This window comes from Tachyglossus aculeatus, chromosome 11 (genome assembly GCF_015852505.1).
Source record: "Tachyglossus aculeatus isolate mTacAcu1 chromosome 11, mTacAcu1.pri, whole genome shotgun sequence".
Taxonomy (NCBI): domain Eukaryota; kingdom Metazoa; phylum Chordata; class Mammalia; order Monotremata; family Tachyglossidae; genus Tachyglossus; species Tachyglossus aculeatus.
The window spans coordinates 56,231,863-56,303,475 of record NC_052076.1 but is presented as its reverse complement, the minus strand read 5'-3'; the positions used below and the strand labels follow the sequence as shown (position 1 = coordinate 56,303,475).

The window sequence follows — 71,613 nt, the reverse complement described above, 5'->3', positions numbered from 1 at the left end:
GTAACCTCCCCAGCGCTTAGAACAGTGCTTTGCACATAGTAAGCGCTTAATAAATGCTATCAGTAATAATTAATTACTCTCCCAGGTACTTAGTACAGTGCTCTGCACGCATATGTGCTCAGTAAATACTGTCGATTGATTGACCCCTGCCTGCCACATGCCTACTTTCTTTCATTAAAAAGGTCCAAGCCAGAGGTTTAGGGAGAAAACGAGCCCGTGTTCAATAAACAGAGGGCACTTTGGCTGGCACGATGGGACTTTCCAGTGGGTTCTGGGAATACAGTTCAGCGCTAATCCTTGGCACAGGCTTGACGTGAACACCCTGAGAACAAGTTCAGTCTCGATCTCTTCATAGGTCCCTGATTGGTTCTTGCTGAGCTCACCCAGACCGGAGTGCCAGCAGGCCCCTCTCTGAGCCCAACCTACGCCATCAGTGGTCAACTTTGGGGGCCAGAGTCCTTTTCGGCTGGCATTCTCCTCACGAGGAACCATCGAGGATGGGCAGAACTGACCCTTGGAATGAGGGAACCTTGGGCAGTTGTGGTGGTGATGAGGAGGGAGGGGCTTCCCTTTTGTGGCATAGCTTGGAGGAACTGTTCCCCGTGAGGTCACTAGTGCTTTCCATGCCTACCGCCCCGTGGTAGGGAATCGCTCCGGCACGGTCATTCAGGGGATCTCTGCCTTTCCCTAGCTAACGCTGAAGCCATCCGTAAGAGGACTCTAACGCCCTGAAGCAGACAAATGGGGGAGCCAGAATTAGAACCCAGGCCCGTGCTCTTTCCACTAGGCCACTCTGCTTCCCTAACCGACCAACACCAAACGAGCCAGGGGCTTCTTCCCCATTTAGCTAGCCCCTTCCTCCTATCTCCTGTGTGACCTCGGGCAAGTCACTTAACTTCTCTGTGCCACTGTTACCTCATCTGTAAAATGGGGATGAAGACTGTGAGCCCCACATGGGACAACCTTGATCACCTCGTATCCCCCCCAGTGCTTAGAACAGTGCTTGGCAAACAGTAAGCACTTAACAAATACCACTCTTATTATTATTATTATTATTATTATTATTAATATTATTATCTCCTAGACCTCTCCCGGGATTAGCTGTGTTTCTGATGGATTAATCAGATAAATGATTGGTATTCCTCCTAGTTAGCCCTCCCTTTGGGAGGGAGTCCCCAGGAGTCAGTAATCAGTCGGTCATTCAGTCGTATTTATTGAGCGCTTACTGTGTGCAGAGCACTGTACTAAGCGCTTGGGAAAGTACAATTTAACAATGGGCGGACACATTCCCTGCCCCAAGAAAGCTAAAGGTCTAGAGCAATGACATGGTCCGGAACCAGTTGAGTTCCCAGTACCCCGCACTTCTTGCATCCAGATCAGCATTTGCCCTCCAGCGATGTGTCCTGCTCAAGACCCTCACAACATAGAGATATATGTATATATGTTTGTACATATTTATTACTCTATTTTACTTGTACATGTTTATTCTATTTATTTTATTTTGTTAATATGTTTTGTTTTGTTGTCTGTCTCCCCCTTCTAGACTGTGAGCCCGCTGTTGGGTAGGGACCGTCTCTATCTGTTGCCAACTTGTACTTTCCAAGCGCTTAGTACAGTGCTCTGCACACAGTAAGCGCTCAATAAATACGACTGAATGAATGATTCTATTATCTATAAGCCTGAGCCCCGTCCTTCCTCTCCCCCCCCACCCCCCCCCCACCTTACCTCCTTCCCCTCCCCACAGCACCTGGATATGTGTTTGTGCATATTTATTACTCTGTTTATTTTACTTGCACATATTTATTCTATTTATTTTATTTTGTTAATATGTTTTGTTTTGTTGTCTGTCTCCCCCTTCTAGACTGTGAGCCCGCTGTTGGGTAGGGACCGTCTCTAGATGTTGCCAACTTGTACTTCCCAAGCGCTTAGTACAGTGCTGTGCACACAGTGAGCGCTCAATAAATACGACTGAATGAATGAATGGAGGTTGCAACATACCCTGCAGGTGGGTTGGGTAGAGAAGAGGCCTGGCTTAGTGAATAGAGCACAGGCTTGGGAGTCAGAAGATCATGGATTCTAATCCTGGTTCTGACACTTGTCTGCTGTGTGACCTTGGGTAAGTCACTTCACTTTTCTGGACCTCCCTTTTCCCCCTCGTCCTCCTCTCCATCCCCCCATCTTACCTCCTTCCCTTCCCCACAGCACCTGTATATATGTATATATGTTTGTACATATTTATTACTCTATTTATTTATTTATTTATTTATTTTACTTGTACATATCTATCCTATTTATTTTATTTTGTTAGTATGTTTGGTTTTGTTCTCTGTCTCCCCCTTTCAGACTATGAGCCCACTGTTGGGTAGGGACTGTCTCTATATGTTGCCAATTTGTACTTCCCAAGCGCTTAGTACAGTGCTCTGGACATAGTAAGCGCTCAATAAATACGATTGATGATGATGATGATGATGATGGACCTCAGTGACCTCATCTGGAAAATGGGGATTGAGACTGTGAGCCCCAAGTGGGACAGGGACTGTGTCCAACCTGACTGGCTTGCATCCACCCCAGGGCTTAGTACAGTGCCTGGCACTTAGTAAGCACCCAACAAATACCATAATTACTATAATTATTATTAGAGAAGCCCGATCTTAGGAATTGGAACTCTTAGATTCCATCCTGTTGGCTTGCTGGATCAGGCTGGGTGGCTCAAAAAATCATTTGGGAGCTGCAGAGAGGGTCTGAGTCCCCGCTGGCCAGGGAGATGGTGCAATCCTTGTAGCCACTTCCTCTCTGCTTCACCCTCTGGAGGGCTGGTGACTCCACAGAAAACTACCAATTTCTTGCTCTGCTGGGGGTCCTTTCGTGAATTTGAGTTGCAAGAGGTGAGCATGAACGCTTGCTTTAACGGGTCAATCATTTTAAATCCAATCTCCTCCACACAAGAATCCAATCTTCTCCACACTGACAGACACCCTAATTCCTCCGTCCCGAAGCTTTGATGTTTCTGGGGTTGGACCTGACCCCCCCACTTCATGCCAGCTGAGGAGGCTCCTGAGAAACAATAATAGTAATAATTGTGGTATCTGTTAAGTGCTCACACTATATGCCGAGCTCTGTATTAAACGCTGAAGGGTCTGCCCCTCTGCACCCCAACAGTGGGAGTTCCTGCACCGAGCTAGGATTTCACAAGGGAAATCTTAAATCCACGTGCTTCTCAATCCCCTCCTTTCTCAGGAACTGAAGCGCATGTTCACAGAAATGTTATTGTGTCTAACAATGTTTTGGAAAAGCCAAACTGCTTGAAACCAAAACCTCAAAAACCACTCTTTAAATTTCCGAATGGCTGCTTCAAATTTTGCATGGGGTGCAAAATAACCAGGGTACGTTAGGCTCCCAGTTGAGGATCAGCCCGGACCAAGAGCGACTGAGCTGTTTGAACAAAGGACTACTACTACTACTAATAATAGTACTTGTTAGGCACTTACTATGTGCCGAGCACTGTACTCAGCACTGGGTTAGATACAAGTTAATTAGGTTGGACCCAGTCCCTGTCCCACATATGGCTCACACTCTTAATCCCCATTTGGCAGATGAAGTTACTGAGGCCCAGAGAATCAATCAATCAATCAATCGTATTTATTGAGCGCTTACTATGTGCAGAGCACTGTACTAAGCGCTTGGGAAGTACAAATTGGCATCACATAGAGACAGTCCCTACCCAACAGTGGGCTCACAGTCTAAAAGGGGGAGACAGAGAACAGAACCAAACATACCAACAAAATAAAATAAGTAGGATAGAAATGTACAAGTAAAATAAATAAATAAATAGATAAATAGAGTAATAAATATGTACAACCATATATACATATATACAGGTGCTGTGGGGAAGGGAAGGAGGTAAGACGGGAGGATGGAGAGGGGGACGAGGGGGAGAGGAAAGAAGGGGCTCAGTCTGGGAAGGCCTCCTGGAGGTGAGAAGTGAAGTGACTTGCCCAAGATCACATAGCAGACATGTGGCAGAGTCTGGATTAGAACCCATGTCCTTCTAACTCCCAGGCTCATGCTCTAGCCACTAAACCAGCTGCTTCCCATTAGCAAGGTCCTGCCTGAGGCCAGAATTCAGTCTCCAACAGAGGCCACCCGATGCTGCGATGGTTATCTCGGTTCCCATGGTTCATTCATTCAATCATATTTATTGAGTGCGTACTGTGTGCACAACACTGTACTAAGCGCTTGGGAAGTACAAGTTGGTGACATATAGAGATGGTCCCTACCCAACAACGGGCTCACAGTCTAGAAGCTCCCCCTCTTGCCTTCAGAACATATATGTTGCCACCTTGTACTTCCCAAGTGCTTAGTACAGTGCTGTGCACACAGTAAGCGCTCAATAAATACGACTGAATGAATGCCTTTAGCTTTCCCCACTTCACCCCAGCCTTTCTGCTGGTATCCACTAGGAATTAATCAATCGTATTCCTCTTGACTGTGAGGTCTTTGTGGGCAGGGAATGCATCTACTAACTCTGTTGTACTGTACTCTCCCAGGCGCTTAGTACTGTGCTCTGCACACAGTTCTCAATAAGTACCATCGATTAATTATTGAGTGCTTACTGTGTGCAGGACACTGTACTAAGTGCTTGGGAGAGGACAACAGAACAGCACTGGTGGACACATTCCCACCCCACAGTGAGCTTGCAGGCTAGAGGGAATTTAAAGTCTGGGCGGTCCTGAAACATTAAAGGTTAAAATAAATGGGTTCCTGGCCAGACAGGTGTGAAGAATCAGTTATGAGCTTGTGAAAAGTGGATTTAGGGAATGAGAGGCCCCTTGTGTGTACCTAGATAGGTGGGTACTGGTTTTGGACTGATAAGGAAGGAGCTATTGTGGGAACTGGTTCTCTTTGATGAGGTCCATTTAGATAAGGACTGTTACCTGTATAAGAGGGTGCTTTAATAAAGAAAATCACCACACCTGGCACCTCTTCTATACCTATCTGTGGACTAACCCCTAGTAGACCTGGCACAGCAAAGGAAAGGAGATCTCTCCAGTGTATACTTTCAAGGGCACGGGATATTATTCTTGTCCTGTGAAAAGCCTGCATTGGGCCTAAATGTCTGGCTATCTCAGTAGTTGATCTGTGAAATTCTCTATTCAACAGGGACAGCTTTGTCAGCGAATTTACCTTAAAATGTATCCAGCTACTCTCTTCAGAAAGAGAAGCAGCATGGCCTAGTCGACAGAGCACGGGCTGGGAATCAGAAGGACCTGGCTTCTAATCCTGCCTCTGCTACTTGTCTGCTGTGTGACTCTGGGCAAATGACTGCACTTCTAAGTCTCAGTTTACCTCGTCTGTAAAATGGGGATTGAGACTGTGAGCCCCATCTGGGACATGGACTTGTCCAACCTGATTAGTTTGTAACTACCCCAGGGCTTATACAATACCTGGTACATGGAAAGCACTTAACAAACACATTTTTTTTTTTAAAAAAAGGAGGGTACTCCTCACTTCATTGTTATGTTTAGTTTCTTTTACCTTCCAGGCCTCTACTAAGCAATTCATGGTAACAGAGAGTAAGCATGGGCCCAGATCATGTCCATAGACCACATTACTCTCTCCATTTCCAAAACCTTTTTTTAAAATGGTATTTGTTAGGTGCTTACTATGTGTCAAACACTGTTCTAAGACCTGGGGTAAGTACAAGTTAATTAGTTCGGACACGGTCCCTGTCCTATCCGGGACTCACAGTCTTAGTATTTTGAGCCTTATTAAAATTACACCTCCTCTAAGAGGCCTTCCCTGACTGATCCCTTATCCCTGCTTGTGTAGTGGGGTGGGTGGGGGGGTGTGACCCTCCCTGCTTGTGAAGTGGGGCGGGGTGTGTGTGTGTGAGTAGTTCAATGTGGAAAACACAGTCACAGCCATATTGTGCATACACAAAGATTGTTCTATGTTGTGCTGTTTGCAATGCCTGGTACCATTTTCACTTTTGCTTTCCTGCCTCTCAGTCTCCTAACACAAACAGGGCCACTCCTTTCCTGATTAAAGAGCATCCAGTTGGTCTATTTAAGGAAATTGCCTCTCTTGTTTTCAGTTAGGATGCACACCCGTCAGTCGGAGGCTTCCTTTCATCTTAGCCTTGAATGTTTACCTTGCCCTTCCTGGTTTTTGGTTGTCAACTGAGCTTCAGCACTAGCTCTTCGGGCTACAAATTTTCTCCCCCACCCCATGGGTGTTTAATCAATCCTGATGACAGTAAGCTTTGATATTTCTTGGCCCTAATTACCAAGTGGGACAGATATGAGGAGCATGAGACCTTCCCCACAGGTTTTCTAGACTGTAAACTCACTGTGGGCAGGGAACATGGCTACCAACTCTGTTGTATTAGCCTCTCCCAAGTGCTTAGTAAAGAGCTAAGCACACAGTAAGTGCTCAATAAATACCATTGAGCGATTGTTTAAGAGGTTATGGAAGCTAGGAGAGAGCACTGGGTAAAAGCAACAGTGAGTCACTTAACTTCTCTGTGCCTCAGTTACCTCATCTGCAAAATGGGGATTAAGACTTTGAGCCCCATGTGGGACATGGGCTACGTCCAATCTGATTAGCTTGTATTTACCCCTGTCCTTAGTACAGTGTCTGGCACATGGTAAGCACTTAACAAATACCATAAAAAATGAACAAAGAAACAAAAATCAGCGATGACTGAAGCATCAGAAAGAAAACTCAGGGGAGGTTTCAAGGTTGGGATCATTTTCCTTGGAGGAGAGAAGGCCGAGGGTGTTTTTGACTCTTCAGTCATTTGAAAGGATATCATAACGAGGGGCCAGACAGAACCAGAAGGGATGGACAGAATGCAGCCAGAGGGATTTGGATGACAGAACAACTCTCATTTAGAGTTGTCGAATGTCAGAAGGGGTCAAGAAAAAGGTCAGCAGCAAGAGCATCTTTCCCTGGAGGGCTTTTGGGGACAGGTCTGCATGTAGGCAGGGGACTGGACTTCATGAACTCTGGTGATCCTTCCAGCTTCGGGATTCTGTGGGGGGAGATGTAATTTGAGTGACGCAAACAAAAGGTTCTCTGTACAATCCAAGTGTCTTTGTTCTAATGAGCGCTGGAGTTGAGCAGAACCATTTCCTCAGGAAGGAGTTCAACCCAGTTTGCTAAATCTTGCAATAGCAAAAACCTAAATATTCCAACTTCCCTGGACTTCCTCACTGCTGTGAACAAGACGGCTGCAGGAGACGGCCGTGAGGACTTTTGTCTGGTGGGGGCAGGCGCCAGGCCAGTGGAGCAGGACCACGAGACGGGGCACCGGTTTGGTGGCGTCAGTTCAGATGTGGTGCTTCTGGGTAAGAACCAAAAATAACTGTGATCAGAGGGGAACAACAAAAATCCCTTTCGCTCATTTCTGCCGGTGAGGTTTTTCCCCTCCTGGAGCCAGCTTGGTTAGAAATGCCCACCCCAAGAAGAGGTACTTTCCCCATTTCCTTTGAAAGACTAAGGGAAGCTGTGAATGTTTGTTTGGAAGCACCAGCTGCAGGACTGGCCCAAAATGGGATGTGGGAGGGGAGGGCTGGGAAAATCCAAGGAAAACTGGGCTGGGCTGCCTCCCCTTCCCTCATCCTAAATTCCTTAGGGGGCAGGTGCTGTGCTAGGGGGGACGGACCAGGCTCCTTATTTGGAGACCGAAGAAGGCTAGAGGAGTCTAGGTCCCAGGTCCCCATCCTTTCCTCCCTCCCTTCTGCCTCCCCTATATGCACTTGGGTCTGTTGTATTCCCTTTAAAACACATAGATATTCACCTTACACCCAGCCCCCAGCACTTATGTATTTATCCTTATTGTCTTCTGTGTGACCCTGGGCAAGTCACTTGACTTCTCTGTGCCTCAGTTACCTCATCTGTAAAATGGGAATTAAGATTGTGAGCCTCATGTGGGACAGGGACTGTGTTCAACCTGATTAGCTTGGTATCTACCCCTGTTCTTAGAGCAGTGCTTGACACATAGTAAGCACTTGACAAATACCATCATTATTATTACTATTGTTATAGTCGGCTGCTTTGACTCCGTGCAATTTATGTTAATGTCTCCCTGCTTTTTTAATGGTATTTGTTAAGCCCTTACTATGTGCCAAGCACTGTTCTAAGTACTGGGGAAAGTACAAGGGAATCAGGTTGTACACAGTCCCTGTCCCATATGGGGCTCACATTCTTAATCTCCATTTTGCAGATGAGGGAACTGAGGCACAGAGAAGAGAGGCAGTGACCTGCCGAAGGTTACACAGCAGACAGGTGGCAGAGCCCGAAGTAGAACTCCCAGGCTCAGGTTCTATCCACGAGGCCATGCTGCTTCCTGACTTGACTGCGAATCCCATGTAGAACAGGAACAGGGTCCCACCTGATTAACTTGTATCTACCCCAGGGCTTAGAACAGTGCTCAACATAGAGTAAGTGCTTAAAAAATACACAAAAAGTCCCTCTCTCCCACTAGATTCCAAGCTCTTCAAGGGCAGGGATGGTTTCTACCAGCTATATGGTACTCTCCCAAGCACTTAATACAGTGCTCTGCACACAGTAAGTGCTCAGTGAATATTATTGACTGATTGATAGGTGTGTGGGATAGGGGTCCAGCCCAGGTCACTTTCATAGGGGCGGGACCGCACACCTGTCAATCATTGTGTTGTGCATCTGCTCCATTGGTGCCAGGCCTCACGCTCACCCTGGTCCTTGTTGGGGCCTGGTCTGGTCCAAGCTCCTTTTGCCCATGTTGGGGGCACAGGTCTGCCCCATCCAGAGGCTGGACAAGCCACCCAAGCCCATGCAAGCCTCACATCATGGTGCATCCTACAGGCTTGGGCCACAGTAGCACTGGGCTAACTGGCCCTAACTGACTGCTATCTCTCCTGAGGGCAGATGCCCCCCCTTTTTTTTTTTTGTAAAATGGTATTTGTTAAGTGCTTATTATGTGCCAGACATTATACTAAGATACAGGATACAGGATAATCAGGTTGGACATAGTCCCAGTCCCACATGAGGCTTATAATCAATCAATCAATCAATCAATCAATTGTATTTATGTATGCCAAGTACAAGTTGGCAACATATAGAGACAGTCCCTACCCAACAGTGGGCTCACAGTCTAAAAGAGTGGGCTCACAGTCTTATAATCTTAATCCTATTTTACAACTGTGGCACAGAGATATTAAGAGACTTGACTAGAGTCACAAAGAAGCCAAGTGGCAGAGCTGTGATTAGAACTCAGGTCTTCTGACTCCCAGGTGTATGTTCTTTCCATTAGGCTATACTGCTTCCCATCTCTACCCTTCCAACTCCTGGCCCCCTGTTCAACTCAGCCTACCAGGGACCCCTTTGATCTCCCCAGATTCAGCACTAAGACCCCTCCCCAGCACCAGAAAGTACCCGAACCTCAAATTCACTGAAAGGTCCTGTTTGATATTTTCCTGAATTTTGACATTTCAGAGCCAAACCACAGTCGTCTGATCTCTTCCTCCTTCTCCTCTCTGAGAAAAGCCGCTCGGGCCACAGACTGTGCAGAGTCCAAGCTCTTCAGCAAATTCTGAGCCTTCCTTCCCATCATTCATTTCAGTCATTCATTCAATCGTATTTATTGATAATAATAATGATGGCATTTATTAAGCGCTTACTATGTGCAAAGTACTGTTCTAAGCACTGGGCACTGTTCTAATTGCTTACTGTGTGCAGAGCACTGTACTAAGTGCTTGGGAAATACAAGTTGGCAACAGATAGAGACGGTCCCTACCCAACAACAGGCTCACAGTCTAGGAGTCCATCACTCCCTCCGGGAGGGGCTGAGCCTCCAGTGACCCCTGAGCCAGCTGTGAGAGAGAAGAACCAGACTGTTGACATTTAGGCGCCGGTCCCCGTCACCAAGCTGGGAGATTCTTCCCATCACACCGCCTCCCCACCCCGGACAGCCTCCCGGGCCCACTTCCCCCTTGCTGAGGGAACACTGGAGTAATCCAGAACAGGATTAAAGATGGGGGAGGGCCAGGGGGCATATAGCCCAGCCCTTATCTTGGAGGGGGGGTTCCTAGTTCCCTAAAGAGGAGGGAGTCTTGCCTCCATGCAGGTGAGGAGGGGCTCCCATACCTTTCCATATGGTGCAGTCTTAGCTAGCCCACGTTACTTCTGGGAGCTGGAAAAGAGCCTGGAAATGGAGCCGAGATGGTGGCTTCATCTTTGCCCCTTTGGACAGAACAGATTCTCTGGCTTGGCTCCAGAGCTGGTGCGGTCTCTCCCTCATTCCTGTTGGCCTCCAGGATGAGGCCAGAGGCTTCTCTTCTCAGTGGGGGCCAGCTGGGAATTCATCTGGCCTCCGGCCCGAAGCCTAGTCCAAGTGGCTTCTGCAGCAGCTCGGTGGGGTCAGTCTACTGTATTACTGCATGTGTGATTTCTGGGACCCTGACCTCTCCCTCCCCGAGTCAAACAGCAGCGGCCCTGGATGAACAGTCTGCTCCAGCCCTGCAACGGAGTCACTGCTGCTTGGCTAGTGGCGATGGCCAAATGCCCAAAACAGACGGTGACAACCCTCTGTTCCGCTCTCCTGTTTCCATTCTTTCCCCACCCCTGCTTCACTCCAATTTTCTTTTCTGCTCTTCTCCCCCTCTTCCCCTTTTCCTACTTTCCTTTTCCCCTGCCCCCATATTTCCCTCACCTTCTTCTCCTCCTCTTCCCTTCTTCTCCTCTTCTCTCGAGGGCCACCCTTTGAAACCTCAGTTGAACCCTGGTCTTGTAATATTGGAGATCCAATCTCCAGGGGAAAAGGTGCTGAGGAATCTGCCCTCAGCCAGCAGGAAGGCAGAGAGGAGGAGCAGGACCCATTCTCCTGCCCCTGACTGAGGTTCTGAGCACAGCCTAACTCCAAGTCTGGGCAGCCTTTGAGGCTGGGGAGCCCTGTATCCCCCCACAACCCAGTCTCTACTCCAGCAGCTGCTGCCCTCCCCTTCAGCCTGCTCCCACCATTAAGCTCTATTCAATCAATAATAATAATAATTATGATATTTGTTAAGCACTTACTACGTGTCGAGCGTTGTTCTAAGTGCTGAGGTAGGTACGAGGTAATCAGGTTGTCCCACAGAGGGCTCGCGGTTTTAATCCCCATTTTACAGATGAGGTAACTGAGGAAAAGAGAAGTTAAGCAGCTTGCCCAAGGTCACACAGCAGACACGTGGTGGAGCTGGGATTAGAACCCATGTCCTCTGACTCCCAAGCCCGTGATCTTTACACTAAACCAAGCTGCAATGGTAATTATTGAGCACCGCTTAGTGCAGTGCTCTGCACACAGTAAGCGCTCGATAAATACGGTAGATTGATTGATTCCTGTGTGCGGAGCACTGTATGAAGCGTTTGGGTGAGTACAGTACAACAGAGTTGGTAGTCACGTTTCCTGCCCACGGTGAATTTACAGCCTACCTTTAACTGCCCTTTGGAACCTCGGCTTTCACCCAACTTCCTGCTACCATCCCTCAGGAGGAGAGAAGAGGGAGACCAAAACAACAGGGAACAAGGGCAACTTTCCGCATGTCTGAACGCATCATCTATCAGGAAGCAGGGCTGACACTCAAAAGGAGCCGAGCGGGCCAAGTCTTCCCCCTGGCCCGCAGGATCCCAGGCCGGGAAACACAGGCTGACCAGTCTTTTATTCAGTCAGATTTACTGAGAGCTTTACTATGTCCAGAGCACTATACTGAGCACTTGGGAGAGTACAATACAACAATAAACACATTCCCTGCCCACAGTGAGCTTACAGTCTAGAGTGGGGGAGACAGACATTAACAAAAATAAATTACAGATATGTACATAAATGCTGTGGTGCTGGGGGAGGAGAGGAGTACAAAGGGAGCAAGTCATGGTGATGCAGAAGAGAGTGGGAGAAGAAGAAAGGGGGGACTTAGTCAGGGAAGGCCTCCTGGAGGAGATGTGCCTTCAATAAGGCTCAGTCCCAGAACAGGGGGGCAGAGGAGGGTCTTTGTCACTCAGAGGGCCTGGGAAAGGAGCAGGGAACGGAGGGCAGGTGATGGGATGGAGCAGGCTCAGGGCCCTTGGGATCAATCAATCGATCAATGGCATTTATGTATTTTATTTATGATATTTATTAAGTGTTTACTATGTGCCAGGCACTGAATGAAGCACTAGGGTGGATACAAGCTAATTGGGTTGGACACAGCCCCTGTCCCTCATGGGGCTCAGAGTCTTAATCCCCATTTTACGGATGAGGGAATTGAGGCGCAGAGAATTGAAGTGACTGGCAGACCAGTGACGGAGCTGGGATTAGATTCCCAGACCCAGGCTCCAGCCACTAGGCTACACTGGTTGTTGTGCAGAGAACTGTGGGCATTTCTTTCCCTAGACCCGCCCTTTGGAGCACGAGGGAATATTAAGCATTTTTATGACCTTATTTAGAGTTTACTTTAGAAATTTACAATCAGATACACCCTTCCACAAGTGATTTGCAGAAGCATGTACGTGTACACACCTACCCACACCCTCTCTCTCTCTCTTCTTCCAGGGAATTTTATCATCATCAGAGAAGCAGCGTGGTTTAGTGAAAAGAACTTGGGCCCGTGAGTCAAGGGACTTGAGCTCTAATCCTGGCTTTGTCACTGGCCAGCACAGTTACCTTGGGCAAGTCACTTAACTTCTCTATGCCTCAGTTTCCTCATCTGTAAAACAGGGACTCAATACCTGTTCTCCTTCTCCCCTTAGACTGTGAACCCCAGGTGGGACAGGGACAGTGCTTACCCTATTACTTCGTATTTTCCCCCAGTGCTTAGAACAGTGTTTGGCATATAAAAAGTGTTTAACAAATACCACAATTATTATTATCATTGTTATCATTATCTTCTTTGAATATGAAATACAACTGTATTTTAGACAGGTTTGGAGAGAGAAGGAAGCCTGAAAAATCTAGGTTGGATCCCTTAAGCAATTAGTGTTATTTTACTGAAGAAAAATCAAAGGCAACTTCAACGCTTAGAACAGTGCTCTGCACATAGTAAGTGCTTAATAAATGCCATTATTATTATAAAAACTATGCATTTGGCACCCTGAAATCCAATATCAGTCACTTAATCGATCAGTGATATTTACTGAGCACTTACAATGTGGAGAGCACGGCTTTAAGCGATTGGGGGAGTACAATTTAAGAGAGTTGGTAGATTCGTTCTCTGCCCAGAAGGAGTTTACTGTCTAGCTTATACAAGTCTGGGGGCTCCCTGCGGAGCGAGGGGCCTGGGACAGTTCTGTCTCCTTGGTGACATTGCACGCTTGAACCCCCATTTTCAGCTGTCACTTGGACCACTCACTGCTAAACACCTTTCGGCCCACTGCAGTTCCACTGGCACTGAGCTGAAGGCGTGGCTCTGAAAACTCCCCGTTGGCTCTGAAATATTGGAGGGTCTGACCCCAGGGGGAGGCTGTTTCCTGTGTTTGCTTTTCCTTTCCTTTTTTTAGCTGCATCTGACTCCTTGCCAACCTCCCTGCCTCTTGTCTCACTCCATTCGAGTCCATACTTCACTCCGCTGCCCGCATCATTTTTCCACAAAATTGTTCAGTCCATGTTTCCCCACTTCCCAAGAAACTCCAGTGGTTGCTCATCTATCTCTGCATCAAACAAAAACTCCTTACCATAGGCTTTAAAGCACTCAATCACCTTGCCCCCTCTTACCTCTCCTCGCAGTTCGCCTACTAGAACCCAGCCCGCCCACTTTGCTCCTTTAATACTCAACCTCATCTGCCCTGCCGCCGGCCCCTTGTCCACATCTGGCCTCTGGTCTAGAATGCTGACCCCTTCCTACCCGCAATCACTCTCCCCACCTTCAAAGCCTTATTAAAAGCACATCTCCTCCATTCATTCAATCATATTTATTGAGCGCTCACTGTGGGCAGAGCGCTGTCCTCAGTGCTCAGTGCTCAATTGTCAGCTGTGTGACTTTGGGCAAGTCACTTCACTGGGCCTCAGCGACCTCATCTGTAAAATGGGGATTAAGACTGTGAGCCCCCGTGGGATAACCTGATCACCTTGTAACCTCCCCAGCGCTTAGAACAGTGCTTTGCACATAGTGAGTGCTTAATAAATGCCATTATTATTATTATTATTACTAAGTGCTTGGGAAGTACAAGCTGACAACATATAGAGGCCTCCAATAGGCCTCCTCTGACTAAGGCCTCGTTTCCTCTTCTCCCACTCCCTTCTATGTCACCTTTGCACTTGGATTTACACTCTTTATTCACCCCTCCCTGGGTTCCACAGCCCTTATGTACATATCTGTCATTTTTTTTTTTAATGGTATTTGTTAAATTCTTACTATTTACCAAGCACTGTACTTAGTACTGGGATAGATGCAAGCTAATCAGGCTGGACACAGTCCCTGTCCCACATGGGGTTCTCAGTCCTAATTCCTATTTTGCAATTTATTTACTTATTTACTTATTTTAATGTCTGTATCCACCCCCCTAGGCTGTAAACACATTGTGGGCAGGGAACATGACTACCAACGCTGTTATACTGTATTGTCCCCAAGCTGTTAGTGCTGTATACACAGTGAGCACTAAATGAATATGATTGATTGATTGATTGATTGATTTTCTGGAAGTCATTAAATATGACCAAGCACACCCAGCACCTCCTGCCCTCAAAGAGATTCTCAGCTCTCCCAGGGAGAAATGGCAGTGCCCACCTCTTCTAAGGGACAGAACTAAGATCAGCAGAGCCCAGAGAAGTGATCTGAAAGAGCAGAGGTGACAAAGCCTAGAACCTCTCAGTTGTGGAGCTGTCAGGGTAATAAAACCCCTGAGAAAGAAGAAAGGAACTTGGAGTCAGTATTCTCCTCTGCTCTTTTTTTTTTTTATGGTATTCATTAAGCCCTTACTATGTGCCAGGCTCTGTTTTAAGCTCTGGGGTAGATACAACCCAATCAGGTTGGACACAGTCTATGTCCCACATGGGGCTCACAGTCTAAGTAGGAGGGAGAACAGATACTGAATCCCCATTTTACCTATGAAGTAACTGAGGCAGAGAGAAGTGACGTGACTTGCCCAAGGTCACAACACAGACAAATGGTGGGGTCAGAACTAGAACCCGTGTCCTTCTGACTCCCAAGCCTGTGTTCTATCCACAAGGCTACTCTGCTTCTCCTCTTAGTCCAGTTTCATTCATTCATTCATTCAATCGTATTTCTTCATTCATTCAATCGTATTTATCGAGCACTTACTGTGTGCAGAGCACTGTACTAAGTGCTTGGGAAGTACAAGTTGACAACATATAGAGACGGTCCCTACCCAACAGTGGGCTCACAGTCTAGAAGGGGGAGACAGAGAACAAAATGAAGCATATTAACAAAATAAAATAATTAGAATAAATACGTACAACTAAAATAAATAGAGTAATAAATACGTACAAACATATATACATATATACAGGTGCTGTGGGGAGGGGAAGGAGGTAAGGCGGGGGGGATGGGGAGGGGGAGGAAGGGGAGAGGAAGAAGGGGGCTTAGTCTGGGAAGGCCGCCTGGAGGAGGTGAGCTCTCAGTAGGGCCTTGAAGGGAGGAAGAGAGCTAGCTTGGAGGATAGAGAGCTAGCTTGGCGGCTAGTTTCCATATCATCCTTCCTTTAGGGCAGTCACTAGGTGTGTATGGGGAAGATAAAGGTATCTTTGCTCAAGGAGGAGAGGGCTGAGTGCAGGACTGGATATCTGAGGCACACTCAGCCATTCCACTCTCAATTCCCTTTCCCCGCTAATGTGGTAGGAATCTTACGGAAAAAGCCAGAACCTGGGAGTCAGAAGACCCGGGTTTAAATCCTGGCTTTGCCACTTGCCTGCTGTGTGACCCTTGGGCAAATAACTTCGCTTCTCAGTGTCTCAGTTTCCTCATCTGTAAAATGGGGACTCCATACGTAAGTCCTTCCCCTGGCCTGGAATGCCCTCCCTCCACACATCCACCAAGCTAGCTCTCTTCCTCCCTTCAAATCCCCACTGAGAGCTCACCTCCTCCAAGAGGCCTTCCCAGACTGAGCCCCCGTTTTCCTCTCCTCCTCCCCATCTCCCCTGCCTACCTCCTTCCCCTCCCCACAGCACCTGTATATATGTTTGTATAGATTTATTACTCCATTTATTTTACTTGTACATATTTACTATTCCATTTATTTTGTTAATGATGTGCATTTAGCTTTAATTCTATTTGTTCTGACGACTGGACACCTGTTCACATGTTTTGTTTTGTTATCTGTCTCCCCCTTCTAGACTGTGAGCCCGTTGTTGGGTAGGGACCGTCTCTATATGTTGCCAACTTGTACTTCCCAAGTGCTTAGTACAGTGCTCTGCACACAGTAAGTGCTCAATAAATATGATTGAATGAATGAGCACCTGTTCTCCCTCCTCCATAGACAGTGAGCTCCTTAAATGGAGGAGGATTCTTTGTTCCTGCAAGCAAGAGAACTCCCTGTTTGCAGAAACTTGGGTCCAATCAATCGATTGCATTTATTGAGCATTTGCTGTTTGAGGGGTAAAAAGTTTGTTTCCTTCAAAAGGAAAGGACAGGCCGGGGTTTAATCGATGTGGTCTCTGAATGGTATTTATTGGTATTTATTCCCCCTCCTTCCTCTCCCCCCCGCCCTACCTCCTTCCCCTCCCCACAGCACCTGTATATATGTTTGTACATATTTATTACTCTATTTATTTTACTTATACATACGTACTATTCTATTTAATTTTGTTTATATGTTTTGTTTTGTTGTCTGTCTCCCCCTTCTAGACTACGAGCCCGCTGTTGGGTAGGGACCGTCTCTATATGTTGCCAACTTGTACTTTCCAAGCGCTTAGTACAGTGCTGTACACTGTAAGCACTCAATAAATATGATTGAATGAATGAATGAATTGGCCACAAGACGGTCTAGCAGACTCCCAGAATCAGATTGCCACTGTTGGAGTATAGTATAGTATAGTACAGTATAGTGAAGCAGTGTGGTTCAGTGGCAAGAGCCCGGGCTTTCGAGTCAGACGCCAGGGGTTTGAATCCCGCTCCACCGCTTGTCACCTGTGTGACCTTGGGCAAGTCACTTCACTTCTCTGGGCCTCAGTTACCTCCTCTGTAAAATGGGGATTAAGACCCTGAGCCCCACATGGGACAGTGCTTTGCACATAGTAAGCGCTTAATAAATGCCATTATTATTATTATTATTATTATTATTATTATTATTATTATTATTATTATTATTCCCAAGACACCCAGCAAGGTGTTTTTCCATGTCTTTTGCTCCTACTGACCTGGCCTTTTTTAATGGTTTTTGTTAAGCGCTTACTATCTGTCAGGCACTGTACTGAGTGCTGGGGTAGACACAAGTCATGTGGCTGGACAGAGTCCCTCCCCCAAGGGCTCACAGTATTAATGGGGTCACTCATTTTACAGATGAGGTAACTGAGGCACAGGGAAGTTAGATGATTTACCTAAAGTTATACAGCCAACAAGTAGCAGAGCCCGGATTAAAACCCAGAGTCTCGGACTCTCAGGTCTGTGCTATAACCCCAATGCCTCACGGCTTCCCAGGTATTGTTACCTGATTATCACAGCCCTCTCCAGCCAACAGAGAATTCATTAACATTGCTCCTTCATTTGTTAACTCTCTTCCAGGCCCTTTCAGATCCCCCCCTGATCCCACTCACTTATTCAAGAGTATCACTTGAGAGCTACTACTGTACTCCGAACAGGCAACTGGGAGAGTAATATCTGTCTCCCCATCTAGACTGTAAACTCATGGGCAGGGAATGTGTCTACCAACTCTATTTTATTGTCCTCTTCCAAGTGTTTACTACCATGCTATGCACACAGTAAGTCCTCAATAAATACCATTGATTGATTGAGTAAAAATATGGTTCCTACCCTTGAGGAATTTATGATGTTAATCCTCTGATAACTAATTTGAGCAGACACATAATTGTTCACAGAAATCGAAGGCAGGTGGTCAGGGCATGACCAACTGGAAATCTAAAATAGGGCAATAGTACTCTACCATAAAATGGCTGTTTTTCATTCACTGGGCTTACTTGGGGACAATGTGGGACAAGTAGTCAGCTAATCTCATGTCTTGCGAGGGGTATTTAGTGTTTTTTATGGGTATTTGTTAGACGCTTACTGGGTGCCAGGCAATATTCTAAGCACTGGGGTAGATATCAGCTAATCAGGTTGGACACAGTCCTTGTCTCATCTGGGGCTCACAGGCTTAATCCCCATTTTACAGATGAGTCAACTGAGGCTTAGAGAAGTATTATTATTAATAATAATAATCATATTTACTGAAAACTTACTGTGTCCAAAGCCCTGTATTAAGCACCCAGGAGAGTACAATATAACATCAAACACATTCCCTGCCCACAACAAGCTCACTAGTCCAAGGTCACAAGGCATTCAGCTGGCAGAGCTGGAATTAGAATGCAGGTCCTCTGACTGACGATTTCTGATGATTTTGATACCTGTCCACATGTTTTGTTTTGTTGTCTGTCTCCCCCTTCTAGACTGCGAGCCCGTTGTTGGGTAGTGACCGTCTCTATGTGTTGCCGACTTGTACTTCCCAAGTGCCTAGTACAGTGCTCTGCACATAGTAAGTGCTCAATAAATACGATTGACTGAATGAATGACTCTCAGGTCTGTGTTCTTTCCCCTAGGCCACTCTGCAAACACCCTCAAGGAGAGAGAAGTTGCCCTCCAGACCAAATCACCCTTCCCCAGGGAGAGGAGAAAGAGAGACCCTCGGAGAACTCCCAGTCTTTCCTACACTTGGAAAGTACAATTACTATGTGACGGGCACTGTTCTAAGCACTGGGCCAATAAAAGATAGCAAATACCTCTGTGTCCTCATCTATAAAATAGTAATAATAATAATGGTATTTAAGTGCTTAGTGTGTGTGCCAAGCACTGTTCTAAGCGCTGGGGGGGGGGGGGCGGGGGGAGACTCCAAGATGGGCCAAGGAAGGAGCTGGGAATGGAGGTAAAGAGGAAGCAGTTGGAGCAGGCTCAAGACTCTTGGACTCTAGACTGTAAACTCCCCTCTAGACTGTAAGCTCACTGTGGGCAGGAAGTGTGTCTACCAACTCTGTTGCATTATTATCTTCTCCCAAGCACCTCTCAGGGCCGCACCTGGAGAGTTTCCAGTACTCTACCAGTCTTGAGAGGGAGAGTCAAGCAGAGGCATAGCCATTCAATTCCTAGCTTGGGCAGCGGCTAGCGAGTGGAAGGAAATCTGATATAAGTCAAAACTCACCCGTGCTGGGCAGCAGTGGCCCAGGAGAGAGTCGACGACTAAAACTCTGGTCTACTGCGCAGAAGGTGGCAGTGGTAAACCGCTTCCATATTTTTACCAAGAAACCTCTACGGATACACTACCAGATCGATTGCAGATGGAGGTGGGGCATTCTTTGTACATATTTTTGAATATTTGCAATATTTGTACATATTTATTACTCTATTTTATTTGTACATATTTTCTATATTTTATTAATGATGTGTTTACAGCTATAATTCTATTTATTCTGATATTATTGACACCTATCTACTTGTTTTGTTGTCTGTCTCCCCCTTCTAGACTGTGAGCCCGTTGTTGGGTAGGAACTGTCTCTATATGTTGCCGACTTGTACTTCCCAAGCACTTAGTACAGTGCTCTGAACACAGTAAGTGTTCAATAAATATGATTGAATAAATGAATGAATTCTGGGAGTGATGTGTCCATGGCATCGCTATAGGTCAGACACGACTTGACAGCATAAGACAACAACAACTCTCCCAGGTGTTTAGTAAAGTACTCTACACACTGTAAGCACTCAATAAATATGATTGATTGACTTGGACTTCTTCCCCTAGGCTTGCCCCTCAGGTGTATAGAAGCAGAATTGCCTAATGGAAAGACTAAATGCCTAGGAGTCATTAATTTAATTCTAGCTCATCCACTTTCCTGCTATGTGACCTTAGGCAAGTCACTTAACCTCTCTGTGCCTCAGTTCCCTCATCTGGAAAATGGGGATTCAATACCTGCTCTCCCTCCCACTTAGATTGTGAGCCCCTTGTGGGACCTGATTATCTTGTATCTACCGCAGTACTTAGTACAGTACTAGACACACAATAAATACTTATTATGTGAGGGGCTCTTTTCCCTTGATCAATCAATCAATCAGTTGTATTTATTGAGCACTTACTGTGTGCAGAGAACTGTACTAAGTGCTTGGGAAGTACAAGTTGGCAACATATAGAGACAGTCCCTACCCAACAGTGGGCTCACAGTCTAGAAGGGGGAGACAGAGAACAAAACCAAACATATTAACAAAATAAAATAAATAGAACAGATATGTACAAGTAAAATAAATAGAGTAATAGATATGTAAATAAATAAATATGGGGATGAAGACTGTGAGCCCCACGTGGGACAACCTGATTCATTCGTTCATTCATATTTATTGAGCGCTTATTTATTGAGCGCTTACTGTGTGCAGAGCACTGTACTAAGCGCTTGGGAAGTACAAGTTGGCAACATATAGAGACGGTCCCTACCCAACATTCATTCATTCAATTGTATTTACTGAGCGCTTACTGTGTGCAGAGCACTGTACTAAGCGCTTGGGAAGTACAAGTTAGCTACATCATCAGTAAGGGTACCCTGAGCCCCTAAAGGCAGTCACTTTTCTAAGGGCACTTCTAAAGGTGGTTCTCTGAAAGGACCTGCCTGACAAAAGAGCATATTTTTCCCAGTCTTGAAAATCAATTCCCAGGTGGTTTTCCAGCCACCCGTCTCCAGGAATACAACTAAACTGGGAGCCATGAGCCAAGGGCTAACCCCACAACCAGGAAGAACCAACTCCTCTGAGCCTCCAGAGGAAGGGAAGGGAAAGTAAGGGCAAAGCCAAGAAAGGCAGAAGTAACAGGGACAGGGACTATATTCAGGGGGAGACAGAGAGGGAGGTGGAAATCTCAAATAATCCCCCTATAAAAATAACTTCAGTAAGTTAGGGGATAATAATAATAATGATGGCGTTTATTAAGCGCTTACTATGTGCAAAGCACTGTCCTAAGCGCTGGATGGGATGGTCTGCCCCTCCCCAGAAGCCCTTCTCCTCTTTCCTAGACCAGACATTCTTTACACACAGCCTAATGGATCTACAGCCAGTACAGACCACCTCTTGGCAGGCCACTCAAACTTTGCCATAGACCCTCCCTGTTTCTCCATTTTGTTGTGGACAGGGAATTTGTCTGTTTATTGTTCTACTGTCCTCTCCCAAGCACTTAGTACAGTGCTGTGCCCACAGCAAGTGCTCAATAAATACGATTGACTGACTCCACCAGCAAAATGGACAGGCAGTTAGCTCTTACTCAGGGCCCCATTAACCTCCTGGCTACTTTTTTAATGGTATGTGTTAAGTGCTTACTATGTTCATTCATTCATTAAATCATATTTTATTTGAGTGCTTACTGTATACTCAGCGATTGGGAGACTACCACAGAATTAGCAGACCAGGGGATTTTACTAATCAGGGCTATCCCTGGCCCCACCAACGAGGATAACCAAGGTGCACTGACGGCTCCCTGAACGCTTTAGGACGGCACTTAGGGTTCTTCCAAAATAGACACGACTGAAGGCCGAGGTATTTTACGAAGATTCAGGCCCTCTGCAAAGATGATCACCTGGCCACAGAGAATTTCCTAAGTTTCCAAGGAAACAGGTCAGTTCTCCTTTCTGGGATTTTGATCTCATCCATGACTAAGAGTTTCAAAATGGACTGTGGGTGTAGTAGACGGTACTAGGACAATAAATACCCAACCGCTTCTCCCAGCGCTCACTTCTAGAACCCAGGGTGAGAAAAAGCCCTAAGGGAAAACCCTCCTGGAGCCATGAAGCAGCTGATGGTGACTTTCCTGGTGGCTTTAGCGCTGGTGGCATCTCTTCCGTTGGCTCAAGCAGGTGAGTCCCTGTTCGGACCTTCCAAGAGTCCGGAGCAAGCATCTGGCGGATCCCAGGACTCACGGTGTGCATGGAGCTGGAGGATGGATGGGGCTGGTGGGACTCTTTCTAAATTCTTTACCACCACTCGATTTTAAGGAGTCCCTCCCTCTGGAGGAATTGGCTTATCTGGAGAGCCGATATCCCCTGAGGAATCACAATCTCTCCGGGTCTCAATTTCCTTATCTGAAAAGTGGGGATATGATCAATTGTGAATCTCGATTCTTGCATCTTTCCCGGGGCTTAGTCCATAGTAAGTGCTTATGAAATCACTGATGTTCGGTTCGTTTCAAATAGTGGCCCCGATGCTTCCAAACACTTCCCTTTTGAGGTTGAAATGAGAACAGAGAAGTGACGCCTTAGAGCTGATCAGGAGATTGTGGACTACAGCTTGTAAGTTTATGAGGTCCCAGATCCCAGTCCCTGGAAAATATCTTTACAGGCCTGTGAAATTTTTCTCATGTCCTCCCCACAGTATGGTAGAAAGGAGCGTTTGTGGTCTGGAGATGCACCAAAGGAGCATTTGTGGTCTGGAGGAATTGGTTTATCTGGAGAGCTGATATCCCTTGAGGAATCACTTAATCTCTTTGGGTCTCAATGTCCTTATCTGTAAAGTGGGGATATGATAAATCGTGAATCTCGACTCTTGTATCTTTCCCAGGGCTTAGTCCAAAGTAAGTGTTTAATAAATGCCCAAGTGGATACCTCGATCAATGGCATTTACTGTGTACTTACTATGTGCAGAACCCTATATTAAGCTCTTAGAAGATGCAGCGTAACAATATAATGGATACGCTCCCTGCCCACAGTGAGCTTACAGTCTAGTGGGGGAGACAGACAACATACACCTGTCCACGTGTTTTGTTTTGTTGTCTTGTCTCCCTCTTCTAGACTGTGAGCCCATTGTTGGGTAAGGACCATCTTTATATGTTGCCAACTTGTACTTCCCATGCGCTTAGTACAGTGCTCTGCACACAGTAAGCACTAAATAAATGATTGAATGAATGGATAAGTTACAGATACATAAGTGCTTGAAGGTGGGGAGAATATAATGCTTTTGTACATTATATATTATTGCATTCATTCATAGTAGTCATTCATTCAATCCTATTTATTGAGCACTTACTGTGTGCAGAGCATTGTACTACGTGCTTGGAAAGTACAATTCAGCAACAGAGACAATACCTACCCAACAATGGGCTCACAGTCTGTTTATTCATTTTTAAGTGTAAACTGAAGGTACATGGCAAACAGTATGGAATATATATATAGCCCTTAGTGGGCCAATTATTCCATGGATGCTTCCCTTTGCAGGTAGCTGGTGAGCTGAAACAGCAAATTCCACTGAGTCCAAATGTAAGATGGTGAGAATAATAACTGTGGTATTTGTTAGGCACTTACTATGTGACAGGCACTGTACTAAGTGATGGGGTAGATACAAGCAAATCGGGTCGGACAGAATCCCCGTCCCACATGGGATTCACAATCTTAATCCCCATTTTAGAGATGAGGTAACTGAGCCCAGAGAAGTGAAGTTATTTGCCCAAGGTCACCCAGCAGACAAGTAGCAGAGCCGGGATTAGAACCCAGGTCCTTCCTGTGCTGGGAAACATTAGGCCACTGAGGCTGTCCAGTTGGGGCATGTTGTAGCTGATGATCCCTTCAGTTCATGCCACCTCCTCGCACTCTGACCCTCGCAGCTGCCCAGTTCCACAAGGTTACGTGTCTGACAGTTGATCCTATCAATGCTCAGGGAATCACTGATATTCGGTTCATTTCAAATACTGGCCCCGATGCTTCCAAACACTTCCCTTTTGAGATTGAAATGAGAAAAGAGAAGTGAGACGCCTTAGAGCTGATCAGGAGAATGTGGACTACAGCTTGTAAGCTTGTGACGTTGTCCCTGGAAAATATTTTTACAGGCCTGTGAAATTTTTCTCATGTCCTCCCCACAGTAAGGTAGAAAGGAGCATTTGTGGTCTGGAGATACACCAAATTAAATACCTGAGTGGCAATTTTGGTTTTTGTTATCACTCATCCTTCCAGAGTCTGATTTCTTTTCTAGGTAAAGGGAAGATTATTACTGGTTCTAAGGCTCCATGCCTTAGCTTCCAGGCTGGCTTAGTTTTATTATTATGGTATTTACTATTCTGTTTTATTTTGCAAATATGTTTTGTTGTCTGTCTCCCCCTTCTAGATTGTGAGCCCGCTGTTGGGTAGGGACCGTCTCTATACGTTGCCAACTTGTACTTCCCAATCGCTCAGTACAGTGCTCTGCACACAGTAAGCACTCAATAAATACGATTGAATGAATATTTGCTAAACACTTGCACTGTGTCAAGCACTGTTTTAAGCGCTGGGGTAGATGCAAGTCAACCAGGTCAGACACAGTCCCTGCGTCACATGGAGCTCACAGCCTATTTAATTTGCTTTTCTTCTCCTGGCAGTCCCATACGCCGCTAACTTGGAAGACAGTGTCTGCTGCACAGAATTTGTCAAATGGCCGGTGCGTTATCGGTACCTGACGGATTTCTACTTTACCTCTCTCTCATGCCGGAGGAGAGGAATAGTGTAAGTGCTTCTGAGCTTTGATTTTGGCGGGGGAAGGAGGCCGTTAGGACGGTGTGGGGTTCGGACTGGAGGAAGTTAGCACTGAGCAGAGACCCTAGGACAGTGCAACCCAGACAGATAGACAGAATGACATTTTTTCTCTCTCTGCCTCTCTCTTTCTCTCTCCCCCCACCCCACCTGGGATGGTATAGACACAGCCTGTTCAATACCATACTCTTCACCACCTCTAGACTGTAAGCTCACTGTGAGAGGGAACATTCCTACCCACTCTGTTATAGTGTACTCTCCCAAGTGCTTAGTACAGTGCTCTGCACTCAGTAAGTGCTCGATAAATGTGACTGATTAATTGATTGATTCTCCCACCAGCGGAGTACCGAGCGATAGAGCTGCCCTTGTCACTCAGGGGGTGGCATCAATCAATGGCGTTTAAATTAATAAGAATTATGGTATTTGTTAAGTGCTTTCTATGTGCTGAGCATTGTTCGAAGAACTGGGGTAGATACATGGTAATCACGTTGTCCCACGTGGGGCTCACAGTCTTAATCCCTATTTTACAGAGGAGGTAACTGAGGCACAGAGAAGTTAAGCGGCTTGCCCAAGGTCACACAGCAGACAAGTGGCAGAGCTAGGATTAGAACCCATGTCCTCTGACTCCCAAGCCTCTTTCCACTGAGCCATGCTTCCTGTGTGCAGAGCACTGTAATAAGTGCTTTGAAAGCACAATGCAGAGTTGGTAGACATGATCTTGCCCACAAAGAGCTTACAGCCTATAAGGCTGCTGTGCCAATCATTCATTCAATCATATTTATTGAGCGCTTCCTGTGTGCAGAGCACTGTACTAACCGCTTGGGAAGTATAAGTTGGCAACATATAGAGATGGTCCCTACCCAACAATGGGCTCACATTCTAGAAGGGGGAGACAGACAAAACATATTAACAAAATAAAATCAATAGAATAGTAAATTTGTACAAGTAAAAATAGAGTAATAAATCTGTACAATCATATATACAGGTGCTGTGGGGAGGGGAAGGAGGTAGGGCAGCGGGAAAGGGGAGTGGGAGAGGAATCCCAGTCATGCCAATGTCCCCAGAACCCCAGGGTCTCCATCCCCTGATCAGAGACAAGAGGAGACAGAAAATAGCGGCAATGGGATCCTGAACCACAGTCCAACATGTGGAGAGATCAATCCGTGGTGTTTACTGAGCGATTACCATAGGCAGAGCACTGTACTAAGTGATTGGGAGAGTACAGTACAACAGAATTAGTGGACACATTCCCTGCCCTTAACAAGCACACAGTCTAGAGGAGGTGACAGACATTAATTCGAATCGAGCCAATCTGAAGGCAATTGCTGTTAGTGTTTAGTCTCTGTGCTCTGCAGAGAGGAAAGAAAGGCATGATTCCTTCACTCAAGGATAGTCAGGGAGCACCTCATTTAGGCTGAAAACTCCCTGAGGGCAGGGATTGAGTCTACCAATTATATAGTATGCTTCCAAGCACTTAGTATAGTGCTCTGCACAAAATGTCCAGTCAATATCACTGATTAATAATTATGCTGCTTCTTAAGCACTTACTCTGTGCCAGGCACCATACTAAGCACTGGGGTGGATACAAGCAAATCGTGCGGGACATAGTCCCAGATGGGGCTCACACCCTTATTCCCCATTTTACAGTGGAGGTAACTAGATCCAGAGAAGGGAAGTGACTAGCCCAAGGTCACACAGCAGACAAGTGGCAGAGCCGGGATTAGAACCCAGGTCCTTCTCTCAGGCCAGGACTCTATCCACTAGGCCATGCTACTTAATTGACAGAAAGGCCCAGTCCCATAAGCAGAAAACTATGCCCTTCCTCTGACCCTTCCAAAAAGGAGTTTGGCTCCCTTTCATCTTTTTTTTCCTCTTCATTTGTGTTTCAGTAAAGGCTGCGAATAAAGGAAAAGGGTCAGGTGGTGAAGCAGAGAAAGCCAGAAAATGCCATTATTTTCCATTCTCTTTGTGGCCGCCCCCGCCCCAGGGAGGAAAGGCCAGGACACAGCAACAACTTTTTCTCAAGCAGTCACATGCCTTCCAGGAACCAGGTCAGCGTGGCTCAGTGGAAAGAGCACGGGCTTTGGAGTCAGAGGTCATGGGTTCAAGTCCTGACTCTGCCACTTGTCAGCTGTGTGACTTTGGGCAAGTCGCTTAACTTCTCTGTGCCTCAGTTACCTCATCCGTAAAATGGGGATTAAGACTGTGAGCCCCCCATGGGACAACCTGATCACCCTGTAACCTCCTCAGTGCTTAGAACAGTGCTTTGCACATAGTAAGTGCTTAATAAATGCCATCATTATTATTATTATTCCCTCTGCTGCTGGCCTGACCATCCAGTGTGGTTCACTGGCGGGGCAATAACTTAGTTGATCGCTTGCCAGAGTACTTAGTCACCTCCCTGGGACCCAAGTGTAGAGTAGAGTCACAGCCCAGCACAAACCTCCCTAGGTGGAAATCCCCCAATTCCCAACTGGCAACAAGGAGAAACAGAAAGCCAAAGAGGCCCTGTGAGTTAGTCAAGATCACCTGGCACGGAGCTGGCAGTGAGCCCAGGAAGCCCGACTCCCCCAACTTGGGCCTACAGCCAGTCTCCGGGCCCGGACATGAACGTGAAAATTCCTGCTTCCTTCTGGAAGATTTTCCCTCCCAGCATTCTTTCCCCCTATCGCTCCTTCATGCTCTCTTGGTCCCACCTTACAGATTGAAAACTGTCAAAAACCTGGAAATCTGCGCTGACCCCCAGATGTCCTGGGTGAAAAAGGCCATCCACCTGTTGAAGTCTAAGAAGAAATGAGAGTTTACAAGGCCCTGGACCACCCAACTCCTTGCTTCCAAGTTACTCACACCTCACCACAAACTACCCCACTTGAAACATCCTTAGAAATTAGAGAAGGGTCCAGGAGGGGAGAAACAATGCATCCTACTGGAAAGAGCACAGGCCCGGATGTTGGAGGAGTTGTGTTTTAATCCCAGGGCGGCCAATTGCTTGCTGTGTAACCTTGGGCAATTCACTTCTCTGTACCTCAGTTTCCTCAACTGTAAAATGGAGATTAAATACCTGTTTTCCCTCTCACTGCACTCTTCCCAGGTGTAATTAACTTGTGTCAATAACAGCTCTTAGACGAGAGCTTGACACACAGTAAGCTCTTAAACACCAATAAAAAAGGGATCATTCCCTACTTGGCTCACGGGGGAAGGGGCTCAGGGAGGAGGAATCATTTGCCTGAGGTCCCAAATCCCCCACAGCCTCTCAAGGAGGAGCCAAATCAAGGCTCAAGACTCACTTCCCCAGTCAAGGACTCATTCCATAAAGCAATGCTGCTTTGCGATTGCCATCAAGATTTTATCCCCCACTAGCTGCCACCACCACTTTGTACGAATGTGAACTGCCCTGGAACCTGACCACTTTTAGCAAGTGTGTTTCTTTTGATCCAGATAATATAATGAGAAAAAAATACCCTCCTTTCCTCCACCCCTGCAGCCCCACCACTTCACCTGTTCCCCCTCAAGCAAACCTGTGGAATATTCTATGTAAGACACTTGATTAAAGTTGGCCTGTCGGAGCTTGCGTGGTGCTGTTTGCTGTTTCTCCTCTTTCCTAGATGCGGGGAAACGGATGTAACAGTGGAGGGGAAAAGCAGCAAAAAAAAATTAAACCCTACCTTGCGGTTACCTACTGCAGCAATCAGTTCTTTTCAGAGTCCTGCTCCGTGAGAAGTGGTGAGCATTTGCTAAAGTAGCTCTCTGAGGGGGCTTTCAGCTTTGAACCTTTCACCTAGATTAGTTAATTTGCTGGAGTCCTTCAGGTTTTAAAACTCCCAAATAATCCATTTATCACCTCCAGCTGGGGAGAGAATGAACAGAGCTGTCACTTGGAGAGTAGAGGGGGCTGTCTTAGAAGGAGGTCAAGTCAATCAACCAACCATGGTAGTGATTAAGCACTTACTGCATTCAAGGCGATCGATCAATGGTATTTATTGAACATGTGCCTAGTGCTGTAGTAAGAGCACTGTATTAAGTGCTGGGAAAAATACAATAGGGTTAGTAGAAATGATCCTCCCCACAAGGAGGTTACAGTCAAAGATTTGGAGTCCTCCAAAAACTGTGGGTGGAAGGGAGAGGAAAGAGGTGTCTTGTGGGAATCAATTAATCAATCAATAGGCAAGTGACGTGGGAAGAACATTCCCTATTTCTTTAACAGCTTTCTAGCCCAAATATGTAGTACAAATAAGTGTTAGGGGCAGAACTGTCAGTCGAATTTATTGAGCACTTGTGTGCAGAACACTGTACTAAGCATTTGGGAGAGTACAATATAACAATGTAATAGGCACATTCCCTGCTCACAGTGAGCTTACAGTCTAGACGGGGAGACAGACATTAAAATTAATAAATAAAATTACAGATATTTACGTGAGTGCTATGGGGCTGTGAGAGGAGAAGAATAAAGGGAGGAAGTCAAGTCGGTGCAGAGGGGAGCGGGAGAAGAGAAAAGGAGGGCTTAGTCAGGGAGGGCCTCTTGGAGAAGATGTGCCTTCAATAAGACTTTGAAGGTGGGGAGAGTAATTGTTTGTCGGATATGAAGAGGGAGGGCATTCCACCCGCCCCCATCCAGAGGGCCTGGGGTTAATACATTTTTCAGGGGGATCCCACCAGATTTTGGACATCGTTACATCACACCCTGCATTAAGATATGGGAGCCTTCTGGACTGTAAATTGTCTCTAGGCTTTAAGCTCATTAATAATAATAATGATAGCATTTATTAAGCACTTACTAGGTGCAAAGCACTATTCTAAGTACTGGGGAAGTTACAAGGTGATCAGGTTGTCCCACGGGGGGCTCACAGTCTTAATCCCCATTTCACAGATGAGGAAACTGAGGCCCAGAGAAGGTAAGTGACTTGCCCAAAGTCACACAGCTGACAAGTGGTGGAGCTGGGAATTTGAACCCATGACCTCTGACTCCAAAGCCCGTGCTCTTCCTCTGATTCCAAAGCCCATGCTCTTTCCATTGAGCCACGCTGCTTCTCAATGCTTCTCATTGTGGGCATTCATTCATTCAATCATATTTATCAAGCGCTTACTGTTGTAGGGCACTGTACTAAGCACTTAGGAGAGTATAATACAACAATAAACAGATACATACCCCTCCCACAATGAGTTTACAGTCTGGAGGGAGGGAGACAGACATGAATACAAATAAACAAAATTACAGATATGTACATAAGTGTTGTGGGGCTGGGAGGCGGGGAAGAGCAAAGGGAAGACGTCAGGGCGACGCAGAAGGAAGTAGGAGAGGAGGAAATGTGGGGCTCAATCGAGGAAGGCCTCTTGGAGGAGATGTGCCTTCAGTAAGGGAGGGGAGAGTAATTGCCCGTCAGATTGGGGGAGGGAGGGAGGGCGTTCCAGGCCAGAGGCAGGACGCGGGCTAGGAGTTGGCAGTGAGATAGGTGAGACTGAGGCATAGTGAGAAGAGTAGGGGAGCGAAGTGTGCAGGCTGGGCTGTAGAAGGAGAGAAAAGCCAGGTGAGGTAGGAGGGGGCAAGGTAGTGGAGTGCTTTATAGACAATAGTGAAGAGTTTTTGTTCGATGCAGAGGTAGATGAGGAACCACCAGAGTTTTTTGAGGAGTGGTGTGATAGGTACTGAATGTTTTTGGAGAAAAATGAACTGAGCAGCAGAGTGAAGTATGGACTGGAGTGGAGAGAGACAGGAGACTGGGGGGTCAACAAGGAGGCTGATGCAGTAATCCAGTGGGATAGGATGAGGGACTGTATTAACGTGGTAGCCATTTGGATGGAGAGGAAAGGGTGGATTTTAGCTGTGCTGTGAAGGTGGGACCGACAGGATTTAGTGGGCAAGGAATGTGTCTATTATATTGTACTCTCCCATGCATTTAGTACAGTGTCTGCATACAGTAAACACTCAATAAATGATTGATTAATTTAGCCAGCTCCTCCATCCCTTAACTGTTAAGCTGCCCCTTTATGTTTAGGCCCCCTTTGTTGTTCCCATTAACAATTCATTCATTCATTCATTCAATCATATTTATTGAGCGCTTACTATGCACAAAGCACTGTACTAATTGCTTGGGAGAGTGCAATAGAACAATAAGCAGACGTATTCCCTGCCCACAAGGAGCTTACAGTTTAGAGAAGGAGACATACAGTAACAAAAATAAATATATATTACAGATATGTACATAAGTGCCATGGGGTTGAGAGGGGGGATGAATAAAAGGAGCAAGTCGGGGCTACGCAGAAGGGAGTGAGAGAAGAGGAAGAGGGTTTAGTCAGGGAAGGTCTCTTGGAGCAGTTGTGCCTTCAATAAGGCTTTGAAGGCGGGGAGAATAATTGTCAGTTATAATAATAATAATAATAATGGTATTTGTTAAGCACTCACTATTTGTCAAGCATTGTCCTAAGCTCTGGGGTAGATTAATCAAGTTGTCCCACGTGGAGCTCACAGTCTTAATCTCCATTTTCCAGATGAGGTAACTGAGGCACAGAGAAGTTAAGTGACTTACCCAAAGTCACACAGCTGACAAGTGGCTGAGCCGGGATTAGAACCCACAACCTCTGACTCCCAACCCTTGCTCTTTCTACTAAGCCACACTACTTCTCGATATGAAGAGGGATGGTATTCCAGGCCAGAATTCCCCCATCTATTAGTACTTGCCAATTATTAGGCCTATTAACATGTGTGGACCCTAGGTTGGTCTGCCCAGTCTGAGAATTTTGGGGGGCAGAGGAAGGGGGGAAGAGGCCAGGTGAGGGGATGATCCTCTACCTCCACTTCTCTCCTTGCTGGTCTTGTACATATCTATTCTATTTATTTTATTTTGTTAGTATGTTTGGTTTTGTTCTCTGTCTCCCCCTTTTAGACTGTGAGCCCACTGTTGGGTAGGGACTGTCTCTATATGTTGCCAACTTGTACTTCCCAAGCGCTTAGTACAGTGCTCTGCACACAGTAAGCGCTCAATAAATACGATTGATGATGATGATGATAGGGGTTCCTTCCCCTTCCTGACTTGCCAGACCTGGGCCTGAGGTCTTCTGAGTCAGGTTGGCTTGGGCTGCTGTTCTTGTGAGGCTCCTGCCCAGTGTCTCTGGTCAGTCAACCAATCAATCATATTTATTCATTCATTATTCAATCGTATTTATTGAGCACTTACTGTGCGCAGAGCACTGTACTAAGCACTTGGGAAGTACGAGTTGGCAATTTATTGAATGCATACTGTGTGCAGACCACTCTACTAAGTGCTTGGGAGAGTACAATGTAACAGAGACGTATCCCCTGCCCTCAATGAGCTTACGGTCCAGAGAGGAAGACAGACATTAATATAAATTAAGGATAGGTACATAACTGCAGTGGGGCTGCGGGAGAGGTGAATAAAGGGAGCAAATCCAAGTGTAAGGGTGACACAGAAGAGAGTGGGGGAAGAGCACTGGCTCAGTGGAAAGAGCCCGGGCTTTGGAGTCGGAGGTCATGGGTTCAAATCCTGGCTCCGCCACTTGTCAGCTGTGTGACTTTGGGCAAGTCACTTCACTTCTCTAGGCCCCAGTTCCCTCATCTGTAAAATGGGGATGAAGACTGTGAGCCCCCCATGGGACAACCTGATCACCTTGTAACCTCCCCAGCGCTTAGAACAGTGCTTTGCACATAGTAAGCGGTTAATAAATGCTATTATTATTATTATTAAGAGGGAATGAGGACTTAGTCGGGGAAGGCCTCTTGGAGGAGATGTGCTTTTGATAAGGCTTTGAAAGTGGTGAGAGTGATCTGGCCTGCTCTGAGAGCTGGCCAAAGCTGCGGAAATCGGAGAGAGTTATACCCTGGGAGGGGAAGTGATTGTTGCGGGGTGGGAAAGGGGGCCTCAATTCGGCAGTGCTCAAGGCTGGCTTTTGGTGTGTGGGTGGGAGGAGGTGGCAATTTATTGAATTTATTTTTTCAATTCAATTTTTTATTGAATTTATTGCAGGTTTCTTTGAGGGCTATTCAGGGAGCCCTCCTTAGTTTAAGGCCCTTAAGATCAGCCCCATGAGGCCTTAAGCCAATCTGGCCCTTGTTAAGGCAGAACTGAGTGCATATTTGACCCCCCCTGAGGGGTACAGTACAGGGCCTTGTGAGGAATTATGAATGAAGAAGATATAAGAGGGTCTGCTCTTATGCAGACCCAATACGTAAACACAGACATACCAAGAGTGGGAAAACCCAGGTGACAGAAGCCCAAAAGTACAGAAAAGATACATGAGAACACAGAACAAAGAGGCCTGTAATTCAGAGGGTATGTAAGAGATGGGAGCATTATGCAAATGAGTCAGATGCTTGGGAAGAACAAGGATGAATGAAAAACTGAACGCTCCATCACTTCCCGACTCAAGCTTCACTGCGCTCTTTTCCTAGCTCTTGTACTTCTCTGCTGCATTTTCTACTGCAGCAGAAGCAGCATGGCCTAGTGGGTAGACCACATGCGTGGAAGTCAGAAGGACCTGGGTTCCAATCCTGGCTCTAACACTTGCCTGCCGTGTGACCTTGGGAAAGTCATTTTGCTTCTCTGTGCCTCAGTTATCTCATCTGTAAAATGGGGGTTAATGCCGTGAGCCCCACCTGGGACCAGACTGTGTCCAAACCGATTCACTCATAACTACCCTAGCACTTAGCACAGTGCCTGGCACTTAAGAAACACTTAACAAATGACATAATAAAAAATGATTTCCTGGAATTGAACCTTCCAGCAATGGCTTTCCATTGTGCAGCCTAACAGCCATGCTGAGTAGAGTCAGAGACTGCACTGAACCACTCAGCACTTTGATTGAGGAAGGAATCGGGGGCCCTGAGAAGAAGAGGGTGGAGAATGCAAGATATTCGTGGGGGTAACAAGGGAAATGTCCTAATGAGAATTGAGGGCTGAATTTTATTTGTATTCATTGCGAGTTGACAGAATCCTCTCAAATTCACGCTGATTCTTTACAAAAATGTTCCGTTCGCTAATATGAAAAATAGATTGCAATTTCTCCAGCACAGGACTTTGGTCCTTTTATGACTTTTTTGACTGTCCACCCTCAGTCACTTTTCATTAGTTGTTTTGTTATTCTTACCTAGGGCTCATTTGACGTCGTGCTGAGAAGTAACATCACAAGCTCTCTAAGACCACTGAAGTCTTAGAGATGGCGGCCATAGTGGCTCAACTATTCTCTTAATCAATCAATCAGTGGCATTTATTGAGTGCTTACTGTGTGCAGAGCACTATACTAAGCCCTTGGGAGAGTACAATACTCTCCTAATACAATGTACCAGGAGAGTGCAATACTCTTCTAATAGTGTTAGCGGACACATTCCCTGCCCATAATGAGCTTATTGTCATAAGACTAATGGTGGGTAGGCTCACCTGGACATCCCCAATGGTGACTTTGTCCTGTCATTTCTGCTTTGCTGTCCGGGCTGGTGGAGAAGTCCTGAGGTCCCTCATCAGAGCGTGAGTCTGGGATCCTTCCGGGCTGGCACTGCTTGCTGCCCAGGCGGCCAAGAGCTCCGCAACCCCATCCCAGCCGCTGGAAGGCTTCCTGCTTGGCGTTTCTGTCGTCCCTCACCCTCTGCTAAGAGGACAGGCTATCCCCAGCAGAAAGAGCGCCGAAGGGAATGTGACAGTCTGGAAGTGATGGGCAATGTAGGTCTCTTGGGATCTTGTGGCTCCAAAAGCCCAAGTGAATTCTTTTGCCCACCCTGAGCCCCTGTGGGCTTTCTGATGAAGCTACCTCCTGAGGTAGTTCTGAGTCCAAGCAAAAACATCAGGGCCAGAACCCTGTTGCTCATGCCTATGCCCACCCCCGCCATCACCTCAGTTCAGGTGCACCCCCAGAATAGTAGAGGAAGGGGATTTGTGCTTGGCTTTCCAGTCTGGCAAAGTGCACCCCCAGAACGGCAGGGGAAGGGTTCTTGGGCGCCAGACTGATGGGCCCTCGGGAGGCAAGTGCTTCCTGTCCGACTGTAGGACTTGTGCCTGAACCCAGACCCGTTTGGTTGGCTTCTTTTGAGGACTGCTCAGAGAGGGCCACGACCCCTAACCCCGTTGCTGAGTCCCTGCCCAAGTGTTCTGTCTGGGGTCCTTCAGTTTAACCCGGCCTGATGGCCTGATGGGGGAATCTAATAATAATAATAATGGCATTTATTAAGCGCTTACTATGTGCAAAGCACTGTTCTGAGCACTGGGGAGGTTACAAGGTGATCAGGTTGTCCCCCGGGGGGCTCACAGTCTTAATCCCCATTTTACAGATGAGGTCACTGAGGCACAGAGAAGTTAAGTGACTTGCCTAAAGTCACATAGCTGACAATTGGCAGGGCTGGAATTTGAACCCATGACCTCTGACTCCACAGCCTGTGCTCTTTCCATTGAGCCACGCTGCTTCTCTAGGGGAGCTGCCCAAAAGCTCAGGGGCCCTGCTATCTCCGAAGACACAGGAGGGACCCAGGAACAGAGAGCCAGCTGGGAAGGCAGCAGGAGGAAGGTCAAGGCCGATCCGTCTCTCCCCGCCAACTAAACAGAAGCCAAGGAATCCTTGTCCTCACCAACAGAGAAACTCCTGGGAATGGAGCAGGGAATGGAGCCAGACTCCCATCGCTGGGGGTCGGTGTGTGGGGGGAGGCCTGGCTCAGAAACAGTGCCACAAAAGCCCCCGCCACAAGTGGTTGAGGTCCCATCCAGGCCCTTCCAGGAAAGGGGCATCTCCGCAGCGGAATAAAGCCGTTCGGCTCCGCGGGAGGCGGAGAGAGAGGCCGGGGAGGAGGATGGTTTTAGAAACCTTCCCTGACAACAGCTGGGTGCCTCGATGGGAAAGAAACGGAAGGGCTTGGATGGAAGCCAAGGGGAAAGAAGGGGAGCGAGGAAGGAACTGGCAACAGAGTAGGGGTGTGCACGGCAGCGGCCCCTCCGATGTTTGATGCTGCCCCTGAGATAAGCCAGAAGGTGTGTTCCTTGGCAACATCCTGAGAAATCCAAGTAAACCAGTAGCAGACTCTTCCGGCTGCGGATCCTTTGCCTCTTTCCTCTCCCCTCCCACCAGGCAGAGCAGGCGGGGGTGGCGGGGGCTGGGCATGCAGCACATAAACCGGCAGCCAGCATTCTCCCAGTAGCCAAAGGTTCGCTGTTGTGGCTGAGACTTCAGTGTGGGGAAGACTGAGTGCCAGAGCAGCGGCGGGCACCTTTCAGAGCAGGGGGAGCCTCTCCAGGGAAGAACGATGCCGCTTTTTCCCTGGGAGCTGCTCAGCCTCTGGGCTGTCTGGAACCTGACTACCCTGGGAGCAGGTGAGTTGTGGGGGATGGAGGCGGAGATCCTTTGGGGAGATGATACACACTGCACCCTTTTCCACCGCTTCCCCAGGGCCCCGCTTTGGCTTGTTGGGAGAATCGTGCTGAGGAAACGTTTGCTTCTCATCTCCTGGGGATTCTATTGTGCTCTCCCAAGCGCTTAATATACAGTAAGTGCTCAGTCAATCGTATCGATTGACTGACTGACTGACTGATTAGGGGCAGGGAACATACTGGCTAATTCTGTTGTACTCCTCCAAGAGCTTAGTACACAGTAAGCACTCAGAGGCATTGACTGACTGATTGATCGATTGATTATGGACAAGGAATGTGTCTGCTCATTCTGTTGTATTCTCCCAAGCATTTAGTACAGTGCCCTGCACATAGTAAACACTCAATAAATGGCACTGATTGATTGACTGATTGAATCTGGTGCGATTTCCAGTGGGGAGGAAAGGGGGTGAGAATAGTTGACCGTCCCCTCACCCCCCAGCTGGAAATGTTGGCTCATTCTGGCTCTGCCCGGAGATCCGTGTGTTACAGTTTTCTACGGGTGAAAGATGAACGAGGTTCCCGCAATAAAGGCTTCGGCATTGTACCGGAGAATTAGCCACAATTCCAGCCCGACGGGCCCCCGTTGGGGAGGGAGTGATATAACTGAGGGTGTCAGGGGTTTGCACTGGATGGGTGCCCCCCAACTGCCACCCCCACCACCACTGCGGTGGGGTTCTGAAGGTTATTGGTGAGCAGCCAGGTGGAACCAGGCTGCAGGGAGGGAAGAGGCTTGTCAGATGAGAGGTGGGAATCGGGTCTGCCAATAGCAGGAGCCACAGGAAAGGAGCCCAGCTGGGAGGGTTTGCCCGATGGGCAAAGTGGAAACGGCAGGTCCGGGGCACAGGCTCAATCTCAAGACCAAATGCCGCAGAGACACGACTGGGGCTGCTGGACTGGAACGGAGCGCTCCCTCCTCTCTCCAGCATCCCTTCTCCCTCCCACAGACCAGAAGGAGGCTGGGGGAACAGTGGGTTAATGAGAAACCTGGCTGAGAAGCCTTAGAACTGAAGGAGACCCTAGAAATAGCTCTTCCCTGTGAAGCTAACCCCCACCCTCCTCCCCACACACATTCTGGGCCTCCTTCACAAATCTTTTCACCTGGGAATTCCCAGGGAGCAGGGCAAAGTCTTCATGTATTTCTAGCATAAGTGTAAGCGGGTAAATGTAGGCCCAGTGTGGGGAGAAAATTCACTGCCTGCCCTCCACCATCCCCCGTCCACTCCCCGATGGGCAGAGTGCAGGAAAGAACCCAGGCATCCTGGCTTTCCATGTCCAGCTCCTGCCCTTTGGCCCTGGGAGGAGAGGATTGTGCACAGAGAAATGGGAAGCCCTTCTTTTTCCCCAGCCTCTCACCTGGGACACATTTCATCTGGCATCATCCCACAGATTTGGGAGAGGGCTGTCCTCATCAAGGATTGTCAATTTAGCATTAGCACTGTATCACTATCCAAAAGACTCCAAATCTGGAAAATGTCCGATGGTCTCTTGATGATGAATTAAATTGTCAGTTGTATTTAGTGAGTGTTTACTGTATGCAGAGCACTGTACTAAGCACTTTGGAGAGTACAACACAACAATATAACAGACTCATTCACTGCCCACAATGAGCTTACAGTCAGAAGGGAATTATGGAATTCAAAGTCTGAGTCTGGGTTAGATTCTCTTCCTTCCACCTGGCCCGCCAAGGTGTCAGAGACTGCTTATCTCTCTTCTTCCAGGATAATCATAATTCTGGTATTCGTTAAGCACTCACTAAGCTCCAGGCACTGTACTAAGCACTGATAACGAAACTAATCAGACTGGACATAGTCCATGTCCCTCATGGGGTTTACAGTCTTAATCCCCTTTTTCCAGATAAGGTAACTGAGGCACAGGGAAGTGAGGTGACTTGTCCACCACTTGTCAGCCATGTGAACGTGGAGCTGGAATTAGAGCCCAGGTCCTGTGTTCTATCCACTAGACCACTCTGCTTTCCTGCCTCTGGAAGCCTGTTGGCTGGGAGCCGGCCACCCACGTGCTTCAGGAGCCTTGGCCAGAACAAACCACTTAATAGCCATGCTCCGTGACCAGCAGGGTCACCCCTACCACACTGCCCAGGGAGAAGAGGATGGGAAAAGCGAATTAAACCCTTCACGGGCCTGGGGAAACCTCCCTTCTGTCACAACTGGGGGCCCAGATGATTCAGAACTGTAAGCTTCTTACAGGCAGGGAATCTGTCTACCAACTCACTTGTATATAGTAAGCACTTAACAACTTTTAGACTGTGAGCCCACTGTTGGGTAGGGAATGTCTCTATATGTTGCCAACTTGTACTTCCCAAGCGCTTAGTACAGTGCTCTGCACACAGTAAGTGCTCAATAAATATGATTGATTAACAAATACCATCATTATTATTATTGTACTCTCCCAAGTGTTTAGTACAGTGTCCTGCATGCAGTAAGCACTCAATAAATATGACTGATTGATGGAGAACACACATCTGCTGCAGCTGCCCAAGTGGAGAGCTGACAGCTAGCCCGCTGATTTGGATCGATAGCTGTAGCCAAAGAAGATCGGTAGTTTCAAAGCCTGCGGTCTGGGGCTTGAATGACCGGATTCAGCTGTTGACACTTCTCAGGTAGAAGTGAGAGTGACCAGGACTTTTCTTTCCTCTTGTCTGGATGGGTCGTCCTAGTGTAGACACTGACAGAAAGAGCCTTCCTAGGGGAACCTAGAGATGGAGTGTGGCTTAGGGACTAGAGCACAGGCCTAAGAGTCAGAAGGACCTGGGTTCTAATCCCGGTTTCACCACTTGCCCGATGTGTGACCTTGGGCAAGTCGCTTAACTTCTCTGTGCCTCAGTTCCCTCATCTGTAAAATGGGGATTAAGACTTTGAGCCCCACATGGGACATGGATTGTGTTCAACCTGATTAGCTTGCACCTAACTTAGGGCTACATAGAGTTCTCTTCATGGGCAGGGAATGTTTCTGCTAATTCTATTGCATTGTACTCTCCGGGGGGCTTGGTACAGTTATCTGCACTTAGTAAGGGCTCATTAAACACTATTGATTGATTAATTGATTGGCACATAATAAACAATTCATAAATACAATAAAAAAATTACCCTAGAGTCTGAAGGCTAGAGAAGGTGCTGTAGGGGTCAAAGTTCCCATTTGAACTTAACTGTGGGATTTGTTTAGTGCTATGTGCCAAGTATTGCACTCAACATTATGGTAGATGTAAGATAGACTCGATATAGTTCTCATGGCCCATGGGGCTCACAGTTTACAGGGGAGGGAGAAGAGGTATTTAACTCCCATTTTGCAGATGACAAAACTGAGGCACAGGGAAGTCAAGTGTCGCCCTACAGGTCACACAGTAAACAAGTGGTAGAACGAGGACAGGAACCCAGGTGTCCTGACTCCCAAGTCTGAGTTCTTTCCCTTACGCCAAGCCATTCCAACCTGTGGCCAATTTTCCCCCGCTCACAGCCATCTTAATAATAATGATGATATCTGTGAAGCGCTTACTATGTGTCAAACACCATTCTAAGCACTGACATAGATACAAGCTAATCAGGATGGACACCGTCCCTGTCCCACATGGGGTTCACAGTCTTAATCCCCATTTTACAGGTGAGGGAACTGAGGCACAGAGAATTTAAGCGACTCACTCAGGTCACACAGCAGACAAGGGGCAGAGCTGGGATTAGGACCTAGATCCATCTGACTCCCAGCGCTGTGCGCTAACCACGAGCCTACCCTGCTAGTGGGGACTGGGGTTGAAGGGGAGCCAAAGCTGAGGAGGAAAGGTGAGTGCAGTGGCACAGCAGGCTACTCAAGAATGGCCCGTGGGCCAGGAATAGCTGGAAGCAGAAGTAGTGTTGTCTACTGGTTAGAGCACGGGGTGAGGGGTGGGAAGAGGAACATGTTCAGGAAGATGATACCCCAGCAGAGAGGCCAGCAGCTGGAGCCCTGGGAAGGCTAGTGGAAGCCAGTGAGCTTCAGAGCTGCCTGATGCAGTAAATGCACCCTGGGGGCTTATTACCCTGTTGTTTCCCAGAAATACAATGTTTCCCAGCTATACAATGGATGCAACCTGGGGGCTGGGGGTTTCTCGCTCTGTTGTCCCATCCGCCCCAACCCCGGGTCGTCAAAACCTGCCCTGCTGTGTCACTGCTTGTGCAGGCGAGGATACGTCAGTCTCTAGAAATGACTCGATTTGCTTCGCAGCCTCAGAACCCGAGATTCTAGCTCTTTATATAATGAACATGCAGAAACAAGGCCAGAAAAGGCTTTTTTGATGAGGTGACTCATTCACTCCCACACCTTCCCCCTAAATTTTTAAAGAAACAGAAAAATCCAGCTCTTATCTTCCCTCCCTGGAGCTGCTCACAGGGAGAGAGGAGCTCCAGGATAAAATAGAGCCAGCTCTCGGGGAGGGCCTGGCCTAGGGGCTGAAGGGAGTGGGGGCCAGAGGGGACATCAGCGCTTAGAACAGTGCTTGGCACATAGTAAGTGCTTAACAAATACCATCATTATTATACAAGCAGGGAGAAGACCCTCTGCCATCCTTCCGGTCAGTCGTCTCTCACCTTCTTTGGGCTTGGCAGGGAATTCAGAGTAGAAAAAGCCACCTGAAGAGGTGAACGAAGGAAGTGGGACTCTAGACTGAAAACTCGTTGTGGGCAGGGAACATGTCTACCAATTCTGTTGAACTCTACTATCCCAAGTGCTTAGTACAGTGTGCTGTAAATAGTAAGTGTGTAGTAATAATAATAACTGTGGTATTTGTTAAGCGCTTACTGTCTATTTGTTCTGACAATTTTGACACCTGTTTTGTTGTCTGTCTCACCCTTCTAGACTGTGAGCCCCATTGTTGGGTAGAGACCGTCCCTATATGTTGCCGACTTGTACTTCCCAAGCGTTTAGTACAGTGCTCTGCACCCAGTAAGTGCTCAGTAAATACGATTGAATGAATGAATGAATGTGTGCCAGGCACTGTACTAAGTGCTAGGGTGGATATAAGCAAATCAGGTCCCTGTCCCACGTGGGGCTCACAGCCTGAACCCCCACTTTACAGGTGAGGTAATTGATGCCCGGGAAGTTAAGTGAGTTGCCCAAGGTCACACAGGAGACAAGTGGCAGAGGTGGGATAAGAACCCATGACCTTCTGACTCCCAGGCATTTCTGCTGATGATAATGATGATGATGCCTGTCCCTTTCTTCCACTTGCTGCTCTTGACGACCATCAAACCAGCCCAGCCCCTGAAGGGTCTCTTCTCCCCAAAACCCCGTGACTGGAGGTAGAGTCTGTTTTGACTGACTGGGAAGAGCACAGGCTTTGGGAGTCATGGTCTAGTGGAAAGAGAATGGCCCTGGGACCCAGAGGTCGTGGGTTCTAATCCCGGCTCTGCCACGTGTCTGCTGTGTGACTTCGGGCAAGTCACTCAACTTCTCTGTGCCTCAGTTCCCTCATCTGCAAAATGGGGATTAAGACTATGAGCCCCATGTGGGACAGAGACTGTGTCCAACTTGATTACTTTGTATCCACCCTAATGGTTAGAACAGTGCTTGGCACATAGTAAGCAATTAACAAATACCATGATTATTATTAGAGAACCTCAGTTTTAATCCAGGCTCTCCCACTTGTCTTCCGTGTGACCCTGGGCAAATCATTTAATTTCTCTGTATCTTGGTTACCTCATCTGTAAAATGGGGATTAAATCCTACTCCCTCCTACTTGGACTGTGAGCTCCTGCTCTCTGGGAAGGAATGCAGTGATCCCAGCCCACATTGCAGCTCCTTCATCCTAGGAGAGGAGGAGGAGGGAGAAGAGGAATGGGATGAGGAGGAGAAGATGGAGGAGGAGGACAGTGGACAGTGCTTGAGAGATTTCTAAGTCAGGGGCCACTCAATTCCAAGAATTCCTCTTCTGGCAGATCTGTCAAGGGCCATTAAGTTTGGAATGGAGAGAGAAAATATCTTCCCTGTTCAACCTCAGGAAATTCCAGAGCATTGAGTGGTGCTTTTCACAAAGGGGAATCTTTGCCCTAAGCCCAGACTTCAGTGAAAATACAGATGAACTGTTTTTTCCTTCCCTTACTAGGAAGACCCTTGCTTTGTTACCCTACCACTCAGAAGAAATCCCAAACTAAGGGCCCAGATCGGAGGTTGCAGTGGGTTCAAAGGAGCCTGGGGATATAATAATAATGATGATGATGATGGTATTTGTTCAGCACTTACTATGTGCCAAGCACTGTTCTAAGCACTGGGGGAAATACAAGGTAATCAGATTGTCCCACGTGGGGCTCACAGTCTGTCCTGGCCGGTCCCAAGACCACCCCAATCCAGCTACAGTGTCTTATTTCAGCCATCCTGAAGCAGGCTGCTGGGACTCTGGGAAACGGAAGGCCTCGCTGAGTGGAAAGCCCCAAGTCGCTTGGGAGCCCCCAAAGTGTGTTGGGGGGAAGATGGTGGTAGAAGGGAGCTTCCTAAGAACATCTCATACCTCATTTACTTTCACATCCTGGTTTCTAGGGAAGTTCCTCAGCACCTGCAAAGGGTAAAATGTGAATCATGTAGAGGGAGCGAGGAGTGACAAGGGTCTTTGATGCCCTCAGGAACCCTCCGGCCCCAACTGCATTTGCTTCATTCCTCCTGGAGGCGGGTCAGTAGCCACGGCCATTCCAAAACACTTTTTCTGGTACCGGGAAGGATAGTTATTTGAGCTGGTAGAACACTTAAGGAGTTTTTCCTAACATGACACTCCTGCCATGTTGGCATGGAAAACCGGGACCTGTTCCATTTCCTGTCAATCCTCTCCCGGCTATCCGTCTCGAGAACCAAGGTGGTGAAGAGGAGAAGCTGAAGGATGAAACAAGTAGGCTTCCACAATCTTGAAGTCTGCTGGAGGCTCCAGCTCCTTCCCCCTGTAGAACCGGTGGATCATGTGACTGGGAATCGGATCTTGGGTTTACGCCCAACTGGGCTGCTAACTCACTAGGCAGCCTCATTCTACCACCCACCTCGTCTTCTCTCCTGCGTCTTAGGGGTCTGAAGTGACAGAGACAGAGGTGGGTGAGTTCAGAAGTGAACTGGAATGCTGAGAAGTAATATAGATGGGCAAGTGTTCTCTAACTACGGGGGCTTGTTTCATTGTAGGACAACATTTAGGTGTGAACAAGTGTGCCACCGAGTGTACCTCAATGACTTCAGAACTACGCAAGAATCTCTTGAAGAGCTATGAGGAGACCAAGCCGTCGTGCCGTCGGAAAGTTATCATGTAAGTCTGTGTCCTCTTCCTCCAACGTACGCACGCTGAAAGCCACACTCGCCCTCAGGGGTGGCAGGTCTGAAGGGGGTGGGGAGCAACACCCCCAGGAGATTGGCACAGTAGCTATTAGCTTTGCTCCCACAGGTCTTTGGGCATAATGGGCAGCCAAAGTCAGTTTACCAGCCGAAGCCATATGCCTTACTGGACAGTGCAGGGGCTGGGAGTCAGAGGATCTGGGTTTCAATCTCGGCTCTGCCACTTGTCTGCCGTGTGATCTTGGGCAAATCACTTAACTTCTCTGTGCCTCAGTTTCCTCAGCTATAGAAGGGGGATTCAATACCTGTTCTCCCTCCCACTTAGACTGGGAGACCCATGCGGGGCAGGGACTGTGTCCAATCCGATTAACTTGCATCTTTCCCAGAGCTTAGAACAGTCTTCTAGACTGTGAGCCCACTGTTGGGTAGAGACCGTCTCTATCTGTTGCCAACTTGTACTTCCCAAGCGCTTAGTACAGTGCTCTGCACACAGTAAGCGCTCAATAAATACAATTGAATGAATGAATGAATGTTTGACTCAGAGTAAGCGCTTAATAGATGTAAAAAAAATACTTAGATTGTGAGCCCCATATAAATCAATAAATGGTATTTATTGAACATTTACTATGTGCACAACACTCTAGATTGCAACAGAATTAGTGGACACATTCCCTGCCCAAAATGAGCTTTCAGTCTAGACACGAGCTTACAGCCTAGACCAATATGGGTCAGGGGCTTTATCCAACCTTATGTCTACCCCAGTGCTTAGTGCAGTGCTTGCCACATAGTAAGCATTTAACAAATATTATTATTGCTATTATCGTTGTTGTTGTTGCTGTGGTTGTTTTTTTAATGCTCTGATGGAATTACCTCACCCTCTCTACTGGCTTCCTGAATCTGATCAGTTTCATTTTTACCACTCCTTTCCAGGAGGGATTTGGCAAACTGGAATCAGTGTCAAAAGTAGCTGATGAATTGACAGCTCTGAGTAAAAATAAAATGGGACTTGGTGGGATTTGTAATGAGAAACCTCTGTTTGTAGAAGGAAATGGACAGCTTCCTTCACTGATTGGGGAATTGTCTTGAAGTCCAAGAACAGTGACAGGAAGTTAGAATTGGACAAAATAGATGTCCACCAGTAACTCCCTACTGTCTCTAGAATGCTGTTTCTTTTTCGCAAGACATGATGTACAAATAAATCATCCAAAAAAAAAAAAAAAAAGGAGCCAAGCAATTAGGTCCAGCTCAAAGCTCTACTCTCTCATCCATGCTCATCAATTGCTTGGCTCCTGACACTTTGGTTTCATATTTATATTTTTCCCTCTAGGGAGGCCACATTTTCCAGCCCATTGCTTTAGCTCCAATTCTTATGGCCCCCAAGTGTTACCCACCAGCAGTGCTGAAGAAACAAAGTCATTTTGCAGCTAAGCCTTAACCTCATTTCTGGCCAAGGCCTGGCTCTCTTGGGCAGCCAGATCCTACACCCGAGAATCTGGTTTCCTGCTAGTGACTTAGTCAAGGGCTTTCGGGGAAGGGATGGTGAAAACAAAATTCAGGCTACCCTGTGGTTACTGGTGAGACCCTCACTACAATGTCCCAGTGCCTTCTCTTGGCCCAATCTAAATTCTCATCTCTCTACTGCCTCTCCCACGCACTTAATCCCAGCCCCAACCACTTAGGTACTTCCCTGCCCCCATTCCCACAGAATTTATGAATATATCCTGATGGTTGCTTCCCTTACCTATAATTTATTTTAATATCTGTCTCCCTTGTTAGGCTGTAAGCTCCTTGAGGGCAGGGATCATGTCAACCCGCTGTATTGTTCTCCCCCAAGTGCTTAGACCAGTGCTCTGCACAAAGTAAGTGTTCTGTAAATACTAGAGATGGATTAATTGATCCCCTGGCTACCCCACCAACCTATCTAAACCACCATTCCACAGTGGGGTGGGGTTTTTTGTTTTATTTTTAATGGTATTTGTTACTATGTACCAAGTACTGTACCAACCGCTGGAATAGATACAAGCTAATCAGGTTGGACACAGGCCATATCCCAGGTGAAGATCACAGTCTTAATTCCTATTTCACAGATGAGGTAAGGGAGGCACAGAGAAGTTAAATGACTTGCCCAAGGTCATGCAGCAGATAACTGGCAGAGCCGGAATTGAGCAATGCCAGTTTTCTTCTTGGCACTAATTGCTCCAGGGTTCCTGTTCTTGTTTTTTTAGTATGAGAATGAAACTGTTTAGTGTTTATCTTTTGGATCATCCAAATGAAACCTTACATGGAATACTTGGGGATGCATATGGTGAAAAATAACAAAAATGAAAACAGTGAGTTTGGGAAGCAGGCTTGATGAGGAGGAACTAAATAAATTGAATGGGTTTATTTACCGCAGAACACCAAAGAATGGGGGTGAGGAATGGGGAGGGAGGAAATTTAATAACAAACTTCAAGTGGACGAAGAGATATTGTAGGGGTGATGGTAAGCATCTGTTTGGCTTCCCCTGAGCCCTGAACAAGAGTGAATGAGTTTAGACGGAGGCTTCGGCACCAGGGAGTGAGGTTGTGTAATCTACTTCCCTAGAGATTGTTCAGAAAAGGGCCAACAGCTGTTTTCTATGAAGAGTCTCAGATCAGTCCACCCATGGGGCAGAGAATGGACGAGACCAGCTTCCAGCTCTTGGCCTCTTATGATTTACTCTCTCTGGAATTCTTTACTTCACTTCACCTCTGTCTGGAAGGGGACCCATTTTCCACATATGGAGATGAAGGGGGTGAGCAGAAGGTAGCATTACAGAGTTCAGAATCCACCAAAATGGCAGGTCAAAGCCATGAGTTTGCAAATCCCCAAAGTCAGTTTGCCTTCCTAAGCACTTGACCCCAGGGACCTCACCCAGAAGCCATAAAACAAGCAATGTGACGCATTAAACCAACAGCCTTGAAGAATCATATCTGCGTAACCACAGGGTGAATGGAGTTAATTACCTTTTGACTTCCACAGAGGGTTCCATTTAGCAACTTTCCCAGTCGGGGCTGAGTGATATCCACATTGTCTCCTGCCTGTAGCCACCGGCAGAAGAAGGCTTAGTAACTGCCTAATTCCCACGGTGAATTCTTTCCCCAGTGCTCAGTGCAGTGCTCTGTACATAGTTAAGTGCTTGATAAATACTATTATTACTGTCTGAGGAGTGCAACCAAATCCTTTGCCTTTCAGATTCACTACTAAGAAGAACAGGCGCTTTTGTGCGGATCCTAAGGAGGAATGGGTTCAAAATGCCATGAAGCATCTGGACGGCAAAACTACCCTTGAGAATCCCGTGACAGAGAAGAAAGATGGAGGGACTTTTGAAAAGTTAACAGGCGGTCAAGGGCCGACAATCCCGGAGGGCGGCAGCGCAGCTGCCCCTGTTTTCGCTTCCGCCAATGCTACTGCTACTGCTTCGGCCAATGTTACTGCCCCCAGAAATGAGAGCCTTGAGGAGTTCAGTCCCGGGGCCACGGAGAGGACCACCGTAACCTCCCCGGGGCCCCTAGAAGTGTCCAGCCCAGTACCTACAAGCCCTGATCCTGAGGTGGAAGTTTCCTCTTCAACAGCCACTGACCCTGACACTGCCTCCAGAAGCCTCTCCGTTCACCCCCGGGAAGGTGACAGGTCGACCACCACTGCCGAATCCATGCCAACTGCGGCCCCGTGGGGCTTGACTCCCCTCCCATCCAAAGCTGGTCTCCCTCATGAGGAGAAGGCTCCTGAGTTCACTCCGGGGCCCCCAGCTGTTCCGTCCTCCCCCGGGACCTCCCTGGTTCAGTCCGAGAAGGCAAGCAACTCCACCGAGGGACGGGAAACCAGCACGAACCAAGCCCCCAGGAGCGGAGAGGGGGATCGTGCCGCCACTTCCACAGGCCCATTCTCTGACTGGGGGACAGACAGCACAGATGCTTCTCCTTTCCCTTTGACGAGCACCAGTTCCAAGCCGGCGAGCGACAACAGTTCAGCTTCCCAGGGCAAAGATCCTCTGAGGGCCTCAGCTGAGTCCCAGGGGCTCGACATGCCCATCACGGCCAACCCCATCTCCCCAGAGGCCGCAACCAGGAGGCAGGCTTTCGGCCTTCTGGCCTTCCTGGGTTTTTTGTTTTTCTTGGGGGTCGCTATGTTCGCCTACCAGAGCCTCCAGGGATGCTCCCGGAAGATGGCCGAGGAGGTGGTGGAGGGGCTGCGCCACATGCCCAAGAGCTGTGGGAGTAACTCTTACGTCCTGGTACCTGTGTGAGCCCCTCCCGGCGTCAGACTCAGTCAGCTTTCTCACCTCCTTCCTTTCCTTCACCGGGAACGTCGTCGTCTTTTAAGATGATGCCATCTCTCCCGAGCCAGGTGGCTGGACTGAACCGGAAACCCCAACCCGAGGAAGTCATCTTGGAAGGGAGCCAACACCAGCCCCAAGGGTGGACTAGTGCTTCTGAACGGGGCTCGAGAGAAGCGGTTCACTGGTCACTGAGCCCCTAATTGGGAAAAAAAGTCCTTCTGCCGCTGGTCGGCCGGTTCCCCTCCTAACCCAACCCTCGCCATCATTTTCTTAGTATTTATTGAGGGCCCCCAGGTGCCTCTGACCGTTGCTATACCACCCCCATGCCTTTGGCTGGCTGAGTCAAGAACTCTTTCTCTATTGTCCTTTTGCTGCCTGCCCACTTCCCGTGGCGGGTGGCATCGTCCAAGTCACTTGTACAGTTACAATTTACCTTCACTGGGACTTGTTTGCATGAAGCAGATGTGACTTCCTGGGGCAACCCCCTTCCAGTCTGCCCAAATCCCGGAGACTAGTTCGTTCCCCCTCAAAGACCGGGGCAGTGGAAAGGGGCAGGATACCTTGTATTTTTGTTTCTGTTATCTTTGGTCTCAGCAAGTCCCAAATGAAGGTTTTTGCTCCAGGAGGGTGGAGTGGCTAGGCTGTTTCTATGATCCCACAAGATCCCCACTTTGAATCTCCTTCCTCACCACATCCAGACCCCCCTAAACCTTCCCCTTCCTCCAAGTCTTTAGGTCAGCAAAGAAAGTTGTCCAATGGCTTCTACTGACCTGTTGTCCTCTTGGGAAGCCCTGAACGAAGGGGAGAGAAGGGGGGTGGGATGCAATAGGGCAGTAACCCCCAAAAGGCTGCTAAAGGGATGGGCAGCCAGCGTGACTTCTTTTTTTTTTTTAATGGTATGCGTTAAGCACTTTCTATATGCCAGGCACGCTACTGAGCACTGGGGTAGATTCAAAATTATCAGACTGGACACAGTCCATGTGGGTCTCACAGTTTTAAATCCCACTTTACAGATGAGGTAAGCGAGGCATAGAGAAATTAAGTGACTTGCCCAAGGTTACCAAGAACACGGTGGCGGAGCCGGGATTAGAACCGAGGTTCTCTCACTCCCAGGCTCATGCTCTTTCCACTAGGCCACACTGTTTGAAAGGTAAAAACTGTTAAAAACCGGGCAGCCTGAATCCTTTGTGAAGTTCTTGGAGCAGAAAAGTCCCTAGTGTTTCTTTCCCACTGCAGCTGTTGGCCTGAAACAGACTTTCTGAGTTTAGGATTGTTCTCCTTTTGTGTTCTCTTGTCCGGGTGGATGAGGATTTTGACACCTGTCCACGTGTTTTGTTTTGTTGTCTGTCTCCCCCTTCTAGACTGTGAGCCCGCTGTTGGGTAGGGACCGTCTCTATATGTTACCGACTTGTACTTCCCAAGTGCTTAGTACAGTGCTCTGCACACGGTAAGCGCTCAATAAATACGATTGAATGAATGAATGACAGAGGAAGGAAGAAGCAGCATGGCCTAGTGGATAGATCATGGGCTTGGAAGTCAGAAGGATCTGGGTTCTAATCCCAGCTCCACCACTTGTCTGCTGTGTGACCTTGGGCAAGTCACTTCACTTCTCTCGATCTCAGAGCCCTCATCTGTATTCTATTAATTTTGTTAGTATGTTTGGTTTTGTTCTCTGTCTCCCCCTTTTAGACTGTGAGCCCACTGTTGGGTAGGGACTGTCTCTATATGTTGCCAATTTGTACTTCCCAAGTGCTTAGTACAGTGCTCTGCACATAGTAAATGCTCAATAAATACGATTGATGATGATCTGTAAAATGGGAGTTAAGACAGTGAGCTCCATGTGGGACATGGACTGTGCCCAACCTGATTACCGTGGGGCCTCAGGAGAGACACTCCCTGATTTGTGCTCCCCTGGCAGGGAATATTTCTCTTTATTGCTGTGTTGTACTTTCAAGCATGCAGTAAGCACTCAATAAATACAATTGAATGAATGAGTTACTTTGTAGCTACCCCAGTGCTGATAATACTGCCTGTCAGATAGTGAGGCCTTAACAAATACCATTAAAAAAAAAAGGAAGCCATGGCCTTAGATGGTACATTTTTAGAGAGCCCCCCACGAGCACCTTCTCTGTCATATTTTGTATTTTGTTAAGAAAAAAGCATTAAAGTCCTGTGATGCGAGCAACTGCATTTTTGCTGGTGATGGCACAACTAATAAAGACCGTGTCAGAATCTCTGCATCAGCACGGCCAAGGGAGGAGGTGGATGGAGAATCTGGGGCCTCGGTTTCTGTGGGGTGGGGGTGAGGGGTGGGGGCCGGGACCCGACCTCCCTCTCAGGACCGCTGGAACCATCAGACTGGGGAGGGTGAACTTCTTCACGCTGACAGCTAAAAAGAGGGCAAATGTTGGCAAAGAGGGGGTTTTACCAACATTCAGGCCTCTCTCTACTCACTTGCGGCATCTGTATCCTTCTTGCTTCTAGGGAAGGTGTCTTTGTGCTGCGAAGGGGCTGGGAATGTTTGGAGGGAAGGTAGTGGGGCAAGAGGGCAGGGGGAGGCTGAGGGAGGGCAGATTCAGCTGCATAGCCTAGTGGGTAGAGCACGGGTCTGAGAGCCAGAATCATAATAATAATGATGGCATTTATTAAGCGCTTACTATGTGCAAAGCACTGTTCTAAGCGCTGAAGGCCATGGATTCTAATCCCAGCTCCACCACTTGTCTGCTCTGTGACCTTGGGCCAAGCACTTCACTTCTCTGGGCCTCAGATACCTCATCTGAGACAGTGAGCCCCACTTGGGATAGGGCCTGAGTCCAACCCGATTTGTTTGTATGATGATGACGATGGCATTTATTAAGCGCTTACTATGTGCAAATCTATAAATATAGATATAAATATGGATAGATATGTCTCTATATGTTGCCATCTTGTACTTCCCAAGCGCTTAGTACAGTGCTCTGCACACAGTAAGCGCTCAATAAATACGATTGATTGATTGATTGCAAAGCACTGTTCTGAGCACTGGGGAGGTTACAAGGTGATCAGGTTGTCCCACAGGGGGCTCACAGTCTTAATCCCCGTTTTACAGATGAGGTAACTGAGGCCCAGAGAAGTGAAGTGACTTGCCCAAAGTCACACTGCTGACAACTGGCAGAGTCGGAATTTGAACCCATGACCTCTGACTCCAAAACCTGGGCTCTTTCCACTGAGCCATGCTGCTTCTCGTAGTTTGTATCTACTCCAGCGCTTAGTACAGTGCCCGGCACATAGTAAGCACTTAGCAAATAAACATCATTCATTAATTAGCTAATTAATTATGCCACACCCAGGCTTCTAATCTCTCCTCCACTGCCATGAGAGGAGTGAATTGTTCTTACCTTTCTTCCAGCCGCCACCCTCTGCCCAGTATACATTTTTAATACTCTTATTCTAATAACAATAGTGCTTTCTCATTCATTCATTCAACCGTATTTATTGAACACTTACTGTGTGCAGAGCACTGTACTAAGCGCTTGCGAAGTACAAGTCGGCAACATATAGAGACGGTCCCTACCCAACAACAGGCTCACAGTCTAGAAGCACCTATGTGCCAAGCACTGTACTACTACTAATGGTATTTGTTAACTGCTTACTATGTGCCAGGCACTGTACTAAGCACCAGAGTGGATCCAAAGAAAGCAGGTTGGACATAGTCCCTATCCCATGGTGGGCTCACACCCATTTTACAGGTGAGGTATCTGAGGCAGAGAGAAGCACGGTGAATTGCACAAGGTCACACAGCAGACAACTGGTGGAGTCGAGATTAGAACCCATGACCTTCTGACTCTCAGGACGGGGCTCTATCCACTATTCCTTGCTGCTTCTAAGCACCAGTGAAGACACAAGATGATTAGGTTGCACATAGTACCTGGCCCTCATGGTCTAAGCAAGAGGCAGACAGCGCTTAGTACAGTGCTTAGTACTTAAGCGCTTAGTACAGTGCTCTGCACATAGTAAGCGCTCAATAAATATGATTGATGATGATGAGGCAGATATTGAATCCTCATTTTACAGATAAGGAAACTGAGGCACAGAGAATAGCAATAATTATGGTACTTATTAAGTGCTTCCTACGTGCCAAGCACTGTTCTAAGCACTGGGACAGACACAAGATAATCAGGTTGGACACAGTCCCTGTCCCACAGGGGGCTCGTACTCTTATTCCTATTTTACAGATGAGGTAACAGAGGCACAGAGAAGTTGAATAATAATAATAATAATGATGGCATTTATTAAGCGCTTACTATGTGCAAAGCACTGTTCTAAGCGCTGGGGGGAATACAAGGTGAGCAGGTTGTCCCACGGTGGGGCTCACAGTCTCAATCCCCATTTTACAGATGAGGGAACTGAGGCCCAGAGAAGTGAAGTGACTTGCCCAAAGTCACACAGCTGACAAGTGGTGGAGCTGGGATTTGAACCTTGCCAAAGGTCACACAGCAGACATGAGGCAGAGCTGGGATTAATAATTAATGATTAATTGATAATAATTATTAAGTATTAATAATCAGAGAAGCAGCATGGCTCAGTGGAAAGAGCACAGGCTTTGGAGTCAGAGGTCATGGGTTCAAATCCCAGCTCTGCCAAATGTCAGCTGTGTGACTTTGGGCAAGCCACTTAACTTCTCTGTGCCTCAGTTACCTCATCTGGAAAATGGTGATTAAGACTGTGAGTCCCCCATGGGACAACCTGATTACCTTGTAATCTCCCCAGTGCTTAGAAGAGTGCTTTGCACATAGTCAGCACTTAATCAATCAATCGTATTTATTGAGCGCTTACTGTGTGCAGAGCACTGTACTAAGCAAGTCGGCAACACAAAGAGACAGTCCCTACCCAACAGTGGGCTCACATAAATGCCATTATTATTATTATAGCAATTATTACTATTATTCCAACATTCGTTAAGCACTTACTGCACTGGGGTGGGTATAAGAAATTGGGCTGGACACAGTGTCTGCCCCACCTGGGGTCCACAGTCTTAATGCCCATTTCACAAATGAGGTAACCGAGGCACAGAGGAGTCAAATGACTTGCTCAAGATCACATAGCAGACAAGTGGTGGAGTTGGGATTAGAACTCATGTCCTCTGACCAGGTTTGGACAAACACGCATAAGGAGTCAGTACCAGGAAATCAAAATCAGCCTATTCATCCATCCCTCTTCCAAGAGACTGTGCAAATCCCCTCAAGCAATTCCATAATAAGGTTTGATCATAATAAATAACTACCCAGCTGCATAGAGATCAGGGAAGCTCAAACAAGCCAGACAAGTGTCTTGGCTGGAAGCTCGTCAGCTGCCATGGGTTGATAGGGGAGGGTGGGAAAAGGGGATTATTACCTTAGTCCCTCTGAGTTATAACAAGATAGATACAGCTGAAAGTGTACTCTCCCAAGTGCTCAGTATAGTGCTTTGCACACAGTAAGCGCTCAATAAACACGAATGAATGAACAAATGACGTCAACCAATAAATGACTAAACCAGCATGCTCCGGTTGAGCCTGTAACCCTCTTTATTTCTGAATAACGGGTTTTTCCAGGCCCAACACCACTCCGTAGGACCCTCTACATTCAAAACTGTTCCCCAAAGCGTGGAGAATTCCATGGCCTCCCAAATTATCCATAGCCTGGGGTGGGAAGTCAAAGATATGAGCTGCTATGATAAGGAAAATCCTGAGGCGGGTATTCATTGATACCCGGAAAGGATCATCATCATCAATCATATTTATTGAGCGCTTACTATGTGCAGAGCACTGTACTAAGCGCTTGGGAAGTACAAATTGGCAACATATCGAGACAGTCCCTACCCAACAGTGGGCTCACAGTCTAAAAGGGGGAGACAGAGAACAAAACAAACATACTAACAAAATAAAATAAATAGAAAGGATGTGTTTATGATGATGATGGTGGTATTTGTTAAGCGCTTACTATGTGCAAAGCACTGTTCTAAGCACTTGGGGAGGTTACAAGGTGATCAGGTTGTCCCACGGGGGACTCACAGTTTTAATCTCCATTTTACAGATGAGGTAACTGAGGCATAGAGAAATTAAGTGACTTGCCCAAAGTCACACAGCTGGCAGTTGGCAGAACCAGGATTTGACCCGTGACCTCTGACTCCAAAGCCCGTGCTCTTTCCACGGAGCCACGCTGTTTATGGAATTACTAAGTTATTTCCTTATCTTTCCTTTAATGAGTCATTTCTAAAACCATTGAGAAACATACTATTGTACCAAGCTAACACACAGTGTGTTGAAGGTGAGAGTTGAACAGCTGGAAATAGTCTTTGGAGAATTAAACTCCTTTCCCTTCTCCACTTTCTTAGGTTGGTCCACGTGTGTTTGTTGCCCCTACTTAATCAATCAATCAATCAATCAATCAATCAATCAATCAGCATGCCCTAGTGGAAAGAGGCCGGGCCTGGGAATCGGAGGATCTGGGTTCCAGATCCTCAGTCTGGGTCCCAGACTGAGCCCCTTCTTTCCTCTCCCCCTCGTCCCCCTCTCCATCCCCCCCATCTTACCTCCTTCCCTTCCCCACAGCACCTGTATATGTATGTATGTTTGTACATATTTATTACTCTATTGACTTATTTATTTATTTTACTTGTACATATCTATTCTATTTATTTTATTTTGTTAGTATGTTTGGTTTTGTTCTCTGTCTCCCCCTTTTAGACTGTGAGCCCACTGTTGGGTAGGGACTGTCTCTATATGTTGCCAACTTGTACTTCCCAAGAGCTTAGTACAGTGCTCTGCACACAGTAAGCGCTCAATAAATACGATTGATTGATTCCAGCCCTGACTCGGTCATTTGTCTGCTCTGTGACCTCGAGCAAGTCATTTAACTTCTCTGTGCCTCAATTACTGCTAAATGGGGATTAAAGCTGTGAGTCCATGTGGAACAGAGATTGTGTCCAACCTGATTATCCTGTACCTACCTCAGTGCTTATTACATTGCTTGGCACAGAGTAAGAGCACTTAGTACAGTGCCTGGCACATATTAATCACTTAACAAATACCATTAAAAAAAATCGATGGTATTTATTGAACATTTATTTTATGCAGAGCACTGTACTGAGAGCTTGGGTGAGTACAATAGAGTTGGTAGCCATGAAAAGCAGCGTTGTTTAATGGAAAGAGCACGGGCTCGGAATCCCAGCTCCGCCACTTGTCAATTGTGTAACTTTAGGCGTCACTTAACTTCTCTGCGCCTGTTATTTCATCTGTAAAATGGGGATTAAGACTGAGAGCCACATGTGGACAACCTGATAACCTTGTATTTACCCCAGTGCTTAGAACAGTGTTTGGCACATAGTAAGCACTTAACAAATACCATCATTATTATTATGATCTCTGCCCTCAAGTCTAGTGGGGGATGCAGATATTAAAATAAATTATAGATAATTCCAGAATAAACTGGCTCTTCTAGTGCCAGTTTGTTCACTGTGGCCCAATTGCATAATAACAATTGTGGCATTTGCTAAGCACTTACTATGTGCCAGGCACTGTACTAAGTGCTGGGAAGGAATACAAGCAAATTGGACGGGACACAGTCCCTGCCCCACACAGGGCTCACAGTCTTAATCCCCATTTTACAAATGAGGTAACTAAGGCACAGAGAAGTGAAGCGACTTTCCCAAGGTCACGTAGCAGAGAAGTGATGGAGTTGGGATTAGAACCCATGACCTTCTGTCTCCCAGGGCCGTAATCTCTCCACTAGGCCATGCTGCTTCTCATCTGTCTTGCTGCCAACCCCTTTTCCACATCCCCTCTGTAGCCTGGAACTCTCTCCTCCTCCATATACGCCAGACCACCAACCTCTCCACCTTCAAAAGGTCACATCTCCTCCATGAAGCCTTCCCTAGTTAAGCCTCTCCCCCCCGCCCCCAGCTCACTCTCCCTTCTGTGTCATCTTTTCACTTGAACCTGTGGTATTTGGATATTTGATATCATATTTGATATCCCCCATACCCCCAACCCCACTACACTTATGTACATATCTTTAAATTATGTATTAGAAATTATTTGTTAATATTAATGTCCGTCTCCCCCTCTAGGCTGTTAGCTTACTCTGAGCAGCAAACATATCCACTAATTCTATTGTATTGTGCTCTTCCAAGTGCTTAGTACAGGGCTCTGTACATAATAAGTGCTCAATAAATGTCAGTCAGGCAATCCTATAAACTAAGCGATCAGTGTGTGTAAAGCCCTGTACTAAGTGCTTGGGAGAGTACAGTATAACAATAAACAGACACATTCTCTGCTCACAGCAAGCCAACAGTCCAGAGGAGGAGACAGACATTAATATAAATAAATTACAGATATGTACATAAGCAGCGTGGCTCAGTGGAAAGAGCCTGGGCTTTGGAGTCAGAGATCATGGGTTCAAATCCCAGCTCCGCCAACTGTGTGACTTTGGGGAAGTCACTTAACTTCTCTGGGCCTCAGTTACCTCATCTGTAAAAGGGGGATTAAAACTGTGAGCCCCCCCGGGACAACCTAATCACCTTGTAACCTCCCCAGTGCTTTGCACATAGTAAGTGCTTAATAAATACCATCATTATTATTATTATTATTATTATTATTATAAGCGCTATGATATGTACATTAAATGCTCTTATGTACACGGGACACAGAACTTTAACTATTCTCCTTTTCACTAGTCTTTCAGTTTTGCCTGTACCTGGCCTGTCCCGGGCTATCCTGCCACCCTTGCAAAGAAACCTTCCCTCTTTAACTTTTGCTTTCTCTCACCTTTCCCATTATAATCAACATTGAATCCACTGAACCCGAGGCTCACAACTTTTGGCTTCCCTGCCGCTTCTGGCTTAACCCAACCTTTATTCAGACCCGGCACTGTACTAAGCGCTGAGATAGATACAAGATAATCAGGTTGGACAGAGTCCCTGCCCCTCACAGGGGCAGCCCATGCCTGAATTTCCCAGGGGAGGACTCGGCTGAGCAAAAGGAAAACAAAAGGGGGCTGTGGGGGCCAGGCTTGGAGAAGGCTGTTGGAGACACAGGGGCGAGAAGGAGAAGTAGTATGGCCTAGTAGATAAAGCACAGGTCTGGGACAAAGAGGACTTGGGTTCTAATCCCAGCTCTGCCACTTGCTTGCTGTGTGACCTTGAGCAAGTCACTTTGGGTCTCTGTCCCTGAGTTTCCTCAACTGCAAAATGGGCATTCAATTCCTGTTCTCCCTGTTACTTAGACTGTGAGCCCCATGCTGGGCAGGGACCGTATCCAGCCTGATTAACTTGTATCTACCCTAGCATTTAGAACAGTCCCTAACAAATAGTGTGTGCTTAAAAAATACCATTAAAAGAGAGACAGAGGGAGAGAAAGAGAGAGGAAAAAGGAGAGAGGAAAACAGAAAGAAAGAGGAAAGCAGAGAGAGAATTCTACTGGCCTCTAATGGCCTGTGGCAATGCTGCAGGGAAAAGATGGAGATTAGATTTTTTTAAAAAATAGCATTTATTAAGCGCTTACTATGTGCAAAGCACTGTTCTAAGCGCTGGGGAGGTTACAAGGTGATCAGGTTGTCCCACGGGAGCCTCACAGTCCTAATCCCCATTTTACAGATGAGGGAGCTGAGGCACAGAGAAGTTAAGTGACTTGCCCAAAGTCACCCACCTGACAATTGGCAGCGCTGGGATTTGAACCCATGACCTCTGACTCCAAAGCCCGTGCTCTTTCCGCTGAGCCTTGCCTGCTGTGTGACCTTAGATGAATTACTTCACTTCTCTGTGCCCCAGTTTCCTCATCTGTAAAATGGGGATTCAATGCCTGTTATCCCTCCCCTTTAGACTGTGGGGCAAGGGACGGTGTCTGACCTGATTGGTTTGAAACTTTTAGACTGTGAGCCCACTGTTGGGTAGGGACTGTCTCTATATGTTGCCAACTTGTACTTCCCAAGCGCTTAGTACAGTGCTCTGCACACAGTAAGCGCTCAATAAATACGATTGATTGATTGATTGATTGATTGAAACTATCCCTGACCTCCGTGCAGCACTTGGTGCATAGCAGGGGTTCAACAAATACTATTATTCTTATTATTCTTACACATATTCTTCTTCTTCTTCTTCTTATTATTATTATCCTCACCACAGCTCTCCAGTGCCTTTCCCGGGCCTCTTCCTGCCCCCCCTCCAGCCTTCTCTCCTTCTACTTCCCATCATTTAAAAAGGGCATTCCTTGGGATTCTGTGTTCTTTACAATGTTCTCTCTACAGATTAATCTAACTGCATCGTAGAGGAATTGGAATCGGATGAACGGGGGATAATTCCAAGGATGCTTTCGGACTGAGTCAAACTAGGTGTCAATCAAATTCAAAGAGCCGCTTATACCACCCCTCAGGTTCTCTAATGCCTGTTCCCCATCTCCTGGCTTCTTCTTCATTCATATGTGTACTAGGACCAAGGTATATAATAATAATAATAATAATAATAATAATAATAATAGCATTTATTAAGCGCTTACTATGTGCAAAGCACTGTTCTAAGCACTGGGGAGGTTACAAGGTAATCAGGTTGTCCCATGGGGGGCTCACGGTCTTAATCCCCATTTTCCAGATGAGGTAACTGAGGCCCAGAGAAGTTAAGTGACTTGCCCAAAGTCACACAGCCAAGTGGCGGAGCCGGGATTTGAACCCATGACCTCTGACTCCAGAGCCCGTACTCTTTCCACTGAGCCACACTGCTTCTCATATATGGAATATATGGAAGAAGCAGCATGGCTTAGTGGATAGAGCAAAAGGCTGGGAGTCAGAAGGACCTGGGTTCTAATCCTGATTCCATCACATGTCTCCTGTGAGAGTTGGAGCAAGGCACTTAACTTCTCTAGGCCTCGGTGACCTCATCTGTAAAATGGGGATTAAGAGTGTGGGGCAGGGACTATGTCCAACTTGATTAACGTCTATCTACTCCAGCACTTAGAACAGTGCTTGGCGCATAGTAAGCACTACCATAATCGTGATCATTTTGGGGAGGTGGAGGCTGGGCAAACACTCCTGCATCTGAAACTGATGCTTAGTACAGTGCTCTGAACCCAGTGAGTGCTCAACAAATAGCACTGATTGGTTCCGGACTCTTTTGGCCCCCTTCCTGCCCCTCTGGAGGAGGAAACTCTTCTGTTCCCATTTTCACTTCTTCCTGGCTATTCAAACATCTTTCTGGGGACTCTCCCTTCTCTCCTCAGAAGCATGTGAGACATTCTCATTCTCTGGGTCCTTTTGGCCCATGTCAGCTAATCCTGCTATATCGCAGTCTGGTTAATTTCTGATTGAAGGAGGGAGGCCAGAGGAAATGGAGTCTGGAAGAACAGTTGTTTGTCGGACTTCAGACCATCATCATCATCATCAATCGTATTTATTGAGCGCTTGCTATGTGCAGAGCACTGTACTAAGCGCTTGGGAAGTACAAATTGGCAACATATAGAGACAGTCCCTACCCAACAGTGGGCTCACAGTCTAAAAGACCAGAGAGTTCCTTCCCAGATTCCTATTATCCCCCCGACTCCTGGCCTCCATCGCTCAGAATTTCTGCACCCATGGTCCGTCCTCTGTCCCATCACCTCACTACTCTTCGTTCGAGCCTGTTCCTTCGAACTTGTTCTACTCAAACTCTGCAAACCAAGCCCCCCTTTTCCTCAGCTTCCCCTCCAGTCCATATCACCTCAACTCACTCCCTTTGCTCTTCCCCCCCTCCCTACCACACAGCACTTATGCATTTCTGTATATATGTATAATTCTATTTATATTGATTCCTGTATACTTGTTTTGATGTGCACAGATCTATAATTTTATTTATTTATATTGATGCATGTTTACCTGCTTTATGTCTGTCTTCCCCCTTCTAGACCGTAAGCCCTGTGTGGGCAGGGATTGTCTCTCAATTGCTGAATTGTAGTTTCCAAGTGCTTAGTACAGCACTCTGCACACAGTAAGTGCTCAATATATACAATTGAATGAATGAACGAACATCTCCTTCTAGAATAATAATAATAATGATGATGTTACTTGCTAAGCGCTTACTATGTGCCAAGCACTGTTCTAAGCACTGGGGTAAATACAAAGTTATAACAGTAAGTGCTCAATATATACAATTGAATGAATGAATGAACATCTCCTTCTAGAATAATAATAATAATAATAATAATAATGTTGTTATTTGTTAAGCGCTTACTATGTGCCAAGCACTGTTCTAAGCACTGGGGTAAATACAAGGTTATAACAGTAAGTGCTTAATATATACAATTGAATGAATGAATGAACATCTCCTTCTAGAATAATAATAATAATAATAATAATGTTGTTATTTGTTAAGCGCTTACTATGTGCCAAGCACTGTTCTAAGCACTGGGGTAAATACAAGGTTATAACAGTAAGTGCTTAATATATACAATTGAATGAATGAATGAACATCTCCTTCTAGAATAATAATAATAATGATGATGTTATTTGTTAAGCGCTTACTATGTGCCGAGCACTGTTCTAAGCACTGGGGTAAATACAAGGTTATAACAGTAAATGGTCAATATATACAATTGAATGAATGAATGAACATCTCCTTCTAGAATAATAATAATAATGATGATGTTATTTGTTAAGCGCTTACTATGTGCCAAGCACTGTTCTAAGCACTGGGGTAAATACAAGGTTATAACAGTAAGTGCTCAATATATACAATTGAATGAATGAACGAACATCTCCTTCTAGAATAATAATAATAATGATGATGTTATTTGTTAAGCGCTTACTATGTGCCAAGCACTGTTCTAAGCACTGGGGTAAATACAAGGTTATAACAGTAAGTGCTCAATATATACAATTGAATGAATGAATGAACATCTCCTTCTAGAATAATAATAATAATGATGATGTTATTTGTTAAGCGCTTACTATGTGCCAAGCACTGTTCTAAGCACTGGGGTAAATACAAGGTTATAACAGTAAGTGCTCAATATATACAATTGAATGAATGAATGAACATCTCCTTCTAGAATAATAATAATAATGATAATGTTATTTGTTAAGCGCTTACTATGTGCTGAGCACTGTTCTAAGCACTGGGGTAAATACAAGGTTATAACAGTAAGTGCTCAATATATATAATTGAATGAATGAATGAACATCTCCTTCTAGAATAATAATAATAATGATGATGTTATTTGTTAAGCGCTTACTATGTGCCGAGCACTGTTCTAAGCACTGGAGTAAATACAAGGTTATCAGGTTGTCTCATGTGGGGCTCACAGTCTTAGTCCCCATTGTACAGACGAGATAACTGAGGCACAATCTTGCCCAAAATCACAGAGTTGACAAGTGGCAGAGCCATAATCTCCCAAGCGCTTAGTACAGTGCTCTGCACACAGTAAGCGCTCAATACTTCTCTGGGCCTCAGTTACCTCATCTCCTCCCCACAGCACCTGTGTATATGTTTGTACGTATTTATTACTCTATTCACTTATTTTATTTGTGCGTATTTATTCTATTTATTTTATTTTGTTAATATGTTTTGTTGTCTGTCTCCCCCTTCTAGACTGTGAGCCCACTGTTGGGTAGGGACCGTCTCTATACGTTGCCTACTTGTACTTCCCAAGCGCTTAGTGCAGTGCTCTGCACGCAGTAAGCGCTCAATAAATACGATTGAATGAATGAATCTCTGGCTCCCAAGCCCGGGCTCTTGCCACTCTAAGCCGCGCTCCTTCTATCCAAATCCTTCCACTCTTTCATGGTCACTTCCAGTTGAAACTCTCACTCTTGGTTCTGGGTGCACCCTTCTTGATGTATCGCACCCCCGAACCCATCTCAATCAATCAATCAATCAATCAATCGTATTTATTGAGCGCTCTCCCTAGCACAGAGGGGCAGCAAGCAGGCAGACAGGAGACAGAGAGCTAAATCTATGCAGCGCTTCCTCTTTTTATCAGTGAAGGACAAGCAGAATGATAATAATTATTAGTATGGCACTCGCTAAGCGCTTACCACGTGCCGAGCACTGTTCTCAGCGCCGGGGTAGATACGAGGTAATCAGGTTGGACACAGTCCCTGTCCCCAGGGGGCTCACAGTCTTAATCATCATCATCATCAATCGTATTTATTGAGCACTTACTATGTGCAGAGCACTGTACTAAGCGCTTGGGAAGTATAAATTGGCAACATATAAAGACAGTCCCTACCCAACAGTGGGCTCACAGTCCAATAGATGAGGCCAACGAGGCACTGAGAAGTGAAGTGATTTGAAGCAGCGTGCGTGGCTCAGTGGAAAGAGCATGGGCTTTGGAGTCAGAGGGCATGGGTTCAAATCCCAGCTCCGCCACTTAGCTGTGTGAATTTGGGCAAGTCACTTCACTTCTCTGTGCCTCAGCTACCCCGTCTGTAAAACGGGGATGAAGACTGTGAGCCCCCCCATGGGACAACCTGATCACCTTGTAACCTCCCCAGTGCTTAGGACAGGGCTTGGCACATAGTAAATGCCAGGTATGTGGTGGAGCCCACATTAGAACCCAGGACCTCGGACTTCCAGGCTCCTGCTCTAAGCGGAAGTGGGAATTTCAGTGACTTTCTGTCACATAGCTGATGCACAGAGTGTTTAGGAGAATGCAAGCTGAGTATATGTTCAAGAAACTCAAATTTCAAAACCAAACCAAATGGGCACCTGGAGTGGCCAAGAAAGTCACTACGAGGGCTTAGAAAAAAGGAGGGGGTAGAACTAGTGTGAGGAAAAGCCCATCAGGGATTGACAGAGAGGGTGCAAAATGGTATCTTGAGAGGAGGAGAGAGCCATGGTCCCCTGCAAAACTTTGATGGGTTTCACCAGATTTTAAAGCAGCAGCGTGGCTCAGTGGAAAGAGCCCGGGCTTTGGAGTCAGAGGTCGTGGATTCAAATCCCAACTCCGCCACTTGTCAGCTGTGTGACGTTGGGCAAGTCACTTTACTTCTCTGGGCCTCAGTTCCCTCATCTATAAAATGGGGATGAAGACTGTGAGCCCCTCGTGGGACAACCTGATTACCTTGTATCTACCCCAGCGCTTAGAACAGTGCTTTGCACATAGTAAGCGCGTAACAAATACCAACATTATTATTACTATTATTATTATTATTATTATTAAATGGGCAGAGAATAGATGGAGGTTGGGGAAATGGGGGATGTGGACAGAATCCCTCCATCTCCCCATCTCATCACTATTGGTGGCCTTGTTCTTGCCTGTCCCGCCGTCAACCCCCAGCCCACGTCATCCCCCTGGCCTGGAATGCCCTCCCTCCGCACATCTGCCAAGCTCGCTCTCTTCCTCCCTTCAAGGCCCTACTGAGAGCTCACCTCCTCCAGGAGGCCTTCCCACACTGAGCCCCCTCCTTCCTCTCCCCCTCCTTATCCTCCCCATCCCCCCCGCCTTACCTCCTTCCCCTCCCCACAGCACCTGTATATATGTATGTATGTTTGTATGTATTTATTACTCTATTACTATTATTATTACTCTATTATTGCTCTATTTATTTTATTTGTACATATTTATTCTATTTATTTTATTTTGTTAATATGTTTGGTTCTCTGCCTCCCCCTTCTAGACTGTGAACCCACTGTTGGGTAGGGACTGTCTCTATATGTTGCCAACTTGTACTTCCCAATCGCTTAGTACAGTGCTCTGCACACAGTAAGCGCTCAATAAATATGATTGAATGGTAGTGGGGTTCCAAAGTTTGGACTTGAAAGCTCACTTTTTTTTTATTTTAATGGCATTTGCTAAGCACTTATTATGCCCAGGCACTGCACTAAATGCTGGGGTAGATGCAAGATGATCGGGTTGGACACAGTTCTCGTCCCCCCATGGGGCTCACAATTTTAATCCCCGTTTTATAAATGAGACGACAGAGGAACCGAGAAATTCATTCGTTCATTCGTATTTACTGAGCGCTTACTGTGTGCAGAGCACTGTACTAAGCGCTTGGGAAGTACAAGTTGAGAAATGAAGTGACTTGCCCTAGGTCACATGGTAGGTAAGTGGAGGAGTTGGAATTGGATTAGATTAGTGCAAATTGGAATTAGATTAGATTAGACAGTGCTCTGCACATAGTAAGCGCTCAATAAATACGATTGATTAGATTAGTCACTTCTTCTAGGCACCCATGGGTGCAGTTTCAGTGTCCATGTGACTCACAAGGCACATCCCGCACCTTGACCTCAAAATACCAGACCCCTATGATATGGGCAGAGTTCAGTGCATTCTACTCATGGCTTCATGGCCAGTGAGACTTGAGAAGCAGCATGGCCTAGTGGATAGAGGGAATCAGAAGGACCTGGATTCTAATCCCGGCTCTGCCACTTGTCTGCTGGGTGACCTTGGGCAAGTCACTTCATTTCTCTATGCCTCAGTTACCTCATCTGTAAAATGGGAATGAAGAGTGTGACCCTCATGTGGGGCAGGGACTGTGTCCAACCTGATTACCTTGTATCTACCACAGCGCTTAGGACAGTGCTTGACACACAGTAAGTGCTTAACAAATACCATCATCATCATCGTTATTCTTATGGGGCAACTACTCGGGGCCTCAGCTACCTTATCTGTAAACTGGAGGTGAAGGCTTTGAGCCCTGTGTGGGGCTCATTTCTTGTACATTTCTATCCTACTTATTTTATTTTGTTGGTATGTTTGGTTCTGTTCTCTGTCTCCCCCTTTTAGACTGTGAGCCCACTGTTGGGTAGGGACTGTCTCTATGTGATGCCAATTTGTACTTCCCAAGCGCTTAGTACAGTGCTCTGCACATAGTAAGCGCTCAATAAATACGATTGATTGATTGATTGATTGATTGACAGGAACTATGTCCAACTCGATTTGCTTTTATCTAACCCAGAGCTAAGTACAGTGCCTGGCACATAGTAAGTGCTTAACAAATACCTTTATTATTATTATTATTATTATTATTATTGCCTAGGACCTGGAGTCCCCCGACAACCATGGTACAGGGAGAGACCTGCCACGGGCCTTTCAAGCTAAGAACAATACTGGATTTGCTCCCTCTGTTCTGCTTAAGGCTGAAGTGTACCAAAACAGATCAATCAATCACATTTATTAAGCGCTTACAGTGTGCAGAGCACTGTACTAAGCGCTTGGGAGAGTGCAACGCAACAGAGTTGGCAGCCAGGTTCCCTGCCCACCGGGATCTTACAGTCAAACCCTTCCCCCACCAAAGTGCAGAGAAGTGTCAGCCAGGTAAAAATAGCTGGGAATGTTAATCAGCCTGCTGGGACAGCCGCTGGAGATTATTTACTCACAGGCATCGAGAGTGATTTCGTTGAATGAATTCAAACACCCACTTCCTCCCACTTACATCAGATTCCCTTTTTTCTCTAGTATTCAATTCCCCAACCCTAGATTCTCTAGGCTTGAGCCTGGTTCTCCCTTGGTGGCAGTTCTCGATAAGAGGGGAGAAATGGGGATTGGAGTGGGGGTTTAGAAAAGCAGCAAGGCCTAGAGGAAATCAATCAATCAATCAATCAATCAATCGTATTTATTGAGCGCTTACTATGTGCAGAGCACTGTACTAAGCGCTTGGGAAGTACAAATTGGCAACACATAGAGACAGTCCCTACCCAACAGTGGGCTCACAGTCTAAAAAGTGGGCTCACAGTCTAAAAAGCCCGGGCCTGGGAATCCAAGGACCTGGTTTCCAACTCCAGCTCTGCCAGTTGTTTGCTGTGTGACCTTGGGCAAATCGCTTAAGTTCTCTATGCCTCAGTTTCCTCAAGTGTACCATGGGGATTCAACACCTGTTTTCTCTCCTACTTTAGACTGTGAGCCCCCAGGTGGGACAGGGACTGTGTCCAACCTGATTAACTTGTATCTACCCCAGCATTTAGAATAGTTTTTGACACATAATAAGCTCTTAAGAAGCACCATAAAACAAACAAACAAAGAAGTAGCCAGCCTTACCTCTGACTTTGGGATCCTGGGCGACCTTGGACAAATCCTCTCATGACTCAGAGCCTCCGGGTCCTCCTCCACAGGAAATGGGGGAAACGTAGCTGAAAGGAAAGACAATTGGGACCAATTGCCAATCTGATTTCCAAGCGACCCAGACCCCTTAGCTCATGGAAGAAGAAGCACTATCTGTGGAGTGTGCACTCTCTGTTGTGATGACCCTAATTGACTAGGAAAGAAACTGGCTAGGCTGTGAGAAACAGTGTGGCCTATTGGAGAGAGCATGGCCTGGGGGTCAGAAGGACCTGAGTTTTAATCCCGGATCCACCACTTGTCTGCTGTGTGACCTTGAGCGAGTCACTTCACTTCTCTGGGCCTCAGTTCCCTGATCTATAAAATGGGGATTAAGATCTGTGAGCCCCGTGTGGGACAGGGACTGTGTCCAATTAATTAGCTCATATCTACCCTAGTGCTTAGTACAGTCCCTGACACATAAGAGCTTAACAAATACCATAAAAAAAAAGAAAGACTCCCAACATAAGAGTTCAACAGGACCTAGTGGGAAGAGCATGGATCTGGGAGTTGGAGGACCTGGGTTCTAATTCCAACTCTTGCCTGCTGTGTGACCTTAAGAAAGTCACTTAACTTCTCTGTGCCTGAGTTTCCAGGTTCCTAACCCGTTCTCCCTCCTGCTTAGACTATGAGCCCCGTGTGGGACAGAGACTCTGCCTGACCTGATTATCGTGTATCTATCCCAGTGCTTGGCACTTAGTAAGTGCTTAAAAATACCACAATTATCATCATCATCATCATCATCATCATCATCAATCGTATTTATTGAGCGCTTACTGTGTGCAGAGCACTGTACTAAGTGCTTGGGAAGTACAAATTGGCAACATAAGTACAAATTGGCAACATAGTAATAATTTTATTATTATTAGTAGTAGTAGTAGTAATAAGTAATAATAATAATAATATTATTATTATTATTGCTTACTATGCCATGCTTTCTGGTGACAATCAGGGTGCGAGAAGCAGGAGTTCACTGAAAGAAAAGGGAGATGATCCCAGCTGGACTCTGCATTTGAAAAAAACAGTAGAGCAAGAGTTGGAAAGAGTTGCGGAGGCATTATGGGGTCAGCGCTGAGAACAGTGCTCTGCACATAGTAAGCGCTTAATAAATGCCAGTATTATTATTATGTTCTAGAGTTAGACTTTTGTCCTGAGAAAGCTCAGGTCCAAATTTCCAGAGAAGACCTGGGCAGGAAAATGGCTCTTGGAGAACCCTTCCAGCCAACAGGAAATGGCCAACTGTTCATCATCATCAATCGTATTTATTGAGCGCTTACTATGTGCAGAGCACTGTACTAAGCGCTTGGGAAGTACAAATTATGTACAATTAGCCTCAGTTCTACACCTGCGGCTGAGTGTTTCAGGAGCCTCTGATTAAGGCTCCTCAATTCCCCTCCCTATCTCACATTTTGCCTGGGTTTGCTTTAGCCCGGGCTGTTGGCTGCTGCAGGGGAAGATTAAGGGCAGAGCTGCGGGGGCTGGGACTGGGCTTGGCTGAACTGGGCTGGGGGTGGGGATGGGTTGGTGTGAACCCCGGGGAATTCCAAGGAGATCTGCTTCTGCACTTCTTACAGTGAGAGATGGGGGTGGGGGGATGTTGTGTGTGTGTGTGTGTACACACAGGGGGGTCAGGTCCTGTCCAAACAAAACAGCAGGAGGGAAGCAGCAGAAAGAGCTCGGGTCTGGGGGTCAGAAGCCCTGGGTTCTAATAATGATGGAATTTATTAAGCACTGACTATGTGCAAAGCACTGTTCTAAGTGCTGGGGAGGTTCCAAGGCGATCACGGGGGGCTCACAGTCTTAATCCCCATTTTACAGATGAGGGAACTGAGCCACAGAGAAGTGAAGTGACTTGCCCGAAGTCACACAGCTGACAAGCGGTGGAGCCAGGATTTGAACCCGTGACCTCTGACTCCAAAGCGCGGGCTCTTTCCACTGAGCCACGCTGCTTCTAATACTGCTCCTGCCATTTGCCTGCTGCTCACTTCACAGCTCTGTGCCTCAGTTCCCCCATTTGTAAAATCGGGATTAAGACTGTGAGCCCCAGGAGGGGCAGGGACTGTGTCCAACCTGATTAGCTCATATCTACCCCAGTGATTTGTACAGTGCCTGGCACATCATCATCATCATCAATCGTATTTATTGAGCGCTTACTATGTACAGAGCACTGTACTAAGCGCTTGGGAAGTACAAATTGGCAACATATAGAGACAGTCCCTACCCAACAGTGGGCTCACAGTCTAAGAGAATGTTACGCACATAATATGAGCGTAACAAATACCATAAAAAAACTGATGCCTCAGTTTCCTCATCTGTAGAATGGAGATTTGATACCGGTTCTCCCTCCCCAGTAGACTGAGAGCCTTGTGAAGGATGGGGATTGTGTCATATCCATGTACGGCATTTACCACAATGATTGGCACGTAGTAAGTGCTTAAGAATTATTATTATTACTATTATTACTATCATTATTGATTGAGGCAGTTAGGCTAGAAAGTATCTGTCTGAAGGGGATGAATCCCACTGCCTAGAGTGGCCACTAATGGCTTTGGGGAATATGGAACCCCCCTTTGCTGACCTCCTGCCATCACATATTTTATCATGTGCTGAGGGCTTGTAAATAATTCCTTTATTCCTTACAAATAGAATAGAGAGAGAGAAGAGGGAAGGGGGGGCTTAGTCAGGGAAGGCTTCTTTCATTCATTCAGTCATATTCATTGAGCACATACTGTGTGCAGAGCACTTTACTAAGCCTTTGGGAAGTACAAATCGTCAACATATAGAGACGGTCCCTACCCAACAACGAGCTCACAGTCTAGAAGTCCTCCTGGAGGAGATGGGCCTTCAATAAGGCTTTGAAGGCAGGGAGAGTAATTGTCTGTCAGATGTGAGGAGGGAGGGCTTTCCAGGCCAGAGGGAGGATATGGGTGAGAAGTCCGTAGTGAGATAAAACGAAACTGAGGTATAGTGAGAAGGTGAGAAGCTGACTCCATACTGTTTTAAGGGCGTCTCCAGGGTACTCTCTACCCACTCCATCCCCCATCTTCCACTTGCTCCACGTCATCTCTTTCCCTGCCCAGATCTGTGAGAACTTGGGCACCAAAGAGGAGGGAGGCACAATGCCCAAATTATAAAAGAGCAGAAGTATCTGTACCAGACAGAGGATGAGCTGGCTCAAAACCAGAATGCCCCGTATAAAACTGGGAAAATGGTTAACTTTTCAGCTTCCTGAGGTGGCCCGATGGAGCCTCTGAAGGCTAACGAGAGGACCACAATCTCCGTGTGAACTGCAAGATCTGAACTGGGCTTCCAGGACAACCTGCAAGCCCCCAGGACTAGCCCATTGCCAAGACAATTGCCGGCTGATTGGCAGGTGGAGAAGGGCAATTTGTTCATATAGCTTAGAAGCCAGTGGATGGCCTAGAGGAAAAGCAGACCAGACACAAAAAAGGATCTAAAACCCTCAGGAGCAGAAAATGAGAAGCAGCAGAGCCTAGTGGTTAAAGCACCAGCCTGGGAGCCAGAAGACCTGGGTTCTAATCCCAGCTCTGCCCCTTGTCCGCTGTGTGACCTAAATAAATACCATAAATAAAAAGTCAGAGGTTCCAGGGACTATGGTGGGAGGGTGGAGTGTCAAGGGCATCCATTTTGGAGGGGCTGAGGTACCCAGAAACTGACGGTACTGTGTTCTAATTCCGACTCTGCCGTGTGTCTGCTGAGTGACCTTGGGCAAGTCATTTTGCTCATCTGTGCCTCAGTTACCTCATCTGTAAAATGGGGATTAAATCCTTCTCTTTCCTACATAGACTGTGAGCCCCTTGTGGGACAAGGACTATGTCCAACCTGATTGACTTGTATCCACCCCAGGGCTTAGAACATAGTGCTTGGCATATATATTAAGCACAGAACAAATACCATAATTAGGAGGAGGGAGTATTTCTGCAAGATGAGGCGATTTCCCTCTTAAGGGTTCTGCCCTGCCACTTGACAGGCCTAAGACTGTCCTCTGGAGTCAGAGGTCATGGGTTCAAATCCTGGCTCTGCCAATTGTCAGCTGTGTGACTTTGGGCAAGTCATTTAACTTCTCTGGGCCTCAGTGACCTCATCTGTAAAATGGGGATGAAGACTGTGAGCCCCCCGTGGGACAACCTGATCACCTTGTAACCTCCCCAGTGCTTAGAACAGTGCTTGGCACATAGTAAGTGCTTAATAAATGCCATTATTATTATTATTATTAACAATAACTGTGGTATTTGTTAAGTGCTTACTAGGTGCCAGGCACTGTACTAACCACTGGGGTAGATTCAAGATAATTAGGTTGGACACAGTCCCTATCCCACATGGGGCGTTCAGTCTCAATCCCGATTTTACAGAATAGGAAAATGACACAGAGAGAAGTTAAGTGACTTCCTCGAGGTCACACAGAGGAAATGTGGCCAAGCCGGGATTAGAACCTAGGTCCTTTGACACTAGGCTACACTACTGGTACTGGTATGTGCATTGGACAAGTTGGAGACACTGATTCTAGCTTAGAGAGGGGAGAAGAACCAGAGAGATCCTGGTGATTTCCTACTGGAATTCACTGGCCCGTCCTTCTGTTGTCTTTGCACTGTTGTAACCTCTCCATCTCCCCACCTGGGAGCTTTCATAAATGATCATTTATTTCCCTCTTTCTTGGACTGGACAAGTTGGAGACACTGATTCTAGCTTAGAGAGGGGAGAAGAACCAGAGAGAGCCTGGTGATTTCCTACTGGAATTCACTGGCCCGTTCTTCTGTTGTCTTTGCACTGTTGTAACCTCTCCATCTCCCCACCTGGGAGCTTTCATAAATGATCATTTATTTCCCTCTTTCTTGGACTGGACAAGTTGGAGACACTGATTCTAGCTTAGAGAGGGGAGAAGAACCAGAGAGAGCCTGGTGATTTCCTACTGGAATTCACTGGCCCGTTCTTCTGTTGTCTTTGCACTGTTGTAACCTCTCCATCTCCCCACCTGGGAGCTTTCATAAATGATCATTTATTTCCCTCTTTCTTGGACTGGACAAGTTGGAGACACTGATTCTAGCTTAGAGAGGGGAGAAGAACCAGAGAGAGCCTGGTGATTTCCTACTGGAATTCACTGGCCCGTTCTTCTGTTGTCTTTGCACTGTTGTAACCTTTCCATCTCCCCACCTGGGAGCTTTCATAAATGATCATTTACTTCCCTCTTTCTTGGATTGGACAAGTTGGAGACACTGATTCTAGCTTAGAGTGGGGAGAAGAACCAGAGAGAGCCTGGTGATTTCCTACTGGAATTCACTGGCCCGTTCTTCTGTTGTCTTTGCACTGTTGTAACCTTTCCATCTCCCCACCTGGGAGCTTTCATAAATGATCACTTATTTCCCTCTTTCTTATGAAGAGGGGAAACCTGCATGTCTTGTGTCTGGGTCCCCGCATCTTCAGCTGGGGACCACAGTCGAAGCGGAGGAGGAGTGAGGATTTTGGACTCCATTTAGGTGGGGGAAGGTGGGTGGGTGGGTGAGTCTCGGAATGACTCCCAGGACCTCTCGGAGGCCAGAACGGTTTGGCAGAATGGTGGAGGCCATGCAGATCAGTACCTTCCCAGTCTTTTTGACTGTGAGCCCACTGTTGGGTAGGGACTGTCTCTATATGTTGCCAACTTGTACTTCCCAAGCGCTTAGTACAGTGCTCTGCACACAGTAAGCGCTCAATAAATACGATTGATTGATTGATTGATTCCCGGTGTCCTGGGGAGACCTGGTCCCCGAGGGGTGTGGCAGTTCGGGGTCCTCCATGACATTTCGGCCGTGGCTGGGTCCTGGCAGGGCAGCTCCTGGTTGCACCGACCAGCCTGGGCTGGCAGCAACAGGTGAGCCTCAAGGAGTAGTACAGTGCTAAGCGCTTAGTACAGTGCTCTGCACACAGTGAGCGCTCAATCATCATCATCATCATCAATCGTATTTATTGATCGCTTACTATGTGCAGAGCACTGTACTAAGCGCTTGGGAAGTACAAATTGGC

General features: G+C 46.8%; 2 protein-coding genes across 2 annotated transcripts; both read left to right on the top strand.

The window, feature by feature from the left end:
* The first annotated feature begins 21,911 nt into the window (after positions 1 to 21,911).
* On the top strand, positions 21,912 to 27,569 carry CCL22 (C-C motif chemokine ligand 22). Its single transcript, XM_038753348.1, has 3 exons — positions 21,912 to 21,982; positions 24,469 to 24,592; positions 27,323 to 27,569. The coding sequence occupies exons 1-3, from the start codon at positions 21,913 to 21,915 to the stop codon at positions 27,414 to 27,416; spliced, it is 288 nt and encodes a 95-aa protein (XP_038609276.1). The 5' UTR covers position 21,912; the 3' UTR covers positions 27,417 to 27,569.
* An 8,069-nt stretch (positions 27,570 to 35,638) lies between these two features.
* On the top strand, positions 35,639 to 48,510 carry CX3CL1 (C-X3-C motif chemokine ligand 1). Its single transcript, XM_038753858.1, has 3 exons — positions 35,639 to 35,922; positions 43,123 to 43,243; positions 46,484 to 48,510. Exons 1-3 carry the CDS (start codon positions 35,856 to 35,858, stop codon positions 47,535 to 47,537), a joined length of 1,242 nt encoding a protein of 413 aa, XP_038609786.1. The 5' UTR covers positions 35,639 to 35,855; the 3' UTR covers positions 47,538 to 48,510.
* The last annotated feature ends 23,103 nt before the right edge of the window (positions 48,511 to 71,613 follow it).

Excerpts from the sequence above, each read along its gene's own strand:
- CCL22 (XM_038753348.1), top strand. The coding sequence starts at position 21,913 with ATGAAGCAGCTGATGGTGACTTTCCTGGTGGCTTTAGCGCTGGTGGCA. Across the intron at positions 21,983-24,468 it reads TCTTCCGTTGGCTCAAGCAG|TCCCATACGCCGCTAACTTG; the intron begins GTGAGTCCCTGT and ends TTCTCCTGGCAG. Across the intron at positions 24,593-27,322 it reads TGCCGGAGGAGAGGAATAGT|ATTGAAAACTGTCAAAAACC; the intron begins GTAAGTGCTTCT and ends CCCACCTTACAG.
- CX3CL1 (XM_038753858.1), top strand. The coding sequence starts at position 35,856 with ATGCCGCTTTTTCCCTGGGAGCTGCTCAGCCTCTGGGCTGTCTGGAAC. Across the intron at positions 35,923-43,122 it reads CCTGACTACCCTGGGAGCAG|GACAACATTTAGGTGTGAAC; the intron begins GTGAGTTGTGGG and ends GTTTCATTGTAG. Across the intron at positions 43,244-46,483 it reads TGCCGTCGGAAAGTTATCAT|ATTCACTACTAAGAAGAACA; the intron begins GTAAGTCTGTGT and ends TTTGCCTTTCAG.